We start from the raw sequence: 72,089 nt of genomic DNA, 5'->3' as shown, positions 1-72,089 counted from the left end.
TACTGGGGTCCCCTAAATGCTCTTGGACCTGGCTCTACCATTTAAAAGGTTCTTCCCTTAATTTATGAATCTATCAACACATTTACATGTGTTCCTTCTTTATTTGCTTGGCTCAGGTTTTCAGTTTTTTAAATATTCTGTTTTGCCACAGGAAACGCGAGCAACGAGAAACACAAATTCAACGTTTCTGAGGCTCAGAGATAGAAAGGATAGGGTGTGTAACTGGGCTTTTAATGCAAACAGTGTGATAGCGACTTACTTCTGTGAAGAATGGGGAGGGGCTGTTCGATATTCAGTAACTCGGAAGGGTCAGAATCTAACGTTTCAGGAAAATTTAGCAGAAGAGTGGACAGGTGGGAACGGGGCGTTAAGGAAGGAAACCGGCGTGATGATTCTGATTTCATTAGGGGGGGTGGCAGGGAGAAAAGTAAGTGAATTTATAAAATAAGATTCGACACACGTTGAGGATGTTTTGATGTGGTTGGGGTATTAGTTTTTAGGGCTGCCGTAAGGAAGTAGCCTGGACTAGGGGGCTTTACACAATGGAGATTGATTCTGGAGACTAGAAGACCAAAATCAAAGCATCAGCAGGGTTTGTTCTAGGGGACAATCTGTCCCATGTCTCTTGACTAGCTTCTGGTGGCATCTGTCCATCTTTGGTATTGCTTGGCTTGTAGACCTACCTCTAGAATTCCTGCCCACGTTCTTCTCTTGGGGAGTGTCTGTGTCCCAATGTCTTCTTCTCATCATGGACTTGGTTTTGGGCCATTGGATTAGTGCCCTTCCTAATGCAGGATGGTCTCGTCTTAACAGGATTACGTCTGTAGGGACACTGTTTCCCAGATAAAGCCACATCCATAGCTTCTAGGTGGGAATGGCTTTTAGGGGACACTCTTCCATCCATTATGGTTGGCAAGTTGTCATCAACTAAGAAGTAAGGCATTTGATCCCTGACCTCTGCAAACGACTCATTCATACATCTGTGCGTACGTAGGATCTTGGCAGGACAGGTTTTGTCTCATACTCCTCTAGATCATGGCTGGTGGGGTTATGATGATCGTACAGTAAAATGTGGGGCACAGAAGCAGTGTCCTTGTGTTTCCCTGTGACGTTGCCAACCTTCTACGGAAATGCCTGCTGTATTCAGTTGGGACCCTAGGCTACCAGATGTCCCACCTCAACAAAGGAGAGTTTTCAGTGAGTTTCAGATTGTCACAGTGCAGACACGTGGGGCACCAGGTCTCTGCACTCCAGGTCATACTCTCTCTCAAATAAATAAAATCATGAAAAAAATTATTAGAAAAAAAGAGGGAATTCCTCGATACAGGAATCCAGTTTGTTCACCTAATTATAGTTACCACGGTTCACCGGCTGGATGCCAAATAGCTATAAATATTCACAGTTAAGTAGGTAGCCTTTTGCTTAATGATGAGGTTAAAGGAATAGAGGAGACAGGAAGATTCTAGAATCTAAGTGTATTTGGTCCTTGAAATGATCAGTCGGCACATTTCTTGGGGATACTAGTAAGTAAAACTAATTATTGAGAAAGTAGACTAGGAAACACTATTACTTGTGGACTATTTCACTTCGACTTTTTTTTTTTTAAAGATTTTATTTATTTATTTGACAGAGATAGAGACAGCCAGCGAGAGAGGGGACACAAGCAGGGGGAGTGGGAGAGGAAGAAGCAGGTTCATAGCGGAGGAGCCTGATGTGGGGCTCAATCCCATAATGCCGGGATCACGCCCTGAGCCGAAGGCAGACGCTTAACCGCTGTGCCACCCAGGCGCCCCATTCACTTCTTTGACTTTTAGTGGGCTAATACAGAAGAGTAGTGAAATCAAGAGTGAAAGGGAAAACCTACACATCACACTAAGAATACTGTTAATCAGGTAATAACCTTGATTAACTATTAAAGATATAAATGTAAAATGTATAAGATTATGTAAATTATCAAATGCATCCTTAGTAATTCCAAGCGATTTAGGGCCAAATGGGTTTGTTTTTTCTCTTTCCAAATTCTTAGTTCTCCCCAAACCAAAAAAAAAAAAAAAAAAAAACAAAAACAAAAATAGAAATCTCAAAGAATCTGTTATAAGAAGGCAGAACATTAAGGAGAACAGCGTACAAAAGGGTATTTTTCATTGCCAGAGAAAGCTATAAAGTGACATCAGTGTATGGACCGCATTTTTTAAAAAGATTTTATTTATTTATTTACTTGTCCGAGAGACAGAAAGCAGGGGGAGGAGCACAGGGAGAGGGAGAAGCAGATTCCCCGCTGAGCAGGGAGCCTGATGCAGGGCTCCATCCCAGGACCCTGGGATCATTACCTGAGCTGAAGGCAGATGCTTCAGCGACTGAGCCACCCAGGCGCCCCTTGACTGCATTTTAAACTAACTTTTGTGGGACAACAGAGATCATTCTCCCGCTCTAACCCAATGCACTATTGAGCTACGCTCCTTTGTTGTCTGATGTCATTTTTCCTATGAGTTTGGACTCTTTGCACCTCCTGGTAACTTACAATTGCTGCTCAGTCTGCAAGGATGGGGGTTCTCCTAACGTAGACGTCACCTGAGCCCTGAGACTACCTTCATCCCATTCCCCATTTCTGGAGGCTATCTCTCCTTCCTTGTCCATGGGTTTTGGTCTTGCTGTCTCTGTCAATGTCTCATCCCCTTGAAGACATGGGTTCTGCCTTTACCTTGAACCCTACAATCTTCGGTTGGCCATGGCTGGGCTGCATGTACCCGTGAATGTGTCGTTATTTGGAATAGGGCCTTTGCCGTGGGTTGGCCACAGTATGGACTAACACACGACACCATGTAAATGGTACTGCAAGGATTCCTCCTGGGGTCGTGGGCTGGGCCGTTGGGGGCCGCCATGTTCCCATGGCAGCCCCACTGGGGTAAGGCAGCAGCAGGTGTCCCTCAGGGGCCCATCATTATGGCTTTGCTGGATAGGTGTTCAACTCAAGTCATAGCCTTCCTAAACCCGGCCTGAGTGGTCCTACTCACCAGTAGTGGAATCCAGCTTGTATTTGTTTTCTAGAATGGTTGCACCAAGTATCCCAAAGCTAGTGACTCAAACTCATCATCCCACAATTCTGGAGGACAGATGCCTGAGGTCAAGGTGAGGGCAGGATTGGCTCATCCAGTCTCATGACCCACCATATGCTGAGAATTCTTCCATCCTCTTGTTTTTTTTACTATAGAACAGCTGACCGACACGTGCTTTTCTTCTTTCTCTTAGAGGTCTCTTTTCCAGAATAAATGTTTAAGGACCTGGGTGTAGTTGCAAAGTTAATACACTCATATCTTGCTACAATTGTCTGTTCTTTTCCTTGGTATAAGGTGGTTGAATACAGAGTCTCAGCTTTATCCCACTGAAGCATAAGGTTCCAAGGCTTCTACAAAATGACCTTTCCTTGTGGAGGAAAGCATTTTGTTTCAAATGGCATAGAGTCAAGTCATATCTTTCAGGTGATAGAATAATAAGTATATATAAAATATGTATTATATTCATTTGGTGTTAATATCATATATACCTTATATTATGTATAAGGTTTGAATTATAGTACTAATATACAAAATATTATACATTATATTTGAATTGTAAACTTTGAGTTACAACTTTCAGATTATATTATAAACTAACTTTATATATGTATATATTTATATATAATGTATACATATATTTGACATATATGTATAACTTTATATATGTATAGATATTATATACATAATGTGTATATGTGTATATATATATACTTTTTTATAGAAAACAACTGAAAAGTAGAAAGGTTTACGGAGTGAATGCCTATGTACCAATTACCCAGCTTCAATAATTTTCAACTCATGGCTAAACTTTGTTCACCATTATCCACCCCACCCCCCTATTTCTTCTCTCTCCATCCAGATTATTTCATTTCATTTATTTATTTTCATCCAGATTATTTTATTTTACTTTAATTTTCATCCAGTTTATTTTAAAGCCAATACCAGGTGTAATACGCAATAGCATTCATTACTCATATGTAAATATTTTGCAATTCTGTTTGGTACACAGGACCCATTTAAAAATAAATCTGCAGTTCTTTACATCCTTAAAATATTATACATCATACTTAAGACAGAGAATATCTAGTGTTTAATTTCCTAGATTGTGTCCTAAGTTATTATTATGACTATTATAATATATAGTAATAGTTTGTGGGTTTGAAATGGAATTATGACTATTATAATATATAGTAATAGTTTGTGGGTTTGAAATAAGACCCAACTATTTCCATGCATTGCCATCAGTTGGTATCTCTCTTTTCTCTTATAAATATAGCCTTCCCTTGTGTCTCTTTCTTTCCCCCTTAAAATTTATTTGTTGAAGAAGCAGAGTCTTTTTCTCCATATAGTTTCCCACAGTCTGACTATATTCATGAGCCCTTCTCATATCCCATGGCCTTCTGTTTCCTTGTGAATCTGTAGTTGATCCAGAGGTTTGATCGGATTAGAGTTTGATTGCTTCAGCAAGAATATTTCCATTGGGAGGTACAATTACATGCATTTCCTTCTTTCTTGATATTAAGTGTCATCGGCAGTCATTAATTAGAAGTTATGAAATAATGAGTTTCTATCTGCCTCATTCTGTGACATTGATTCGCTGGATGATTTTTGTAAAGACAAAATTCCTTTCATCAACTATGTGGTTAAACTGAGGCAGATTTTTATTTCAGAAGGTTAGATATTTATTTAAGAAGGCCGATTCTTTTGCTTTCTTTATGAGGTTGCAAATTAGGTTGGTTCGTTTGAATGGAATCGTGCCGTGGACAGGTGCGTATGAAACCTCTCCGCTGAATACCCGGGCCCCACATCACTCATGCTCCTTAACTGACAGATATGTTATACTCATTTTTTTCACAGGACGCACATCTGGGAATATCCATTACTCGGAATCAGACAGGATACTTTTTACATGTCTCAAAAGCTCCCTTGACGGTGGAGTGTAATTAACTGAAAAATCACATCTAGCAGCACTGAGGTAGACATTGCCCGGTGAAGTAGACAGGCCCTTCCTCCTGGTTTTCAGTTCTGCATCTTTTGGCTATTTTCCACCCTCAGTGAGGATCGATACGGAAGAGTCTGCAGGTGGGTCAGGCCGTCTGTGTCCCACTTGGAGACCTTATGTCAGCAGAATGTCGCCACCTCTGAGCAGTGTCCAGCAAACACTTAGCTTGCCTTCACATCTCTACATACTCAAGGGACAAGAGAAACACTCACAAGCCGCCCAGAACCAGAGGAGGAACTCTCACCCGTTATCACAGCCAGGCTTTCCCTGTTCATTACAACCCGGGAACCCCTGTCCCCACAGCTGTCCCTCATCAGCGTCTTCCTCTACTCGGATCAGGTCAGAGCCTCTACCCTTGTCGCAAGCCCCCTTCTGGACATTATCAATTTTTACACACTCCTCATCTGTGATCGGAACTGTCGGATAAGTTACCAGCTCTCCATATCTTGCAAATTGAGCTAAGAACTTTTGGATTTTATCCTGAGGGTTGTGGGATACCACTAATGAGTTTTACTCAGAAAATGACAGGAAGAGGCTTTGGCTTTAGAAAGTTCATTATGGTTGCAGGATAGAGAGGGGAAAAAAAAAACTGAAGATGAGCAGAGAGGCAGGGGAGTCAGTTAGGAGCCTATTAATTAAAGATCTAAGGCAAACCGACTATGGAAATGGTATGAGAAACATATGGAAGGACTGTGGAGTGATTTACAGAGATATCACTAGCAGGCCCTGGGAAAAGATGAGCAGAGAGGGGAATACAAATTCTCTGGTCACAGGCAACTGTTGGCTTGAGGTTGGTTGGTGAGTTTGCTTTTTGATTAAGATGGGGACAACTGGCTGCAAACAAAAGGGCTCATGGACACGTAGATGAAGAACTCAGTTTGAGAGCTAGGAGGCTGAAGGTCTTTCGTGGGGTAGCTAAGTGATGGTTCTTATGGGTCATTGAATCTATCATCATGGGCAAAGATGACAGATCTGTTGGAGGTATCAACTCAGAAGACACCGTGGTGCCTGATGGCCAGATGGCCACTGACGTCATGGTAGGGGACACACAGCTCATCCAAGAGAAGACCGGTACACAAGACACAATTTGCAGATGCAAGTATAAAAGTGAATTCTCCCATTCCAGCATGGTCTCCTGTGTTAGGTCAACATTGCCACCACTGTTTCTCTGTACATGGGTGCGTGCCATACGTCAGCACTCTACTTCTTTTAACAAAGGGAACTTGATGCAGCTTAGTACAAAGAACAGAGCCTTTGGCACAGAGCCAACTTGAATGCAAATCACTGATGGAAACGCAAGACTCTGCAGGTGGTGAAGCAACCACAAATGGTCTTAACTGGAAGTCTCCTTCTGCGTAAAGGTTGAGCAAGTTCAGGGGAAAGAGGAAGAGGGTTGAGTTGGGGACATGTCGATTCATATCCTAGTTGTACAACTGCTTGGGTGACCTTGGACAGGTCATTCCATTATTTAACAGATTCATGTTGTCCATCCGTAAAATGGAACAAAGAAGGTTTCTCAAGTAGGGCTGGTGAGGAATAAAAGAGAGAAGACACGTGAGCAGACGCAAAAGGACGAATGTCCTCTGATAGGTGAACTGACTCCAGAGTGCACGCTTCTCCAGGAGAGGAGAGCTTTTTCTAAGGAACAGGGTGATTCCCTGCTGAAATGTTTAGGTTTTCACCCCACCTTGGTCTAGCAAACAGCACAAGGGGAATTTAACTGAAGTGCAGAATATCACCTCCCAGTGACGGATGTCGAATAGACAATGTCAATGCCCCTGTTGTACGGAAATGTGATGGAGAGCCATGCCCTTCCCAATATCCACCCAACAGCCTTGGGTCAATACTATTTTTTTGGAAAACAAAGACATGGGAGCTGTTATAAAAGGAACCATTTGGGCAAATGGTGAGATGAAGAGTAGACGCTAAGAATTCTGTGCTGTTTGTAAAACGGGAGCTACACTCAAGAAGAAACCCATAACAAGTATGACCAGAGAATCCCTGAGAACATTCAAGGAATCGATGGCATCTGAGGAAATTTCATCAGTTTAATTTAAAACCTCAAGGGGCATTGGCATCAAAGACTGGATGAAGTGCTGATCTCTGGCTGCTGGAGCATTGGTCAGATTCTTAATAAATACAATTGCCATTGTGATAGTAGTGAAGTTAGTTACTGATGTTATCACAAGTAGTATTGTTAATAATTCTAGGCAAATTGTCTTCACGTATACTGTGTACTGTCAATAGGAAACTCTTCATCATTGCAAACACGCTCTTTTTCTTAACGGGTGTATCTTCTCTTTTACATTTGTACTAAGTTCCCAGAACTTCCACCCGAATTCTCAGCCAATATCCAGCTGCAGAATCAGGAGACTTACATGTGTGCTCAATTGCCTGTGACCTAAAAACCCCAACCAGAAACCTAACTTTTGTTACGCAAAAGTAACTGGCGCCATTTGTTTTGAGATGCTGGTATGATTGATAGTCTACAGAATTCAGCATGTAAGGCAATACGGGGTGATGGAAATGAGGTTCTATTTGAGAACCAGAGGGTCTGAGTCTGATGTCAGTTCCACCGGTCATGTCTTATATCACTATGGGAAGTTGCTAAATGTCTGGGGTCTTTGGTTTGCTCGTGGGTGGAATGGAAGAAAACTTTGCCAAGGTGATGAGTTTGCAGTGCACATCAAAGTGCTACCCGCATGCCCAGCACTACATTTCTGTAAATGGGAACCCAAGACACTGTTTGTCCTACTGATGGATGCAAGAATGCCCAAAGCCCTCAGAGGTCATTTGCGTTACAGCATGAGTTAGAGCACCATTTTCCAAGTCTTTCTACTGAATGTGGTCAACAGGGGATTAGGTGACAACTTTTCCCTGATTCGGCAAAGTTCTCGGACTTTGCCATATATTCTTCTTCTTCTTAACTGGGGAGGAAGGATGTCAAGTGTTCACAGGTGAAGCCCCTCCCCAGAAAGACCCAACTCAAACGAATGAACTCAAAATCTCCAAGAGTAGACCAGACATTTCACTTTTTGCAAAATCCCTTCAGGTGAGTCTCATATGCAGGAGCGTTGAGATTCACCAAGGAAAGGTGTGGACGGATGTGAATTCAAACTACATCTAACTCCAGAGTTCTCTGAAATCGGGGCACCTGTAGAAAAAGTGTTTGGATCCCTAGCATGGATGTACGAATCCGATTCCCTGACTCAAGCACTAGAGGGATGATTAAAAAAAAGCAAGAAAAATAAATATCCGTAACATTAGAAAGTAAAATGTATTTGTCAAGTGTTACGTGCAATAGTGAATTTTGTAACTTTAGATTTATGGAACTGTCAAGGGACTCAGGAGGAAAGAAATAGGACATATGTTCAGCCCTATCAGGGAAAAATTCATGACATTTCCCAGGTTGGGGCTATTAAAGAAATTTTTGTGAGGGAAGGTTTCTGGAGTAGAGTCCAGATGGCTCCGTGGTTGGTGGAGTTATTAATGTGACAGAGATATTTTCCTAACATCGTTATGTTCCATAGAGTTGTCAATGTTCATTAAGAGGAAAAAGTGCCCTGAGGTTCGTTTAACACTATTAATGATTAAGTTTTTAGCAGCCATAATTAAATCCCAACATAAATCTTATTGTGAATCTAAAAAAACCCAGAAGATTTAAGGTAGAAAAAAATCAGCTACAAATACTTTAGGATGACAAAGTGAATTTCCATGTAATATTTAAGGGGTTTAGAGCATGCATATACAAATCAAATTTCCATTAAATTAGCCAGTGTTGAGTAGCCACTCTTCGTGAAATACCTTCACATTCTTATCATTTAATGTTGACTGAAGCTTACTGAGTTTTATAATTTTGAGTTCACAAAGGAAACAAAGAAATATTAATTTTTCGATCCAGGGTATAATATTAGCTATATCCAAAATGGATACATATGGTTGGAATCAGGGTGGTAAAAACTGTCCTTGAATATCCTTTCATATCACTCTCTCTCTCTCTCTCTATATATATATGACATATGGTTTGGGGACTATACCCCATACACAGAAATCTGCACACAGAAATTTGAGCACCATTGCAGAAAAAGGAAAAAATAATCCAAAGTATTTGCAAATGCTTGGTCAAGAAAATATTCTACTGAACTCGCTCCTTCGTGTCACACACGGATACACAAAGTGAGGGACTCATGACGGGATGGAGGGTGAATTCTGGACTCAGCACGACTCCCCAGCCATTAGCTGTATGTTTGAGCTGTGCAGGATACACAAAAATATGGTGGGCAAAAAGGTGCTGACTCATTGTTTTAGATAAAGGTCTCAGTATTTGGGATGCATATCGATATGGACATTCTGAAACAGTGTGTCCATTTTCTAAAACATAAATTAACTCAATTTTTTTTCAGTGTGCTGGTTGCAAGACGTGTCCCTACAGCACTTGTGGTTGGGTTGGACCCTGTTCAGATTGGCATGGGTGTGGGCATGATGCTGGTGTTACCAGCTAGGGATTTCGCCATGCATCCTGTGTTTGGAGAAGTCTGTTGTACAATCACAGAGGTGTTGGCCCATCGTAAATGTACACCGTGTCTAATTTCATTGCCACGGAGTCTAGCGCAATCAAGTGTGTCTTGAAGGAGCTACAGTGTTTTGATTCCAACACTTGTACCTCAACCAACAAGACCACCCTATCTTTAAAAAGCTACTACCACTGATTGGGAAAAGATCCAAAATCTGCTAGTTTTATTGTTGCTCGTTTTTAACCAATATAGGAATTCATTCCAAATCAAATATTTTTTTTTTTTGAAAGGGCAAAGTCCAAAACTTTTTTTGGTTCCATTGAGTCCTCGTTAGTTTATCTCTTGGCTTGCGTTGCATGTCAGTCTTGACAACGTCACCAACATTTAATGAGCTGTGAAGTCCAAGTGTTTACTAACCCAAGCGATGGAAATGCTTTAAATGACTGGAGATTCTGCCTAAGAAAAGGCAGCAGGACTGTGGGAAACGATGTATTTATTCCTGGGAACTACACACTGACTTAGGCAAAGACAAATGTCTGGGTTGTGTAATTGACTGAGTCCAGTTGGCTCTGGAGGAGCCGGTCTCCCCTCCTGGTGTCTGGCCCAGCGTCACGCGCCTGTGGTATGCACCTTCACCGCTGGGCTGCCTGTTGACCAAATTGAAAGATAAATAGGTATTAGGAGAGCAGGAGCAGCTGAGCCTCTGGCGTCGTGGCCGAGCTCTGGGGCCATCGGGGGCCTTGGGTAAGGCTGACACAGCTCGGGCTGACACTCTCCACTATTTCTCGGTTACCCCTCATGACCCAGGGATGGCTGGACAGATTCTGGGACAGCAGACAATGCCCTTGGCAAACATGTCGGAGGAGAACCAAGGAATTATTTAGGGCACTTGGCTTCGGGGGCTCATTTGGCAAGACGAGTACAGAACCGGTTTATGCAGGAAAACACTGAAATTCATTAAGAGGCTGTTAAATATTAACAAGCCCTAAAAATAATTCCAGGTGGGAGAGAAGAGCAACCTCTGAGACCCATTTTCCACTCCAGCGGAGGCCTGGCTAGCCGAATGGAAGGCTGGTTTCGCAACAGAAGAAACCTCACGAAGTTACACGAGGACTTAGCGTGTTGGTGTCTGCAGGTGTGTGCCCAGCGGGGTTGCCGGAACCTGCTGTACCTGCACGTGGCGTTCGAAAAAGCCAGCCAGCATTGTAGGACAAGGGGCACAGATGTCTCCCCTCCCGCTGGTGGCTGAGGGCTTGTCTTCATTGGGTTTTTGAATCATAGCTATAAAGAGCACTTTTGCAAGTCTTTTTTCTTTCTTTCTCGGTCTTTCTTTTTCTTTTTCTTTTTCCCCTCCTAAACATCAGGGGCTTGCATGAAAAGTAAAGGAGACAGATCGGGATGTTTAAATAGATATGGCTCCTGGATATGTTCGAAGGCAAACTCGCGGGATGCTGTGGCTGCCGGCTCTCATGTCCAAGGTGCGGCATGTGCTGGAGGAAGGCCTTCACTTGACCTTGATCAAAGCCCTTAGGGCTGTTGCATGTGGGGGGACCTCGCCCCTCCCTGTGCCGGCGGACACGCTTGCAGGCGGAGCTGACCCACTCCCGTCACAAATCTGATCATCGCACCAAGTCCTCCCTCTTGCTGCCTATGAAGGGACTATGTCATGCATGTTCATTCCCAGGATTCCTCGTTAGGACTTAAGGGTATCACCAAGCAAGGGGTACCTTTGCACAAAGTTCGAATAATGTGCTCCTTGTCAGTGAGTGAACACCACGTCACTTCAGATGTGACAGAATCTTCAGGCAGAGGTGCAGAACCCAAGGCAGAACATAGGACCCAAGAAATGGAGTTTCCATGGCCTTAAAAAAGGAAAAATTAGCCTGTGGCTGAGGCGGGACGTTGTTGATTCATGAGTGATGATGATGCTTCCAGCTCTCAGTGAGGAACAGGAGGAGGATGGGATGGTTTTCACTTTGCTTTTGAGGATTTACAGGTTCGGATCAGCTTTATGACACGGTCAGTTCCGAGGACCCCCTCGAGACTCAATTCCCAATGAATGCCCCTGTGTTCAAACTCATTTTCAATTCCAGGGCATAAATATTTGATGGGTGCAGGCTTTCCAAGCTCCCTTGGAGTCCAGTACGGATAAAGTGAATGCAGTGCGGGATCACCGGGAGGAAAATCAGGGCTGACCGGCGTAAACACACTGTCCCCTCACATCAGCTCTGATTAGAACTAAATCCTGCACAGAATATATAAAGGAATGACATGAGGACAGCTCCTAAAAGTGAGGAATGACATACAGACTGGACAAGCAAGTCAAGACCCAAAGAGAAACCATACACCAGTGCGCTACTGCTGGATATCCCACCCTTGCTCCTGGCTGGCATCCAGCTGGATGGCGAAACGATGCAACATATATGGACAGAAAAGGCACAAGAACATGTCTCTATTGCATCAAAGGATCAGGAAGAGGGGCCCTGCAGAGCGTAGCTCAAGGCTCTCTCCTGGCTTCCCTCCAGCGAGCTCTAATACCAGAACTTTGGCAGCAACTATGGGGGCTGCAGTTGCAGCCGCATCCCCAAGATCTTTTCCCTTGGTGGTCTGTCCACGGAATACCAAATCATGCACAGTATGCAGCACAGCTCAGGGCCAGCCACGGGGCCAGGAAAAGGGGCTCCCAGGAGATGCAGGTGGTAGGTAAAGTCAAGTAGAAGGAGGCAGAGTAAGACAGCCTTGAACCCTGTGTGTGACACTGTGGCTGGACCCGAACTCTGCACACATGGAATTGATGGACATCAACACAGCAAAGGCTGGGGAAAGCATGGGTATAAGCTACCGTGCAGAGAGCAGACTGGCTGTTTGGAGGTAACTGTGTGGGACAGACTAAAATAGCAAACTTAAACTGAACCGTAGCCCAGAAATGCAGGTTAGAATTTGCCCAGGCGCCCCGAGACAAGGTTTTTAAAGCAACTAGTATAACCCCATTCCAAGAAATAAAGGTGAATATTCTGCAAATAACAGGAAAGACGTTAGTCACGGCTAAGAAATAAACCCAACAAAACAGAGCGTACAGCAAATTTCAGAGGGGAGCACTATAGGAAATGCTCAAGTCATGCCGCTCAATGGCACGATGGAAGGAACACAGAGGACAGACAGTGAACGTGGAGATCAATCAATACAAATCAGCCAATCTGAACAGTGGAGAGGAAAAAAGTAAGAGGCAGAAGCAAACGAATGTGCAGGATAATATCAACTGGTCTATGGCTCTTTTCCTTTAAGTTCTGGAAGGAGAGAAGATAGAAATCAGTAGAAGAAGGAGGAAGAGGAGTGGAGGAGGAGAATTAGAAGAAACAGAAGACGGGAAAGAAGAAGGATAAGGGGAAGAAGGGGAAGAAAGAGGAAGGGGAATTAGGGGAAGGAGGAGAAGAGGAAGGAGGAGGAGGAGGGAGAGAAGGAAAGAAATAATACTGGTAAATGTCCCTATTTTAATGGAAGACATATCCAGAAAGTCAGTAAATTCTAAACAGGATAAAATAATAATTTAAAAAAAGCACTTTAATCAAACCTTGTAAATAGCAGAGTAAAGCAAGAAATGTTGAAAGCAGAGAGAAACCATACATGACATTCAGAAACTGACTGGAAGGAAAGCAGACTTTCCCTCAAAAATTGTAAAGACTATGTGTGCTTATTTCATGCAGCATTATGTCTTTTTTTTTTAATGATTTTTTATTATATTATGTTAGTCACCATACAGGACATCCCCGGTTTCCGATGTAAAGTTCAATGATTCATTAGTTGCGTATAACACCCAGTGCACCATGCCATACGTGCCCATGTCTTGAAGGTTTGTGTTCTCACAGAGGCAGGACTCCCTTCTTTGCTAAGGTTGGATATTATCCCATTGTATGGACGCATCACACTTTCTTCATCCATAAATCTACTCATGGGCACTTGGGTTGTTCCCACCCTCTTGGCTGTTTTGAACAGTGCTCCTCCCATGAACCTGGAAATACGGACAATCCCTTTGAGATCTTGACTTCAATTCTCTTGGGTAAGAACCCAGGAGAGGGATTGCTGGATCATACAGGAGTCCTATTTTTATTTATTTTTTTATTTTTAAAGACTTTATTTATTTGGGTTCCTTTTTTTTTTTTTTAAGATTTTATTTATTTATTCGACAGAGATAGAGACAGCCAGCGAGAGAGGGAACACAAGCAGGGGGAGTGGGAGAGGAAGAAGCAGGCTCATAGCAAAGGAGCCTGATGTGGGACTCGATCCCATAATGCCGGGATCACGCCCTGAGCCGAAGGCAGACGCTTAACCGCTGTGCCACCCAGGCGCCCCTATTTGGGTTCCTTTTTCTGCACCTTCCCACCAACACATTATCTCTTTTGTTTTAAATAAATAATAGGCATCCTAAGAGAAGTGAGGTCATGCTGCATTGTGATTTTGATTTGCGTTTTCCTGATGATACGTGATGTCCATACACCTCTTGGCCATGCGTGTATGTTCTTTGGAGAACACCACATGATTCCACTTTTGTGAGCCTACTGAAATAGTAAGACTCAGAGACGTGGAGCATAGGATGGTGGTTGCCTGGGGCTGGGGGTAAGAGGCAAGTGGGGAGTGCTATTCTATGGGAATAACGTTTCAGTTATGCAAGAGGGTAATATTTACAGATGTGCTGTGAAACACTGTGCCCATATGTGACTCAAAAGTTGGTGCAGGGGCGCCTGGGTGGCACAGCGGTTAAGCTTCTGCCTTCAGCTCAGGGTGTGATCCCGGCGTTCTGGGATCGAGTCCCACATCAGGCTCCTCCGTTGTGAGCCTGCTTCTTCCTCTCCCACTCCCCCTGCTTGTGTTCCCTCTCTCGCTGGCTGTCTCTATCTCTGTCAAATAAATAAATAAAAATCTTAAAAAAAAAAAAAAGTTGGTGCAGACGGTAGATCTCCAACTTAAGTGTTCTTACCATAGTAGAAAACAATCATAAAGACCAGAAACACTGGAAGAACTTTTTTTAAATTTCTGAAGGAAAATCACACAAAGTGGAGTCTATATGTAGGGGGAAAAATGCCCTTCAGGAATGAAGCCAAAGGAAAGACATTTCAGTTTGAGAAAAACTGAGCTAAACTGTCGCCAAGATCTACTTTTTTAAAAGAAATGCTCAAAGAAATTCTACAGAGGAAAGAGACATAATAATAGAGGAAAATCTGGAATGTCAGAAATGAAGAAAAACAGAAATAGTCAATACTTGGGTTCATATAAACAGATCATTTTCCTCCTCTTAAATTCTTTGCAGTAAAGAAGAATGTTAAAAGTTAAAACAATAACATTTTCTGCACATTTCAAAAAATTGATTTTATTTTTTGGAGTGGTTTTCAGTTCACAGCAAAATTGAAAAGAAGGTACAGAGATTTCCCATACGCCCCCCAACCCCACATAAGCAGAACTTACCCTGTTACCAACGTCCCACCAGATGGTGGATTTGTTAAGGTCAGTGAACCTACCCTGACACATCTTTATGGCCAAGATCCACAGTTTACATTAGGGTTCAGTCTTGGTGTTGTATATTCTACGGGTTTGCACAAACGTACAACAGCAAGTGTGCATCATGATAGTATCACATAGAGTCATTTCTCTGCCCTAAAAGTCCTCTGAACTCTGCCTCTGCATCCCTCCTCCCACCTCCCGGCAACCACTGATCTTTCGCCGTCTCAGGATGTAGCATTTAAAAAAAAACTAATAAATTTTAGTTATTTGAGAGAGAGAGCGCGCGAGCAGGAGCAGGGGGAGGGGTAGAGGCAGAGGGAGAAGCAGACTCTCCACTGAGCAAGGAGCCCGATGCGGAATTGGATCTCAGGACCATGGGACCATGACCTGAGCTGAAGGTAGACGCTTAACTGACTGAGCCACCCAGGCGCCCCAGGATGTAACATTTTCGTACGGGTTTTTTTTCACTTAGTAATATGCATTTAAGTTTTCTCCATGACTTTTTATAGCTTGGCAGCTCATTTCTTTCTACTGAATAATATTCTATTCTCTGGATGGACCACAGTTCATTTATCCATTCACCTACTAACTAACATCTTGGTTGCATCAAGTTTGGGGAATTACGAATAAAGCTGCTATAAACATCCATGTGCAGGGTTTAAACTCTAATAAAAAGTACGTCCTTGCATTTTAGGGAAAAAAATTTGAACTATGAAAGTCTAGCAAGGCAGATCATACTACTGTTTCTGATGAACTGAGTTCGAAAAACAATTCCACGGCGTCCCTATTTTCTCTTATTCTCCATTAAAAAATCTACTGTTCTGCACAAGTGAAAATTTGAATAAAGATCTCATTGGACTAACTACACCTGGAATTCACTAGATTCAAGGTCTCTTTGCTTTTATACGAAAATAATTCTTTTGTATTTTATTTGTAGGATTATTCTTCGTGATTACAAATCCTTAACTCTTGGTTGGTAATCTACATTTTGTTGTCAACATTCTCCAAAACAGATTTGGGTGTGTGGGTGTGGGTATGTGCGTTTCTGCTTCTGTCTGAGTGCTAAGGCCATGAGAAGTAAATAAGGACCATAAATAATCTTTATCATCTAAATCAATGATGTCCTTTTGAATGATGTGTGATGACAGAAATGTTCTGTAGATCCTCTAACCAATAGGGCAGCCACTATATCAAGTAGTTGACATGTAGCTTTTTAAAGTGAGGAACTGAATATTCAACTAGTTTAACTTAAATTATATTTAAGTGTAAACAGCCATATTCAGATAACGGATATTGTATTAGACAGCGCTGCTCGAGAGAATATTCCTGTTGACTTCCTGCCACATTTCCCATAGTAGTGTTCCATACTTGCTTGCATGCCAATCACAGAATGAAACATCACGCACAATGTTCTAGCATATGGCTTTAGGTAAGTTTGTTTAAAACGAGAACAGCTCATGGAAAACATTTTAGATTTTGTCGTTGGCATTAAATATGAAGATTTCTTAGTGACCTTGGCCACAGGAGTGCAAGAATGATGAACGCTATCCATTGGCTTTGTATTAGGCTGTGTAACTAACATTTTTATCTATCCCACATGTCATTTTTCTTTAATCTTACTGAAGCATAGTTGCTGCATATCCCACACGTGATTAACTGAAATTTGAATGAAAATGTTTTTTAAAAATTTCAATTCAAAATAAATTTTTTTTTCTTTTTTGTGTCTGTCTTGAAATAAATGCGTCACTGACATGGCTTCCCTGTAACAGTGATATTATGACAAAAGGATTAGTATTATCAATTTTAAATAATATTGTTAATATTATTATAATAGTATTAAAGTTAACAGATTACTATTATAATAATATGATTTATATGCTATATATTATAAATTATATATTAGTGTATATGTTAATATAATTATGTTTTAATAATATATATTTATTATATATATTAATTATACTATAGATCAATAATTTTATAATTTTAATTAGTAATATACTTGTTTTATCCATTTAGGAGTCCAGTACTGCTGTGCACCTGAGCCCCCGACCCCTGGGACAGGACACGTGAGAAAGGTGTGCTGGTATCCAGCGGAAGAAGCACCACACTCCAGCTTAGCAAGACTCAAAAACTCATGTTTATACAGACCTATTCAACCCTCTAAGGAAACAACTATCAAGAATTGCAGCTCTTCCAAACACAGGCCAATTTTGTGATTAACACTCATCTCTAGAGCCAGAAAGTCTCCCAGTCCTGCCTTTCGGTAGTGTTTTTTGCTCATGCATTGCCAGAGTTCATCGTTTCATTCCATAGTAACCGTCAAATAAAATTGCAGCTCACTTTCTTAGAAAAAGCACAGTCTGGGGTCTGTGAAATGATATCCATGCAAGATTCCATGCAGCCTCTTCTGTATCTCACAGATCTGTCTAAGGGTTTCACTCAGGGTAGTCTAGTACACAACCTGTACTCACCTAGAACCAAGAGCTTCGGGTGACTATTACAGCAAGACTTCACTGCTGCACATCCTTGAGGGCCTTGCTGCTCAAAGTGTGGTCTGCAGACCAGCAAGCAGCCTCAGCATCTTATGGGAGCTCGTTAAGAGATGCAAAATTATCGAGCCCTTCTTCAGATCTACTGAGTCAGAATTAGCGTTCAGTAAGCGGTAGCTGGATAACCATAATTGCAACAGTTGGTATTATTACCGTAAGACTGAATGGTCTTAGATTCTCTGCAAATTCACATATCAGGGAGGTGTCACTGTACGTGTCTGGGCATTGTGAAATTGCATGAGGCCAAGGGAGCAGCACTAGGAAACAGCCAGGATTCATCCAAGGATGGGGGTGGTAAGATTCAGGGCAGTTCTCCACATTCCGCCCTTTATTCTTTGGAGTTAAAATTCAAGCACCAACAATTCCACTAGAACAATCTATTTCTCCTTACATATAAATCAGGCATGATTATTCTTAAATGGGAACAGTCAGAGTGTATGGATAATCATTTAAATTGAGAGCTGAATAATGCATCTTGATTAGCAATACATTGAACCAAATGTGGGGGTAAAAATCAGAGTGCTTCTCTGTTCATTTTGTGCCTAGAATACTTGAAATGTGGTTAAATGGCACATTTATGTGCCCATTGAGCCCAGTAAATACCTCATTTGACTCAGGATTCTTTTTTACCAAAGCACTCTTTCAGATTGTGGAAATCGGCACTAGTCTATCAGCCGAAAGAAAGAAGATGGGATATTGAATTTTTAATTCATCATACCATTCTGCAGGTATTTTGTACTGTTTTATTGTTGAGTCATTGTTTCAAAGTCTTATTAAAGTCTTCATTTACCAACCCACCTTTTTTAAAATTGATACTCAGTGCAACACAATTACCTAGCAATAGCAAATTACCTGATGTGTCGTTACCACTCTGTGCTTGTTTGTTTCAAGAGAACAATCGGTGTACGTGGTATAATAAAAACACTAATTGTTCAAATAGTAACAGTGTCTAGATCATTTCTGTCATACAAATTTTAAAGATAGTAAAATGCTATTTGTGCATGGATCTAATTTGGGGGGATTTTACAGTGTACTTATTTTGATGCTTGATAATGTGCCAGCAACGTCACCCATGATGCCAAACAACAGCTACTCCCATCTGTGTCCCTCCAGCAGATATGGTGTCTATGTGCATATTGTTAGGAAGTGTCTACCTGTTACCCACAGTCTCTGCTTGTGAAGAGTGTTGCTTCTACCCACTGACAAAACACTTTGCAAGAAAAGGTAAGATGTTATGCAATCAGTATCGAATGCATGTTGAAATGCAGATGTTGGTTTGGAGAGAAAGAAGATGTCGGAGGGTAGGAGAAGAAAGGAAGATTGACTTGAGGGCCGAGTCAAGAACAATGTGGGCTTTGTGGAATCAGGTGAGGTGGTGTTTGCAGGCCAGGCTGGTGATGATGCAGGAGATGGGAGGAAAGTGGGGATGGAGCTTGGTTCCATTCAGGAAGGCTAACTTGAAGTAAATATTTACAGAATATATGAATTAATGGGTTGTGCCCCTACTAGGTATTGTAAAGAAGATTATTTTTAAGGGGAAAGAAGAGTAATGGCAAAGGAAAGCCCTCATCCTCTGGGAGCTGTATATACACATGGCTAGGAGAATGAATTAAAATTCACCAGTTGCCACTGAGTTTCATGCTTAGAATACTCAGGAAGAAAAAAAAAAAAACTCAGTGAAAACCTTTGACAATCCTACACTACATACATATCATGTCTCCTTACGGATTAAATGTTCCTATTAGCTTTACGAGGACAGTACAAATCTACACGTGCATGCCTGTGTGTGTATCTGTGAGTGTATTTAATCCATTGTATCCATGGTTCTTACCTGAGTTTTTCTTTTTAAATATGGTTTGTAATAATACCAGTTCCAAGGGACATGTTTTGGGAAAGGTTGTGCCAGCCTTTCAACAGCCTTGCTCAATAACAGCATTTCAAAGTATTTTGAAAGTAATATTTCCATCTGTCCGTACTTAAAAATTGTATACATTTCGGTATTTTTTTTAAGGTAACAGGAACTAAAATGAACACTTACACATTGGATGAGATCAGTGAAATGTGGCCTCTGATCCCAATTAATTCTTAATTTGCTTTAAGCACATCTCCATTATGTTGTTTTTTTCTTTTCTTTTCTTTCTTTTTTTTTTTTTTTTTGGTTTACTTCCAACAGACACGGAGGCAGTTCACAATCTTGCCAGGGACGGGGCAGAATGGGTCAGAAGGAGAGTTACCAGGGTGCTGTGTGCCTAAGAGTTTGACTCTTCATTTTTCTAGCATTTGGGGCAGAATAGACAGAGCTCTGGGGGGGAGGTACATCCAGGTGAGGCTCTGTCCTTGACCTGACCTTGCCTTTCTGTCCTATGTTCTGTTTTGCTGGTCTAGAAAATGCTGTCAGAGTACAACCTGATGGGATGAACATGCTTGAAAACTGTGAATGTCACAGTCGAGGGGGTTATGTTTCCATGGGGGGGTCTAACCTGTGCCTCACGGGGCTCAGAAGTAGGGTTGACACTTCCAGATATTCTGAGTTGAGGCGAGTGGCCAGACCTTTTTAGCCACCGCACTGAGCACTCATTCCCTGCAACCTATAATTGAAAGCATCAAAAGGAACCCCGTTTCTTTGAGCACCAGAGAAACCCTAATCCAATTACCGGAAAAACCCAAACATCGAGAATGATGTTTGCCAATAAAACAACTGCGTTCACATAAAGCAACATCTTATAAACTTCTACAATATAATGATCATTGGGAATCACCAGGAGGACAGGTAAATTCAGCTAGAAATAGACTATGCCATGTTGTATCACTTTAGGGAGCATTTAGATTTTTTTCCCTCCAACAAAAATAGCAGATAGAACCGGGGAGCATTTTGAAAGCCAAGAGAAAGGAGTAGTAATGATCATAATATACAGTCCATAGGAGAACTTGATGCTCTTAAAACTGGGGGCATTGTCATAACACCTCTGTGATATCACTGTCTTCCCCGTGAAAAGACAGAGATCCGTCCTGCCCAGAAGCACCCTCTTGGAATAATTTGGCAGAGGCCCATCTTCCTCCTTTGTCCCTGACTCTGCTTTCTGTGGCCAAGCCCAGAAAGGTCAGTCCGCTCCTGCACGTAAGCACTTTTACTTGTCACCACTCCCCATCCCTGCCCTGCCATGTGTTCTCGTGTGTTTGAACCTTTGGACGGAGTCCTGTTCTCTTAACAAGGAGCTCATTGTCTCCCTCATTCCTCCTGGGTGAATAAGCCCATCTCCCACTTTCTGGAAAAGACAGCTTGTTTAAATGACTCTGGAGCAGAACTGTTTTTCAAGAAAACACCCGGGATGAAATATCACCAAGGGAAAAACAAATCCCATCGCCTGGGGTTCAGAGGAGGGGGACTGAATCCACTGTTAGGTGTTTTCTGCAGCATAACATTGAGGGTAGGGAATCTGGTGCCTCACCATGGGAGGACGTGCAGGCATGAGGAAGGCTACTGCTAAAATCTCCAGGCTCAGAGTTCTTGCTGGGACCACCACAGGTGCCTGGTCTATGACCACGAGGTGGGGACTGACCGTCGCACTCTCGCTGTGGCACACAGGACCTCCTTGAGCTGGTATACCAGCACACACAGACCGAAGACGCTTATGGAGGGTCTTTATCAGGTGTCTCCCTGTGGAGTTTGAAGGAGAGGAAATCACTAGAAACACACAGATTTGCCCCAGAACTCTGGCTGGAAAGAAGGCAGGGTGGGGAGGGCACACAGTCCACACAGCACATGCGTGGACACAGAATGGTCTCACTTTACCTTAAATGGGGAGCCCCTTCATCCACTAGGCTCTGCACCATCATAGGATGGGTGCTCCCTATCTCTTCTCAACACCAGTTTAAAGGATGATAAGTCAAGTCATAAGGTGACAGTTGACCACAGGATATTTAATATAAAATAGACAGGGTGGCATGTGCACACACACACACACACACACACACACACACACACACAATCCCAGAGGAGAGCACATTTGTGTATCAGCTCTAGTCCTGACAGTTGTCCTGGTTTCCTGCCACCCTTCATGGCATGACCCCTGTGCCCACAGCTTGTCCTCAGGGTCTTCCACTGTGGGGGTGCCCTGATGATGTGGCGTCCTGAGGGATCAGAACTCCTGGCGGCCCTGCCTGAGTTGGGCAATCTTCCTCACCCATTTGCTTGTTCACTAGATCTGACAGCATCGGGACTTAACTGCATGAGACACGGTGTGTTCCTGGTCATAGTGGCAGCCTTGTCTCTTTGGGACATGCAGGGTTGATTAGTCCCACCTTTACCAGTCAAGGTTCTCTCCAGAGAAAGAGAACCGGTAGGACGTATCTACGCATTTGTCATCCCTATCTATCTATCTATCTATCTATCCATCCATCCACCATCTATCCATCCATCATATCTACCTATCCATCCATCCATCATTCATCATATCTATCTATCCATGATAGCTCTAGCTATCTATCCCTATATCCATTCTATCTATCTATCTATCTATCTATCTATCTATCTATCTATCTATCATCTATCTATCTATCTATCTATCTATCATCTATCATCTATCTATCTATCTATCCCTATATCCTATCTATCTATCTATCTATCTATCTATCTATCTATCATTTTATCTACCATCCCTCATATCTGTTCATCCATTTATCCATCATATCTTTCATATCTATCTCATCTGTCATCTATGTATATCTATCCATATCTACGTATCCATAGGTCTGTCTGTCCATCATCTATTTATCATTTATCTTCACATGTCTACATATCTATAGATGCCTGTCATCTATTTATAATATCTATTTCTCTACCGACTTATGTATCTATTGATCATCACCATTTATCTATCTATGAATTATCTCTCTATCGAATTTTGAGGAACTGGCTCATGCAATTTGTGGAAGCAAGCAAGCCTGAAATCTATAGGACAGGAATGGAGGATGGAATAGCTGAGGCTATACTCTTTAGGCAGAATTTATTCTTTCTCAGAGAAACATCAGTTTTTGCTTTACACCTTTTCAAGTGATTGTATGAGTCTCGCTCACTTTAGAGTAAGAGGCTTGACTTACACTTAATATATCACAGACATTAAACACAGACAAAATGCCTTCACAATTAACATGTGGGCTAGCCTTTGATGGGTAAGTGGGTAGCATTAGCTTAGCCAAGTGGACACCAAAGACAGACCCTTGCACCACCCAATACAGGAACCAGCATGCTCCCTTTATGCCATTTGCACATGGGAGTGAGAACCTTAAAATCACCAGTACTTCCAGTTCGTTATGGTCTTTTTGGTGCCCATGGTGAAAAAATGTCTTATTATTATTTTTTGCTTCTACATTTTCATTTGCATTTTCAACTATGGTTCTCTTTATTCTGTTTTATGAAACCAACACTATAGATACATTTTTTTTGAACTGGAATTTAGCTTGTTAAAACAAGGTAAGGTTACAAGACATTTTCTTTGTTCTTGTTAAGATCACTCAGTATGAAGGGAAATTGCTTCTTAACAAATTCCTCTATCTTGCCAAAGTTTTCACATGTAAATTATTTAAAAAATGCAAAAGCGTCACTCAAAACATTTAAAAAAAAGTTTAGCAGATTGTCCAGCAAGTAGTATTTATTGCTGACATGCAAGCAACAATACCTGTGAAAATATATTTATTTTATTCTTTCATTGCTTAGAGAGAAAGAATGATGATAAAATTCTTGCAGATAAACAAATTCCACAACATTAAAACATATATTGTGTATTTTTCCTTTGTTCCAGAAAATAGTCCATAATTTTCAGTTTGGTTCTTTTTGGAATATAAGCCATCATTCCTTTCAATCAAACCAACTCATTTTGTCATAAGACCCAGCTTGTGAAATTGTAAGAAAAAGATACCTCTTACTGGATTTGGAGGAACATTTTATTGCACTCAAAAAATAATTTATACTGTGCTAAGAAATAGCAGCAGGACCAAAGTGCTGTCCATTATATTTTTCTGTATTATTACAAGTCCACACAAATCGAAAGAATAAATGCTGCCATTGTATTTCATAAAATATGTGCAAATGCATGTCTCTAAGAACTAGAAGACCATTTCAGTGCGGGAGGATGTAAACCAAAACATCACCAAACAAAGCGGCAAAGCTAAAATGAATTCTGAGAAAGTGCAAAATGTCTGCACAATTATGAAATGGATAATGATCAATCAATGACAATTACCTCATAAACCACACAACCTAAAGAAGATATTGATTCACATTTTCCCATCATTTCAACCTCAGTAAATAAAATTGAAAGAATTGCTTGTGTTTAACAAGCTACTTATCCAGATATCGTTATGCATCTAGTGAAAGAAGGTATGAAGTATTTCTTGAACAATTAGGTTTTTTAAATGCACCTTCTGTAGTGTCCCCAATAATTAAATACATGACAGATTATTACAATTCCAAACATATTTTGATTTAAATGTTTTTTTCATTTTTAATAAAAATATAAATGTATTATTTGAAATTAATTATAAAAAGTGTTTCATTTAGTCATTTACACCGTGTTTTTATCTTCAGGTTGTAACATATATTTCCGTGGTGATTACATTGGATTCAGGTTTGGTTAGATAATATTTTGGGATCAATTTCTCCTACCCATGAATATTTTCCAACTCGTGTCTATCATACACGTTTTTATCAATTTTAATTTTTTCCATTTGGTAAAAATGTATTCTACATGACAGAGCAGTGAACACATGGATACGTGCTCAACGATGTTTAAGGAAGATAAAAAGTAATGTAGCAAATTATTACTAATAGACTTTTTCCCTTAGAAGTGTCTCTGCCCCCATGAATTCAAGTTGTGTTTGAAACTGTTCTACCATCCATGCCTTCACCATGCCAGCCCGACCAGCAGCAATCACACCATAAAAGTGAACAAAAAGTTAAATTTCAGTGCCACTAGCAACTCTTCTAGTAGCCAATTTGTTGCTTTATAAACCACTTCATGTTTGAGGATAACACATAACAATGTCAATCCAGTCAAGGACAATAATCTCAAAGGGGATATTGCCAACTCTTAGGTCTTGATAAACTATGAAATTGTATCTATCTGTAATTTTGTGTGTGTGTGTGTGTGAAGTAATCTCTACACCCAGTGTGGGGCTCAAACTCATGACTGTGAGGTCAAGAGTCACACACTCTTCCAACTGAGCCAGCCAGATGCCCCTTCTGTTTATCATTTTTACGATGTATGGAGAAGGATGAACTTATAATGAGGACTATAATGTGGAATTTCCAAAATGTGTGATTTCACAGTAGGGGCCAAGTGCCTTAGGCAATGGATGCCTTTGAGATCACATGACTCAAGAAGACTGGATCCAACTAGTGCAGTTGGGTTGCTGTGGTTCAAGTACTCCCTTGATAAGTGAGTTAGGACACTTGTCTAAGTGGCATTGAGAGGCATCAAGAATTCAAAGGTGTTATTATCTTGGATATAAGTACACGTGACCCTTGAAAGGCAGGCCACCAACCCTGGAGCAGTTGGAAGTCTACGTTCAAATTTTGATTCCCTCCAAATTTAATTACAATAGCCCACTGTTGGTTGGTGACATAAATAGTCGATTAACACACAGTTTGTATGTTACATGTATTCTATCTGTATTCTCACAGTAAAGTAAGCGACAAAAGAAAATGTTTAAAAAATCATAAAGAAAATGCATTTACAGAAGTTTATTAATTGTATTGTATTAATTGAAAAATTATTGTATTGTATTAATTGTATTGTATTAATTGAAAAAAATCCACATATAAGTGGACCTGCACAGTTCACACCCACGTTGTTCAGGGGTCAACTGCAATTGGGAGGCGAGCCACCTGTGAATGCGGACAACATGGAAATGGTACTGAGCTGAAGACCACGTGAGTTTGTACTGGTTGCACTCATACAGATCTCGTATCCATGAGTAGAGTATTTGGTACATAAAATGTAGCATACAACACCAAAGGACCCTTCCTAAATAATCATGATGTACATAAAAAGAATTATTTTCTGAACAAGAGTGTGGAGCAACAAGACCTCTCATTTGTTGCTGGTGGGAATGCAAAAAGGCGGAGCCACTTTGCAAGGTACGTTGGTGATTTCTCGTTGGTGGTGTGTCCCAATCTCCAAAACTCACCCTTTCTACCTTTTCATCTGACAGTTTATTTTTTTTAATTTTTGTTTTTTTAAAGATTTTATTTATTTATTTGACAGAGATAGAGACAGCCAGCGAGAGAGGGAACACAAGCAGGGGGAGTGGGAGAGGAGGAAGCAGGCACATAGCGGAGGAGCCTGATGTGGGGCCTGATCCCACAACGCCAGGATCACGCCCTGAGCCGAAGGCAGACGCTTAACCACTGTGCCACCCAGGCGCCCCATCTGACAGTTTATTTTACTCTTTGTAATATCCTTTATAATACACGAGTGATAAGCAAAGTGTTTTCCTGGGTTCTCTGAGCCACTGTAATGATTATTAAAAACCCAGGAGGGAGTTATGGAAACCCCAATTTGTAGCAGATTGGATAGTGTTGTGGGTACCCTGGTGACCCACTAGTTTCAACTGGTATCTGAAGGGGGGGCAATCTTGTAGGACTGAGCTCTTGACCTGTGGGGTCTGCACTAACTCCAGGTAGATAGTGTCAGAAATGAGTGGAACTGTAGGACAGCCAGTTGGTTGGTGTCTGTAGAGAATTTCAGACTTGTTTGGCATGGGTAACCCACAGCTGTCCCACCACCTGTGGCCCATTTACACACTATGCATGCATCCTACACAGCATCATGACACTTTATTCAGTGGTTTTGTTTACAGGTTCTTCTCTACCATGATTCCTAACTTTAAGTAAAAAAGCTAACCAATCAAGCAACTAATTTCTTACATGAGGCTCTGTGAAATAGGAAAGATATGAGCAAATCATTTGTTCCTTATTTTTTAAAAAATATTTATTTATTATTTGAGAGAGAGAACAAGCAAGAGGGGCAGAGGGAGAGGGAATCTCAAGGACACTCCATGCTGAGTGCAGAGCCCATGAGGGCTCAACCTCATGACCCTGAGATCATGACCTGAGCCTAAACCAAGAGTTGGATGCTCAACCAAATGTGCCACCCAGGCACCCCTAACAAATCATTTACTAAGCAACGTCTGTGAGTCTGGTGGGCAACGTCATAAGGGATCCAAGATAAGCATGATGGACACATTTTGCTGCCTTTGTGAAGCTCCTAGTTGAGTAGCGTGGCAGACACTGGTCAAGAAGCAAAGAAGCATAAAATTACAACCATGACAGATGACCTGGAGGAAAGGTAAGACGTGCTGAGTGNGCGGTTCATGCTCATCTCTAATGTGAGTGAGAGGCCAAGGCTGGAGGTGCTGGTCCTTTCCAGTGAAGATGCAAGAGAAAAGAAGCACCAAGCAGACATCAGAAGCAGCAGCCCTCGGAGCCTGCGTTATGGATGGAAGAGAACCCCTGAAGGACAGGTAGAACAGGAAGGAACTTCAAAACACATGCAGGAGCAGAGACAGAGAGACCAGAGAAAAATCAGGAGACAGGGGTCTTTGCAGACAAGGGAAGTGGATGCCCCCAGTTCCTGGGAGTGGATGGGAGTGTGAAATATTGACTAAGAAGCCAAAAAAGACCGAAAATTTTCTACTGGATTTGCCTATGTAGAGATCAAGGGGCCTTGTACAAAATCTATTCCACTGGAGAGATGAGTAGCCGAAAAAAATGGAATAAAGCAAATGAATCCAGGAGATCCTTAAGAACGGGGTCTATATCCTTATTTCCACAATGGCATGAAGAGAGTCGGTGTGTGAAATTATTTGTTAACTGGATGTATAAGCTAAGAGATGTTTTGTTTTTCCTTGATGCCTGGTCCTTAAGGTGTCTGATAGCTAGATCCCCTCTTCTATTTTAGTCTTTCTCCGTAGGAATAGGGCTGGCCACAGGCAGGATCCCAATCCTATAAGCCAGTTGGAGACATCTGTCTGCCTGGAACTCACCCACCTCCAGCTATTCCTCCAGATCCTAAAGTTCATGCCTCGTGGCCTGTACATGAGGGAGATGAAACGATCCTCTCCCACCCAACAAAAGTGCCTGAAGACTTTTGGATAGGTCCAAACAATTTCAGGTGAGGTCTCAAGATGGCTGAGAAGTTACACCTTTTCTTGCTGACTCTGTCTTGCTCTCAGCGTTATCGTATCTTTACTCATGACCCAAAAAAGTTAAAAAAAAACACACACCAGAAATGGTCTCATATTTAAAAGCAATGGCTCTGAGAGCATATTTTTAATACATGGCATATGGACTCACCATCTGCCAGCTTCGCCTGAGAGTAACGATTGGTGGGTAGTGAAGAAACTGACATTAGAAAATGATTAAGTATTACAAGGTTAGTCCAAATCACACATATGTCCACACGCGTCCCAGATGAACTCCGAATTATGAAGAACACGTGGGCTTTCTATTTTTTCCCCCCAAATCCGTTCTTCATTCAGTAATTTAAGACAAGCAATTGATGGTTTCATCCAACTATGGTCAATCCCATGAAAATTTGCTTAGGAGTTAGAGGAATAAGAAAAACAAATTTACACATGGAAAAATAGGATTTTATAATGGAAATGATTTGTAGAGTACATGGAGATTGAATGATCCTGGAGCTCATTCTTATCTTTGAGCGTGAACGCATTAAATGTCCATGTACTTAAGTACTGTCAGAAGGAAAGTGTTTTTTGGAGGCCGGGTTATTATACTCCCAGAGCAACAGAAGTTGTTGAACGCTTTTCAAGGTTCTGGTAGAAACCACATCACAAAGATGGGATTAGAGAAAAAAGGAGATTGCTCATGACCCTGCCATTGCAAAGGGATGAGCCCATGGCACAGCTTTCCAAACACAACTCTGCTTTTATTTACAGAATATGTGAATGTTTTACTTAATTTTTTTTTAAACTTTGCAGGGAAGATGAAGTTAAGGACCTGGGGACGGGTCGATTATCTTGGATTACCTGGTGGATCCAATGTAAGCACAGAGGTGCTCAGAGAAGGAAAGTGGGAATATACCAGGGTTTGCTGTAGGGCATCTGGGAACAGAAGAGGCTGGAGTGAGGTGAGGAAGAGGCCGTGAGCCGTGGGGTGTGGCAAGGGATGAATTCTGCCCAGAAGCTCCCAGAAGGAACACAGCCCTGTGAAAACCTACATGTTAGACTGGTACCTCCAGGATTGTAAGAACAAATCTGCATCGTTGTACGGCCCTAAAGTTGTGTTAATTCACTACACATCAGTATTGAGAAATTTTTTTCAACCCAGTTAAAAGGAAATTAATATCAATTTAATTAATATTAATATATTAAGATCAATAGCACTTTAGTATATGTTTCATAGATATATAAATTTACGTATTATATTAATTTAAAATATACAGTTTGCATTCTGGGTTCATCAGGCATTTCTATTTGCATATACTTATAGATGTTTAAATGTATATATATCTGTGTATATATATGTGTATACACTTATGGATATCTATATATTCATACACATTTATGAATATATGTAAGATATAAATTTAAAGGATAATATTATCTACATACATTTTGAAAACTTTTTCATGGAAGTTCAGATCTGTGTGGTAAAGCACACAAGTAAAAACTGTGTGGTTTATGGGATTATCAGAAGTGAACATGCCCTGTGCCACCAATTAAGAAATGGAGTTTTTCGTGCACGCTAGAAAGCATGGCCCTTCTCACCAAAGCCCGTCCTTTCTTCTGCAAAATGCATACACTTTACCACCAAAGATCTGTTTTGCTGTATTTGATAGTTATTTATTTTTAAGATTTTATTTATGTATCTGAGAGGGAGTGAGAGAGCCCAAGAGTACAAGAGCAGAGGCAGAGGGAGAAGCAGATTCCCTGCTGAGCAGGGAGCCCGACGTGGGACTCGATCCCAGGACCCTAGGATGATGACCTGAGCCGAAGGCAGACACTCAACTGAGTCAGGCACCCCTATATCTGATATTTATATAAGTAAATTGGAAGAATGCTTTATGTTGTGTTTGGCTTATTGTGCTCATGGTTGTGCTCATTGACTTCTGGGCCCTAGAGAACCCAGTGCATTTGCACATTCAAACACTGATGGACATGTGGATTGGCTATTACGGTGAAGCTATAAATACACATACACCAGAGCCGAGCGCACAGGTCCCAGTGTTCTGTGGGGGTATAGACACAGGAGAGCAACGATGAGTCACAGGCTGGTGCAAATTTAGTTTAAAAGGCACTGCCAAGGCAGATTTCTAGACTGCTCATAGAAATTTATATTCTGCACGAAATGTGTAAGAATTACAATGATCCCATGTCCAAATCCACACTAAGAACTCTGTATCTTTTTTAATGTGGTTTGGTTGAGGGTATAATGATATTCCATAGCAGCCTTAATCAATTTTTCAGTTCACTCACTATTTAAGAACAATAATTATATATACTGTAATAATATATGACATGGTAGTTATTAAGTGTAATTTAGTAATAAAATATGTATGGTATACATACATATATAAGATAATATGTGACTAGTTTGTATTGTTAATATATTACACATGTTTATAAAACAGGTTACTTCTTTATATTTTCTGCATGAGGGTCTTGGGTTATGTGAGTTGCAGATATGTTCTCTTTTGGCCCATTAATTTTAAAAAAATATTTATTTATTGGGGCACCTGGGTGGCACAGCGGTTAGGCGTCTGCCTTCGGCTCAGGGCGTGATCCCGGCGTTATGGGATCGAGCCCCACATCAGGCTCCTCCGCTATGAGCCTGCTACTTCCTCTCCCACTCCCCCTGCTTGTGTTCCCTCTCTCACTGGCTGTCTCTATCTCTGTCAAATAAATAAATAAAATCTTTAAAAAAAAATTTATTTATTTATTTTAGGGAGAAAGTGGAGGAGGGGGACAGAGGGAGAGAGAGAATCTGAAGCAGACTCCCTACTGAGCAGGGAGCCCGACATGGGGCTCAATCCCAGGACCGTGGGATTGTGACCTGAGCTGAAGTCAAGAGTTGGACGTTCAATCAACTGAGCCACCCAGGTGCCCCTTAATTGTGGTAAGATATGCATAAGATAAAATTTGCCATTTTAACCATTTTTTAAGTGTACTGTGTGGTGGAATGTAGCATCTTCACATTGCTCCCACCCATCTGTCTCTCCATCCACCCACCACCCATCATATTTATGTATCTATGTATCTATGTATCTATCTATGTATCTATCTATGTATCTATGTATCTATCTATCTATATCCATCAAATCTATCCATTAGTTCATCCATTCATCCAACCATCCATCCACCCATCTATCCATCCCTATGTCCATCCATCCATCCATCCATCCATCCATCCATCCATCCACCCATCCATCACATCTATCTATCTATCTATCTATCTATCTATCTATCTATCTATCTATCATCTATCTATCTATCATCTATAAATCCATCAACTCTATCCATCCATCCATCCATCCATCCATCCATCCATCCATCCACCCACCCACCCACCCATCCATCATATTTATCTATCTATCTAGCTCAATACTTCACCCATCAAGATTCGTTATGTATCAGCTTCACTGGGCTAGAAGGTGCCCAGATATCTGGTAAAACATGATTCTCAGTTTCTGGATGCCTTTGGACTCGGAATCACACTGCAACTCATTTTCCATTGGCTGATCTGGTTCTCAGCCTTTGGGCTCTGGATGGGACTATTTTATTGGCTGCTCTGGGTCTCCAGCTGGCTGATCACAGATCCTGGGACTTGTTAGCCTCCTAGCCATATGAGCCAATTCTTCATAATAAGAAAATATATGTATTATATTTATATCTAACACTTCCTTGTTGGTTCTGTTCCCTTAGAGAACCAGTGCAGTACAACTGGATTGCTCATCTTTGAAATAACGTTAAGTGGGCAAGTCTATACAGTCTATAGACACAGACACAGATTTGGATGTGCATACACATAGACAGATCCGTTGTTTCCCCAAAACACCCAGACTAATTCATGCGTTGTTTATTTCTACAACCTAGTGCACAGTGATGGCAGGCATTGGTTCATATCTGGTGCCTTCAAAACCGAATAGAATCACCCCTCGGGCAGGTGCCTGACGAGTAACTAAAAGACCATAAAGTCCCCAGCATAATTTAGATTATCCACATTCTATTCCTACCAGTTTGGAATGTAAGGTTATTCATTTTATAATTAAAAAAAAAACTGTGCTGCTGGTACAGTTGTAAGTAAGAAGAGGGTTTAAAAATTTCCAAAAACCCAACCTAGGTGTTCTTGAAATATGAGTTTTCTTAGTTCACTAGATGTTCACAGAACACGTACACAGTGTGGAAGGGAGAGTGTGAAATCGAGTTTAAATCAGAGTATATAAGTTGAATGGTACCAATCACGAATTAATATACAACCGTTGAGAGGCAACGAATCATAACTACAAAGGACTCTGATTTATTCACCGCCTTTGTATTGCTTAAAGAAAGGTAAAAGTTTCTTTCAAGGCAAATACATATTTCCTCCCCAGTCTCTGCCACCCCCAACCCAGGTAAACAAGGAGAAATTCAGTGGGTTGCTGATTTCACACATCAACAGAATTTGCCTCTAAATGTGTTCACCGTTTCCTTTTCCAGGTTGACGAGACTATTAACTTTTTCTGGAGCATTTTCTCTTTGAACGTAAAGTACTGTTTCCATTTTACTGAAGATAAAAATGGGAACTCTCAGATAGTACTGTGAAGAGCAGTGTCAAAATACGCAATAAAAACGTGTTTTATCGCTCGGATGTTTAACCAAGTAGTTCCAATTCATTCATTCTGTCATGAGGAACTGGTGCAAATTTTGGAAAGATAATCTAAAAACTAGATTTATCCATAATCCTTTCAGTGTGTGTGTGGGGGGGAGTGTCTGACAAAAGACAAGGTAAAACTTTAGAAATGGAATGATAAGGATTTTGCATGTGAATTTGCCACGACTACCTCATGGAAGAGTCTTTAGACATTCAATTGGCACAGGATACCAGAGAAAATAGTTTTGTATTTAATACAAAAGCCGTTAAAATTGGGATATGTACTGACATAGATAAGAATGCTCACATATATAAAACAACGAGACTCATGTATACATAACTATGTCCAAAAGATAGCAGGTGAATTCACACATGTGTAGCAGTGTCTCTGATTGATGCCAGATGGAGGATTCTTAGGCAGTATGCCAATTTCTCACTTCTCACCAAACCCACCGTTTCTGCCTAAAGCCTCTGTTCAACCTTCTTCCTGACCTGTGTCTGTCTCATTGGTTTTCCAATTTCTGTTTTCATCCCCCTTAGGAAAGCCTATAATGTTTCATTAGTTTCAGGTGTGCAACACAATGATTCGATATTTGTATATGCTACAAAATGATCACCTAGCCTAAGTCTAGTTAACATCCATCACCGCAGATACTTGCAATTTTTTTCTTAGACAATGTTTACGATCTACTCCCTTAGCAACTTCCAAATATGCCATACGGTATTAAAATAGGTTTCTTAATAAAGGCACAGCAATGAAGTAGAACATGTAACTTGTTAAATTAGTTATACACCTTTTTGTAACCTACATTAATTAAAACAGGTGAATCATTGCATTGTTTGTGATGTAACACCATGGGGAGAAGAAACGGTGTCTATGTATCTGTTAAGTTTCAGTGCTCAGAACAAGGGTCAGCATGTTTTGTTTTTTTCTTCTAAAGGGCCAGATAGTAACTTTTGATGAGGTTTGCGGGATCTACCGTCTCTCCTGAAACTGCAGACTCCACTTCGCTATGCTATCACAAAGTAGGGATAGACATTGATGAATGAAAGGGGATGAGCGTGTTGCCTTGTGATTTTATTTACAAAGACAGTTGGCGGGATGGATTTGGCCAATGGGATGGTGTACATGGCATCCCCGGGCTTAGAATATTTCTCTCATCCTTAGTTTTTTTGGGGGAGGCGGGGGGTGACTTTCATATCCGAAAACAATGTCTGGCTGCAACTATTTCCTTCAAATAAAGTACAATAAGGAAAAAATACTTGCCTCCAGAAATTCAACAAAGATGAATATATATCCATATATATTCCATAAATGATGGCATTAAACCTACTGTATTTCGCCGCGGTTGTTATAATCCAAAACGTCCACACTTCGACTCTTAGATACTTTCAAACCTTTCAGGCGTGTTCTGTACCTTTAGATTTTATATCTGACACGGGTGTATCTCAGCCTCCTCACGGAAAAGACACACACATCTGCCTTTTGATAAGGCCGTGGAAACGTTTGTTAGAACAGAATCTAGCGTTCCAAAAAGCTGTCATTTGGGATGTGACTCAGACGGATGGCACGGACGGGTCCCGAAAAGTAGATGAGCTTTCTCACTACTCAAGGCAGGCAGAAGCCCAACGCAGAGCCAACGGATGGAGACAATTAAGTTACGTGAGAAGTTGAGACTGTTGTGTGCTTTCATTTCTAGATTGTTAGGGCAGGATAAAATATTGGTGTGAAGTCTGCACACACATTCACAGAAAGATTCAAGAGTTCCCCAGGGTATCAGCTGCTTCAGAGACCAAGCTAAGTTACTGCATTCAAAGTGACATGGTTACTGAGTACGTAAGACCTCGGTTTACGAAGTTTGGTGACCATCAGACATGCTGGTAGAGCTCTGGAAGATGGACATTCCAACTCACTAGGTGTGTGGTGGGCTTTGGGGTTTATGAGCTTCAGTTACTCTAGGTTGGGAAACTCTGTTCTAGACATCCCGCTAACACAAGGCTCCTTTGCGTTTATAACTGGACACACTTCCCCTGGTTCTAGGATCAAGGGCACTGGCTTTATTTCCTAGTTGGAATGCTAGTTTCTGTTTCTGTATCAGCAGATAGAAAGAAGGCAAGCACCACTCATGCATTTTGCAACTGTCGGTGTTTGAGGGTTACTGTCTAAGTGACTGGGATACTCATGGAACGGGACACACTTATTTAAAATATCCCTGCAAGGAGGTGTCTGGGTGGCTCAGTCTGTTAAGCGTCTGCGTTGGGGTCAGGTCATGAGCTCAGGGTCCTGGTGATTGAGCCCCATGTCAGGCTCCCTGCTCAGGGAGTCTGCTTCTCCCTCTCCCTCTACCCCTCTCCCTACTCCTGCTCTCTTTCAAATACATAAAATCTTTAAATAACATGAAATATCCCTGCAAGATTTGCATGGCGAGGTAACTAGACCACACATAGACTAATGTCAAGTACACCACATCTAGGCTAATGCAACTAGACCACACATGTTCATTTTGGGGGTTCTGCTGTTTGACAAACTCAAGGTTGTGCTTATCAATCACACCCCGCCCTGTATCTTGTAAAATTCATTCCCAGAACAACGGATTCTCAGGGGTTATCTGCACCAATGAATCTGTTGCTGATGTAATGCATAAAGCCACAGAGAACACGATCTTATCCAACACAAGCGCTCAGTGTAAGTGTACGTATAGGCTGTGGGTGTCCAGAATTAGAGGTAATAGTGTCTTGGGGTGACATATGGCTAGACCATTACATGGGGTGATCTACTAGGGAACTTTACACGGATTCAGATGTTCCTCCGAGCAAGGCTGCATTACGCGTACAATCCATTTTGTTTTTTAAAACAACGTTTATGGGTTTTCATCAATGGTTTATTTCTACTGGGGCATCAAAACACAGATATGAGGCTCTTCATAAACCACGATTCCTAAAAGCTATTAAGGGAACATGAATACAGCCCTATTATTGCCCCAGTTTTCACAGTAGACACAAATCGAATCAGCCAATTGTCCGCCATCCAGCGCTCAAGGGCTTGATATTGGAAAATGTTCTTTTGTGCACCTCCTCTGCTCTCCACTCTGATTTGACTGCCATAAAAAGGGACAAGCTCTTCAGAAGCTACTGGTAAGAAAGCCACCTGGACCCCTGAGCTCTCTGAGGACCCAAATTGGAAGAGAAACACACTGCGGGTCAAGCTGGGGAGAGATTGCAGCCAACAGAAAGAAATGTTCAACGATGTGTCTGTGAAGGAAATTATGCCACAGTTATAAGAAATTTAATATTCATAAAAATATCACTGCATTTTAAAAAATGGGATAGACACTATTTTTCTTAATTTTATAGCCAGCCCCAAATTAGCATGTTTGCACCTCAAAAGTATAGCTCAGTTGAAAGGTTTGTTTACAGGTAGACAATTGATGCCTGACAAAAATTTATTGTAATTATAGGATTCTAATCATGTAATAATTATATGCATAATATTATATGCATAATATATAATATTGCATATTATACACCAGTCATGTCATAGTTTTCTAAATAGAGTAAGTGTGTTTATTTTATATAGATGATTAGTGAATCTTCTTGTGGAAAAGCCTTTAATTTTCTTTTTTTTAAAAGATTTTATGCTGAAGACCCCAAGATCAAGAGTTGCATGTTCCAGTGACTGAACCAGGCACTCCGAAAATCCCTGGATTAAAACTCAAAATCTGGGACGCCTGGGTGGCGCAGTCATTAAGCGTCTGCCTTTGGCTCAGGGCGTGATCCCGGCGTTCTGGGATAGAGCCCCACATCAGGCTCCTCCGCTATGAGCCTGCTTCTTCCTCTCCCACTCCCCCTGCTTGTGTTCCCTCTCTCACTGGCTGTCTCTCTCTGTCAAATAAATAAATAAAATCTTTTAAAAAAAATAGAATCAATCTGTTTCTTGGGGCGCCTGGGTGGTGCAGTCGTTAAGCGTCTGCCTTCGGCTCAGGGCGTGATCCCGGTGTTCTGGGATCGAGCCCCGCATCAGGCTCCTCCGCTGGGAGCCTGCTTGTTCCTCTCCCACTTCCCCTGCTTGTGTTCCCTCTCTCGCTGGCTGTCTCTATCTCTGTCAAATAAATAAATAAAATCTTTAAAAATAAATAAATAAATAAATAAAACTCAAAATCCGATAGCCAGGGAAGTCTCAATAAATTTGACTAAAACTATTTTTGCAATAGTCTTTATAGCAAAAGATACATAAAGCAAGAGAGGGACACTCTGGGAAAATTTTTGCAAATGACATCACAGAGGGCTAATTTCCAAATATATAAAGATCTGTTAGAAATGTGTATGCACCTATAAAAGCCTGGAGATGTAATCTAAAAGAAGGATAATGAAAATTACCCGGAGTTGATAAAAAAGGGAAATATACATTATTATTAGTTATATGAAATATGCACAACCCATTAATAAAAAGAGACTTTAAGAATTGAAAGCATACTAAGTTCATTTTTTTTACCTATCAGTTTTGGCTGAACTGTGTAATCTGACCCACGCTTCTATTCACAAGTCTGAAATGTCTGCACACTTTTCCACAGGGACCTCAACCTGCTACCACTGACTTCCTACAAAGCAGGATGTGTAAGTATCTGCAACTCTTTACAAACGCGTTTACGATTGACCCAGAAGTCCCACTGCTAGGAAGGTATTTTGCATACACATCCACACTTCTATGAAAAATCTGCACAAGGTAATTTACGGCTGCGGTTTTTCTATGGAATCAAACGCTCCGTGAATCATCCCCGTACGTAAGAAGGAAATCTAGGTTGCCACACACACACAAAACCATATTTAGGAACTGGTCTATGTAGCATTACAACAAGATGGTCAGGATATCTTAAGGAAAACGAATGTTAAACACTGAAGAAGATAAGTCAAGGAAAAAATAGGATGCTAAGAGATCCTTTGTGCAGAGAAATAATGAACCCTAAACACTTGTGTGTGTAGTTGCTTACGTTTGCACACTGGAATTTGGGGGTTGGTGAAACGGGAATGGGAATGTTGTTCCCTGCTCTGTGTTGAGTGAGGGTTGAAGGGGAGCCCATGGCGCCCTTGTCTGGGGGTAACTGAGGACAGTTGAGTAAAGGGAACAAAGCCAGTAAAAAGTCGCAGGATCGGTAACAGCAAGATGTGGAAACCAGAAGGGGCAGAGAGGGAAACGACCCTAAGAGCAGGCTGCAGGGAGGAGCCCCTGGGGGCTCAAGAAGCGGTCTGGGAAAACAGTGTGGAGGTCCCCTAAAAAGTTAAAAACTGAGCTACCCTATGATCCAGCCATTGCACTACTGGGTATTTACCCCAAAGATACAGACGTAGTGAAGAGAAGGGCCATATGCACCCCAATGGTCATAGCAGCATTGTCCACAACAGCTAAATCGTGGAAGGAGCCGAGATGCCCTTCAACAGATGACTGGATTAAGAAGTTGTGGTCCATATATACAATGGAATATACTCAGCTATCAGAAAGAACGATTACCCAACATTTGCAGCAACATGGATGGCACTGGAGGAGATACTGCTAAGTGAAATAAGTCAAGCAGAGAAAGATAATTATCATATGGTTTCACTCATTTATGGAACATAAGAAATAGGAAGTTCAGTAGGAGAAGGAAGGGAAGAATGAAGGGGGGGTAAACAGAAGTTGGAGGGCATATATTGCATGGTGCACTGAGTGTTATACACAACTAATGAATCATCAGAAACCAGGGATGTACTGTATGGAGGGCATATATTGCATGGTGCACTGAGTGTTATACACAACTAATGAATCATCAGAAACCAGGGATGTACTGTATGGAGGGCATATATTGCATGGTGCACTGAGTGTTATACACAACTAATGAATCATCAGAAACCAGGGATGTACTGTATGGAGGGCATATATTGCATGGTGCACTGAGTGTTATACACAACTAATGAAACATCAGAAACCAGGGATGTACTGTATGGTGGGCATATATTGCATGGTGCAATATATGGAGGGCATATATTGCATGGTGCACTGAGTGTTATACACAACTAATGAAACATCAGAAACCAGGGATGTACTGTATGGTGACTAACATAACATAATAAAAAATTATTATTATTAAAAAAAAAGAAGCAGTCTGGGAGTAGACACTGCAGGAGCAGAGATAGTGCTCTCCCCAGCCCTCCGACCTCCGCTGGCCGAACCGAATCAGAAACCAGAGGGCACAGAAGCCGTCTGAGCTGGTGCATGGGGTCAGGCTCTGGGAGCAAAGAACAGGGTGCAGAAAGACGAAGTGTGCATCTCGGGGGGCCAGGCACAACGGGCTGCAGGTCTGGGTCCAGGGGATGGGGGGCAGTGACGGGGCGCAGTCAGGGACCACAGTTTGTACCGTCCGCCGTGTCAATATTCTTCATGTAGGGAAGCATGTCTGTATTCTCTACTTGGAAATCATCCACGACGCCCCAAATCATCACTTCTTGTTACACCGATGACATGATCACCATTCTTTTACCCAGCACTGAAAATGAGTATTCCCAAAGCTCGGTAATATGTTCATGGAAAGAACTGCCCTCCGAAAACAGAAGTACCATGTTAACGGAGTGGCAGCCAGTGCTGTGTTCAAACACATTTGCAGTGTTGCAACACGGAAAGCTGCCCTCAAGTCATCACACTGGAAACCACTTATTCTTTCTGTAATTTGCCGTATTCTTTTCCATAGATTCTCACTCGATATGCAACAGCAAAAGTATTATTCTGTTTACCAGCAGCAAATGCAGGCTAAAGTGACATTCGCATATATGTATTTTTGTTTGGAAATTACTATTCTTTTGATATTTTAATTAGATATTCAAGAAGCCATCATTAACCCCCTACGACACACCCAACCGTTTTGAGGGCTAGAATCCCAAAATTGAATAATTTTTTTTATTAGTTTCAGAGGTAGAATTTAGGCATGCATCAATTGCATACGACACCCAGCGCTCATTCCATCAAGAGCCCCCCTTCATGACCATCACCCAGTTACCCCATCCCTGTAGCCTCCTCCCCTCCGGCAACCCCCAGTTTGTTTCCTAGAGTTAGGAGTCTCTTATGGTTTGTCTCCCTGTCAATTTTCATCTTATTTCATAAGATTACATTTGTATATTATTATTTACAGCTAATACCATGCCGGCTATGCCTCTCATGCTTTTCCATTAAGATTATAACAGCCAGCCCCCACTATTAAAGATTCCCTGGATCGTGAATCAATCTCTTGAAGAATGCTTGGATTTGGGCAGGACTGTATTTTGCTGTGTCGATCCTAACACTGAAACTCTACTAGCAAATACACACCAGAGAAAATTTTCTTGAAGGTAAAAAATACTACCTCTTGTCGCTTTCATCTTATTCACTCGGCTAAAATGTATATATAAATATACATTAAGCATCTCTTTTTTTAAAGAAGGGCACTTAAGAAAAGAAGAGGTTTGCAATAAATGATCCATTTCCGAGATTTATCCTTGGTCCATACGTATTTAACTCCATGCCACCGGAGAATATCTGCCCAGTTCGGAGCCGGGAGTATGTATGCTAGGCCTTACTCCCTAGGCAATATTAGCTCAGTGGTGATTTACAAGGAATGGCAACTTGATGAGTAGAAAGGGGAGCAAGATAAATGTCTGTATTCTGTCACAAACACTGCCGTGCACCAGTCATAAAAATGTGCAAACGCGTGATCAAACATACCTTTTTTCCTCCGCACCTCGGCCGGGTGCTACCGTAAATCCTTAACTCTACAAAAAGGACCCATGTATGATGTAGACTCCCAAATCAGTTTTTGCCAGTGTTTTATTTCCCTTTGCGAGAATCCCCCAAATTATTCAATTTTGAGACGTGGCTAGGTCTACATGTTCCCACATAATACACAATTGCATCTACAAATTGCCTTTCCCTCTTCTATGGGCATGCCTCGGAAATGAGAAATATTGAATTTCACCTGAGATATTTATACAGAATTGTTCAAAAAGAAAAAGTAAAATGATGCCTCACAAAGACGATGCTATGTTTCCTTAGCCAAATTTACTTGGACACAATGGGCTATATTTCTACAGTTATGATTCGCTCTTTGCCGTATTAAAAAAAAAATCAAATAAATGTAATTCAATCACGTATGGGCATTTAAACAGGTATAAAAAGACAAAATAGAGAAGCTTACATATTAATGCATTATGACAGTCTTTGCTGAGTGTGTTATATAATAAATCATGTAATGAATTCATCTATTTTTCCAGCCTGAAAGAAAATTTCTCTAAGGTATTCAATCATCAAAGTGGTAGGAAAAGCCCAGTGGCTTAATTCCAGAGTAGTTGTTGTTTTTTCTCCAAGTAATTATGGTGTTTTTGTTTTACAAAATATGTGTATTTTGATATAGTCATATTTACCGATCCATGCTTTTATAGAAGATGTCACAGTATCTGGCTTAAGACATTATTTTCTATGGCGATACCAAGATGTTTTCCAATGTTTTCTTTTTTTTTTTTTTTAAGATTGTATTTATTTGAGAAAGCGAGCGAGAGAGCACGAGTGAGGGGGAGGGACAAAGTGAGAGGGAGACGCAGACTCCCCGTGTTTTCGTCTGAAAGTCTGAAGTCTCTGCTTTTCACACTGAAGTTTTACTTTCATTTGGAATTTAATTAATTAATGCATCACGGAGATTCTCCTTCCAGATGCTTCCCCCATATCATCAGCTATAGCAATGCTGCTACTTGACACTCCTGAGTCCGTGCTCTTCTTCCCCACAGATCTTCGAGGTGTTCAGAATGATGGGTGTTCCCAGCTGCATGTCTTTTTCTCTCCCAATGCTTCTGCAGCTAGAGGTAGCTATGGTTTGCAGTTCTAGAAAATTCTATGTGGCCTCAAGTCAGCCGGGTGGGTTTCCAGAATAAAACCACTGTCCTCCTAACAGAAGGATCTTGCATACTCAAGGGTTTGGACTCCTTTTCCTCCTGCCTGTACCGACAACACTGCTCGTTTACACACAACAGCCTTCTTGGAACTCTAAGCTGAAAATCCCAGCTGCTGGATGATGGAGACGAACACTTGGGCAAGATCCTGGGGGCGGAATGACTTTTTTGAGCACTGCATTCTCCAAACGCCTGAACTTAGTATTATTTCAAAGAAGCCAAGTGCTGTCTGATTAAGTCACTGATAATGATATCTTTCAAACAAAGCTGAAAGCAAAAGTCAAGCTTACAAGAACAGCGATCCTCTCATTATTAATCTCGTACGTGGCACAGCTTTTACCGGCTTCTTGATGGGCGGACTTGTAAGATGAAAACTGTCGTATGTCCGAATCTAAGTGTGACAACTCTTACGTTTCGGGGTCTAAGGGGAGACATCGTAACGATTGACCCCAATCTTCTTCAAAATTCTGTTGGGCTTTTCTTTGCCCGTTATATTTCTATATACACATTTAGGAACAATTTGTTAAGTCAAGAAAGGATAGTTAGAATACGTTAGAGTTTTAAATGAACTTGGTGCAGAACTGTCACCTTCTACATAAATTTGAAGAACTGACATATTTCCCTTACTGAGTCTACCACATACCAAAGACTGATCTATCTCAATTGACTTAGATGCTATTTTATGTTGGTCCTAAATTTTTGTTTTACATAGAGTTCTTGCTTATTTTTTATTCCATGTGTTTCTAAGAATTTATAGATTTATTTCCATTGGGATTGGAATTTTTGAACAAACAACAGTCACATTTGGGACCTGGTGTAAATGAATGCTATTCATATATGTACACTGATCTTTTACTGAGAATACTTTTAAAATTATTTTGTCATATTTATGAATCTATCTGTGTAAAAAAAATACATAATTGGTAACATCTGTCAATATTAGCTGTTCCTCTCACTTCTCTTGTAATTTGTGCACTGGTAACACTTCCAATTCCATGATGAATAGAATTGTCACAAAGGGCATATTGTCTTGTTATTGATTTATAGGGAATAATCCTAATATATCACTATTAAAGTAAAGCTTTCCTGTAATATTGTGTTAGATTCATTTTATCAAGAAGGTCCCTTTCCCTTCCTAGTTTCGAAAGCTCATTTTATCACGCCATTTTGAAGTTTACCAGTTAATTCTTGAATCTCAAGAAAAGCAATTATCAGACCTCCTGATAAACAGAATGATCAGGACAGGCAGTGAGAGCCGTGATTAATGCAAATGTATTTAGCAAGATGTACCAGCAGCTTCTACTAGCTTTGCTTTGGCACATCAACATGGGTCTGTGTGTTTCTAGAAAGCATTGCTTCGTGGGAAAGAGTAAACTATGCAATTACCAGAGTAAGGAAGATGTTTCAGGACATACCAAGGAAGGATAACCTTCCACGCTTCCTCCTGGATACTCCAGTAACATTAATTCCTGTATGTCAAGGTGCAGGGACATTTGCTCACATGAGGAGTCTTGCTTCTAACTGTAGTTATGTTTGAGTTGTATTTACTCACGGGACTTTACCGAGCAACGGTCTCTTAATTTCAGAGTCGATTCTGTACAACACACTTGACCACAATTCAAAACTTTTAGCAATACAACCTGAATTCAGTTATATCTTCATATGAATAAGTTTACAATTTATATTCTGATTTAAAAAATAATAGAACAGAAGAACAAATTTATATTCCTAATTGGAAAGGTCACTGCACATTTCACCACAGATGGAATTGTAATTATTTTTGAAATTATTACAACAACTAATTTTCTCTTCAAAAATCTAATTATTTTTTTTAATCCAAAATAGCATATTAGAGTCACTGTCGTACGGCTTATATTTTTCCTTGTTAAGGATGATTTTTACTTGATCCTAAGGATGTTGGAGGCTGGGGTGTTTCTGATACACATTTATCTTATGTTGATACACACTTACATTTAGTTTCCAACTTACGCAACTAACTGTATTTTCTTCTTATGTTTCTATCACAGTCTACGGTATCTGTTTAAGTCAGGAGATATAAATATATCTATTATATTATTATAATTATTATATACTATTATTTTTTATATAATATGTGTATTTTTTTCTTATCTGATTTCTTTTCCTTTTGGCTATGACTAAAATCTGGTGTCTCTTATTATAACCTGTTTGGAAGCAGAAGTCCTTACTCTGCCATTTTAATAATGCACATTCTTTACACATATTTATCATAATAAAAAATGTTATTGGGGGGCGCCTGGGTGGCACAGCGGTTAAGCGTCTGCCTTCGGCTCAGGGCGTGATCCCGGAGTTACGGGATCGAGCCCCACATCAGGCTCCTCCGCTAGGAGCCTGCTTCTTCCTCTCCCACTCCCCCTGCTTGTGTTCCCTCTCTTGCTGGCTGTCTCTATCTCTGTCAAATAAATAAATAAATAAATAATCTTAAAAAAAAAAGTTATTAGGAGCAATGAGGAAAGGTTTAATCCTCTGGAACTGACCATCAGAAACATTCTATATTCTTGACATTTCGTCTCTATCCAGAGAGAAATCTAGCGCTCAACATCACTGAGAGATTTCAGCTTCACCTACAAATGTGTCTTCTCCCCAAACTCTCCAGGACCCATGTCTGTTAGACTTTTCTTCATATTTCTGTTAGTGCAAATACAAGTTTTTTAAATAGCCCTTGCCGAGCTCAATACATGATGGCCTTATTTCAGGCAAAGGATGCTTGTTCTCCTGTGTAATACCGGAGTCCTACACACTGGCTAGCATGAACACTCTGTATGGATGATAGCAATGAAGGAGCCAGAAGGAATTTTTATTATGATCCAGTGCCATTAGGAAATACCCAAAGACTGTTCAGAGATGGGAATTGGATTTGAAATTTGTCGTGTTATCTTAATGAGTCTGGAGATAAGGCTGAGGATAGTGATAACACTCCACTTGGTGAGGCTGGGGACAAAATTTGCCCTTGGGTTGTCCCTATGATCTTTCTCATTAGAAAGTGCTTCTTTTTTGGCTGCTTGACTAAGGTACATTACGACACTTGCTTTTAGCTACCAAATGCCAAGAGCAGTATGTCCTTTCTTACACATCAAAACAGTTTTTGTTTACATATGGTGTATAGAGAATCAATCCATATGAGCTGAATCAATTAAACATCTAGGAAATATGATATGAGCAATAGTTAATTTAAAACAAATAACTTTCGGGGGCACCTGGCTGGCTCAGCCAGCAGAGCAAGCAACTCCTGATCTCAGGGCTGTGAGTTCAAGCCCCACGATGGGTGTGGAGCCTACTTAAAAATGTTTGCCACTGGGTATTGGATTTTCCTGTTCTTTTTTTTTTTTTTTAAGATATATTTATTTGATTTGAGAGAGAGAGCATGAGCGAGGGAGCAGCAGAGGGAGAGGGAGAGAGAATCCTTGAGCACAGAGCCTAACTCAGAGCTCCATCCCACGACCCTGAGATGAGGACCTGAGCGGAAATCAAGAGTTGGACGCTTAACTGACTGAGCCATGCAGGTGCCCGTTTCCTGCCATTTCTGTAAGCCTCTTGGGTGTTCATGAACCCCAGTGTTTTCTCAGGCAGCCATGATACTGCGTAAGTGTTGTTTGTAAGAGACAGGTGGAAAATAACCCCATTCTTTGCCTGCACTGGGCACTCACTGTTGCAGCTTTTTTCTGCCCCTCAACACACTGTCTCCGATAATAAAATACCCTCCAGACATTGAACTCCCAAGAGTAATCTCATTTCAGGAAACAAATATCTAGGCTCATGTCATAGTCAATCAGGAACTCAATTTATCTTTATATCAAGGTGGTCATCAAATACAATTTTTAATACTTTCTTTTCAGGGAGAAAGGGATCCAAGAAAGCTGAAGTCTCAGCCCGCAGACACTGTGATGTGTCCTTGACTCTCCCACCAGGCCCTAAATTTCGACCATCCATACCTCTATTTCACTCTGGCAAACATTTTTCTCTTTGGCTCACACTACTGTGTTTATTCACTGTAATTCTCATACTGGAGAAAATGGTTTGGGAGGAACATGTGCCATCATTCTGCCTTTTATGCTTTCTGCTGCACAGAGAATAGTAGCATATACTAAATGTTCAAAATGATGACGTTGAAATATTGCCCAGAGCATTCCCTAATGAAGACCTCCGTCCATGCACACACACAGAGAATGTTTTGGTACCACGGGAATTTTAAGTGGTAATAGGTTCATATGAATTATGCAATCAGATATCAGTGTATAACATTATCACCCTACTTGTGAAATTGACTGAAGAAAAACAGAGCTAAGTCCTGTGGAAATGGAGAGAATTTTCTCAATTATTTTAGGTGCAAATGCTATCATAACATGAGATCGATGACTAAGAAAAACATGTGTGAATTCCATTTCACATGTCTTCACGATAACTATTATAAATAAAAAAGTTGTGGACGCCAATTCTGGGAAGTCCACTATAATTCATCTTGTCTAGGCATAAGGTCTGTCAGTTTCCCATCAATAATCCCAGATACAATCAATCAAAACTCAAATTATTGGATCAATATACAAAAGTATCTTATATAATCATTTACGTTCGTGATTGCCAAATAGCCTCATTGGTAATTAAGGAGAAGCAATTGACATGATTGATTTATATGGGAAAAAATCAGAATGCTTTATGGTCTTCTGCAAATTTACATTTGAAGCAAATAGACGATTAGCTCCAATTTTATTCATCTTTTGAAAACTATAAAAATAATACTTGAAAATATGAGGCAACATGATTCCACCTGCTAGCTAACCCTGAAATAGTAGATATATTGGTTAAACGTAGACCAAGCTTTTAGTCATTTCTAATTTTTCCAGCAACAATAAATATCCCTTGTTGGGATTTTTCTTTCTGTGTGATTTGCAGAATTTAGAACTCAAATGGCCATGTGTTCAGTGAGAACAGACTTATAATGTGATCGGTATCAATGCCGCGTTTGCTAATGTTATATGCATCCCCAATGCATGGTAATGGGTTTATGAAGGGCATACCTTCTATCATTTCACTGGGACATGCCTTTAAAAGCAGAGCTGCAAATCAGGGGGTTTGATGGAGAGTTGATCTTACTTTGTATGGAATTCATAAGGAGTCCCTGGCTAATGCAACATGTAAATTAGAGAGGGGTGAGCAGATCTGTAAATCACTAGGTCCTTACGAGAGATTACATGTTACAAACTGCAAATTATGTTCACTTCAGCTTTTAGTAAAAAAATGCTGTTAACTCCTGGCAGGGGGTATTTCCTTTTGCAATTATCTTGAAGTAGGTGCCAGCTTTCTCCCGACAATGTCCAATTTTCAGGGAATTTACAGCCGTTCCTTTGACATCCTCTACAGTTCATTAAACAATCTCGTGCTATGTGATTTACCTCATTCGGACGGCTCTGCTATTCAGATTCTATTAGGAAGAAATAGGACACCGTGTTTAAAAAACCCTCAAACACAGTCATCAATATCTGAGCCGCAGTTAATGTTACTTCAAGCCTTTGCTTCAGGAGTGAGTAGTATAATCTTTGGGTAACATCGTATGGAAGCTCCAACATGCTCCTTACTTACTAGGCTTTCAGTTAAAACCACACGCTTGGGCTTTCTATAAATATTTGGATATGTCCAGAGAGTAAAAATATGGATCAGCAAAGTACTCACTTTGTGCAACAGATGTTGACATGTTAAGATGAGCTATTAGACTGGTAAATATATTTATGATAGCTTCCATAAAACATCTCAGAGTGTGGGTATAAGAATTGTGATTTTTAAAATATTCATGCAACTGTAACAAACACCGTGTCTATTGAAGGAAAAATGGTTTATTTTGTGCATGAGCATAAGGATTCTATGGGGTTCTTTTACTGGCTTTGAACAAAAGCCAATCTTGAAATAAATGAATGGTTACCCTTCAGTACTGGTATGTCTTAAACAGATAAAATAATGCATGGGTTATAAAAGGAAGGGACTGTCTAAAACCCAGCATTTTGAAGAGTTTGGGAAGGAAGAAGTTAGGATACGTACCAAAAGGGAAAATGTTCAGCATGAGTGTCTTATTGGCAAGGACAATTATCTGCATTTTTGTTTAGAAGTGTGAAGAAAGAGGCAGTGCCATTTAAGAAAATGGAAAGGCATAATGCCGTTATAAACCATTCAATTCAGGAAAAAATGGTATCATCAAGAAAAAAAGAGAGAGGACACAAATAAATAAAATCAGAAATGAAAGAGAAGTAATAACTCACACCATAGAAATACAGAGGACTGTACAAGAATACTACAAAAAATTAAATGCCAAAAATTGGGCAACCTAGAATAAAAATGAGTGAATTTCTGGAAACAATCTTCCAAAACTGAATCAGAGAAACATAGAAAATCTGAACAGACTGTTAGTAGTAACAAAATTGAATCAAAAACTCCCAACAAGGGGCACCTGGGTGGCTCAGTTGGTTGAGCGTCTGACTCTTAGTTTAGGCTCAGGACATGATTTCAGGGTCGTGAGAGCCCCGTATCAGGCTCCATGCTTAGTGGGGAGTCTGCTTGGGATTCTCTCTCCCTCTCACTCTGCCCCTTTCCTCCTAAAAAAAACCCCAAAGCCAAAAAAATCCCAGCAAACAAAAGTCCAAGGTGAGACGGCTTAATAGATGAATTCTACCAAACATTTAAAGAAGAGTTAATATGTATTCTCCTCAAGTTATTTAAAAAAAACAGAAGAGGAAGGAAAGCTTCCAAATTTATTCTACAAAACCAGCACTACCCCGATATCAAAACCAGAGAAAGACACCACACAGACAGAAAAGTATAGGCCAATATTCCTGATGAACATGGACGCAGAAATCCTCAACAAAATACTAGCAAACCAAATCTAACACTACATTAAAAAAAAATATTCACCACAACCAAGTAGGATTTATTCCTGGGATGCAAGGGTGATTCAATATCTGCAAATCGATCAATGTGGTACAGCACATCAACAAAAGAAAGGATAAAAATCATACAATCATTTCAACAGATGCAGAAAAAGTATTTGATAAAATTCAAATCTGTTCATGATAAAAACTCTCAACAAAGTGGGTTGAGAAGGAACGTATTTCAACATAAAAAAAGCCGTATTTGAAAAAACTGACAACAAACATTATCCTCCATGTGGAAAAGCACAGCATTTCCCCTAAGATCAGGAACAAGACAAGGATGTCCACTCTCATCACTTTTACGCAATGTAGTACCGGGAATCCTAGCCTCAGCAATCAGACAAGAAAAAAAAAAAAGGCATCCAAAAGGAAAAATGGATAAATACAGAATAGATGAGGTCAGAAAATATAAAGGCTCATGGAATTATAAAAGCATCAGAAATATAAAAGTATTAATAACATAAATGAGTTAAAAACCAGAATTTCTAATAAACATACTTAAAACCAAGTGATGAAACTAAAAATATAATAATAATAGGCAGGAAATAAAGTGTATGAATGATTAATAAAGAACTGATAAATATCTATATATGAAAGGACTCATCAGTTACATATGTTGAGCAAAAGAGTATTTTAATTATGGAATTAAATTTTAGTGTTTGGATTTCTAATCTTAACAAATCTAAGCAAAAGGAAAAGGTAAACAGCATTATGAGCAATAAAACCAGCATGCACGTGGATAAAGAAAGAAGGAAAATCTACATAAATCCTTATTTCACATCCCTAGAATATTTGCAGAAAAAGTATAAGTCTGTGATCATAAAAATATTCACCAAATGCAAATGTGATGCACTTGCTTATATTTAATAATTTTTAATAATGCAACTAGAAAATCATCATAAAGGACTGCCAAAATAGTAACTGTTTACCACGTAAGAAACATTTCCCTAAATAATCTTTTGATCAAATTTCTTGCATTAAATTCAGCAGAAAGTTGAAAACAAAGATGTGGACCTCATATTAAATGCCAAAATACATGGTCGAATATGTCTAAGTACAGGTTATACAGCTGTAAATTTTATTAAAGGAAAATACTGAACATTAGATACAATGTATTCCCTTTAAAAATTACAATGGATCACATAATAAACAAACTGTGGGCAAGCAGTATTGTTTAAAGTAAAATTGGAATTTTCAAATAGAAAATAATAAATAGTAGCAAAAAGGTACAAGCATAAAAGCCAGTTCTTTGAAAAAAAACAGAGAAATAAGTTATATTTGTAACAGACTTAGGGATAAACAGGGAAAGGGGACAGTGTGAAGTGTTAGGAATAAGAAGAAAGGATTAGCATAGGTAAAGGAGAGTTCTGACCCACATACAGGCAAAAAAATTATAACTTCCCATTAACCGAAAAGAGATTTGAAGTGTTATTATACTGACTTCCCTTATAAAGACTTGCAGAATCAGAAAGTATCAAAGACGAATTCTTTTATTTTTTTTAAAGATTTTATTTATTTATTTGACAGAGAGAGAGCACAAGAGGCAGAGGAAGGGCAGAGGGAGACAGAGAGAGAGAAGCAGACTCCTGCCTGAGTGTGGAGGCTGATACGGGACTTGATCCCAAGACCCTGAGATCATGACCTGAGCTAAAGGCAGAGGCTTAACCAACTGAGCCACCCAGGTGCCCTAAAGACAAATTCTGTACGATCCTTTAAGTATACAAAAATAATCAAACAAAACAGATGATTTTAATTCTACTTAGAGAATTCCCTGATTCACTGAGTTAAATTATTACCAAATCTGATAATAATAAAAGAAGTAATTACAGATCAATAATTAATCTATATGTCTGAATACATTTTAATAAGTCCCACTCAACAATATGCTGACAAAACAATACATCTTGTCTAAGGAAAAGATATTATTAGAAATCAATGGTAGTTCATTTAAATACACTATGATATTAACAAAACTCTGGAGGAAAAACCCCATACCATTATAACAATAGAAACTGATAAAGAAATTGATCAAATTAAGGTAAAATGTTAAAACTTTCTGGGGTGCCTGGGTGGCACAGTGGTTAAGCATCTGCCTTCGGCTCAGGGCGTGATCCCGGCGTTATGGGATCGAGCCCCACATCAGGCTCCTCCGCTATGAGCCTGCTTCTTTCTCTCCCACTCCTCCTGCTTGTGTTCCCTCTCGCTGGCTGTCTCTGTCTCTGTCGAATAAATAAAGCTTTAAAAAAAAATGTTAAAACTTTCTATACAATTAAAATGAGAAGCTACACACTGGGAAAGGCTATAGCGCTATTTATAATGTAGAGATGTCCCTTATCATCATTATTGTTCAGTGTTGTTTCAGTGGCTCTGTGTGGTACTCTACAATAGGGAAAATGTCATAAATGTTAGAAAAATCAAAGGTAACACTATTTTTACTTATATATGGACGTATCAGTGTGTACGCATATTCCTGTGTCTAAATTAATCTATTAATGACTGAGAATAAATCAAATGCAAACGTTACAAGAAGTTGAATGGGAAAAGGCATTTATTTACACTGTTCATGGGATTATGGAGTGCTTTTCTTCCTTTTTATTTTTCTTTTTGAAATTGCTGTGATTACAGATAAGTGTCCTCCACACGTGAATACACATATACTTTAAATGCTTACTCATCTTTAAAAAAGGTAGCAGCAAAGGTGTTAATTCACTCATGATTTTGATTCTTCTGGAATAGGTCCATGAAAGCATTCAGAGGAAACGTTCCTTAAAGTTCAAATGCAAAGGTAGTAGGATGTGAGGTGGGATTTTTTTCCTGTCGTTTGAAAACTGATGCAGAATTCTCAAATCCCCCCCTTTGCCAAGCTGCCCAATGGAGAGATTGCTGGAAGGACCCCAGCATGTGTTTCATGAGAAAGCCAGCTTTCAGATACATTCACAACGCAAAGAAATGCAACCCCATTGTCCCATTGTCCCTTCTTCATCTTGGAGAATGGAAGAGGGGGGGAGTAGCAGGAGAGCAGAGCACAGGATGTGCACCTCTCGGGTGGAGATCTCACTGGCCCTGGAGCACGAGGACAAACGTTATACTCAGTAGGACAAGTGTTCATTCGCTAGGGCTGCCGTTACAAAGCACCAGGAAGTGGGGGAGACCTGAAAACAACAGAGGTATTATCTCTTGCATTTCTGGAGACCTGAAGTCTGAAATTGAGATGCTGGTAGGGTTGGTTCTTCCAAGAGAAGGTGCCTCATGTCCCTCTCTCTGCTCCTGGTGGTCATTGGCAATATCTGTTCTTCATTGGCTTATAGATGTATCACCACCATGTCTGTCCCAGCTTCACATGGTTGTCTTCCCTCTGTGTGTGTCTGTATGGCCATCTCTCTTCTTTTTTTTTTAAGATTTTATTTATTTATTTGACAGAGATAGAGACAGCCAGCGAGAGAGGGAACACAAGCAGGGGGAGTGGGAGAGGAAGAAGCAGGCTCATAGTGGAGGAGCCCGATGTGGGGCTCAATCCCGTAACGCCGGGATCACGCCCTGAGCCGAAGGCAGACGCTTAACCGCTGTGCCACCCAGGCGCCCCCATCTCTCTTCTTATAAGGACCCCAGCACTCAATGAGGGCTCATCCGATCCAGTATGAGCTCACGTTCGCTTGACGGCATCCGCCTGACCCTATTTCAAAATGAGGCCATATTCACAGGTTTGGAGGGTTGAGAGTCCTACACACCTTTTTAAGGAACAACTCAACCCACAGAACGTAACAGGAGAGTAAGCTGGGTTCAGACTCAACTTGATAATCGTAAATTGGCCAGGAAGCAATGGGATTGATCTGACAAGCCTTCACGGGATGGAATGGATTATTATTCAAAGTGATCTAGGTGGGATGGAATTGGAGGGGAAAAAAATATGATTCATCTTTGTGCATGCAACGTTGGGACTTTTCAACAAACTGGTCAATCTACTGATTTCTGGGCGTTATGTTCATTTACAAATTCTTTCCTTTCTAGGTTCAAATAGGAAGAGTTCTGAAACTCGATGATTTTGACTAGTGAGTACTATCAAATATTATGGAAAGAGAGAGCTTCTTTCCATTCTTCCATGGTGGAAACCAGTGTAGTTTGGGTCATTTCCCCTACAGTCCAGGCTTCTGGACTGAGAGGGGATAGGGGATAAGGACAGATAATCTTCTCAGGTGTCCACATATTTTATTTACCCTACCCTACTATACTCCCTCTAGTCTTGCATAGCGTAAGATGTAGTTGCTGCAGAATTTGGTGTTCTTGAATGATATTTTGATTTGCCTAATTAGCACAAACATTTCACTTTTCTGCACATGCATGAGAACCTAAGATTGAATGTTATTTCGATTTGACTAATTAGCACAAACATTTCACGTTTCTGCACATGCACGAGAACCTAACTAAAATTTAATGTTAGGAAATCAAAATGCATAAATGCACTCCTCAGTCAGACCTGATGTGTTAATTTTGAAATCTTTACACGTGAAAAATATATACACATACTAGCAATCCAAATTTATTTTTTAGAGTTGCCATGCAAGCAGCTGTTTATACAAACACATTTATTCTTTCTTCTTCCCCTTGGGTTTTCAACTGTACCATGTGGAATAATAATTTATTCACCTTTTAAACATGAGTGTGTGTGGATGGGCACACTTTTATCTGCAATGACCTTTGGGTAGCTTCATGGAAAGTACACATATTGGAAGGAAATACTGTCATATGATGGATCTAGCAAAACTAGAGATGCCAACCTTCAAGCCAATGACTACCCACTTCCAAAGGGGACAAAAATTGGACAAGGGTAACTGATAGGCTACTCCAAAGTGTGCATCTTTGATGGAAGGATTACTTTGAGCTGAAGACAACTGAGAGCAAGGCACAAGAGAAAAGCTCCCTGAGCTTCTGCTATTTGTCTAAAAGTAGGACATAGATTTGCAAAGGTGCCCCCCACTCCCATCTCTATGTGCAAGGACAAAGGTGAATACCTGGAGAGGGCTTTAGACCCCATTGGCCAGAAGTGGCACCAGAGGAAAGCACATGAACATTATTAACTAGACCTTGTCTACCATCTGTCTCTCTTCCCACAGCCTGCCGCCCTTGGGAGCCCCCACATGCTTCCTGCGCTCTGCTATGTCTACACAGGTTTATGGTTCTTTGTGAAAGATTCTATATAAACTGGCCAGCTTCCCATCCAATTGGGTGCATTCATTACGACGCTGGACTGAGTTAAAGATTTTTAAATAAGTATACCCCTCAGGTAATTCTACAGAGAATATCTGCAAATGGTTGTACACAGAAATTTTTAAAAACACTCATTTTTAGAAAGGATTTTACTTATTTGACAGAGGAGAGAGCACAAGCAGGGGGAGCTGCAGAGAGAGGGAGAAGCAGGCTCCCAGGGAGCCTGACATGGGACTCGATCCCAGGACTCCGGGATCATGACCTGAGCTGAAGGCAGACACATAACTGACTGAGCCACCCAGGCGCCCCCTTTAAAAATGTTAACTTTTAAGTAACTTTAGTACCTCGATATAATGGAAATAAGTGAAAACCCTGTCACTTAACTTATAAAATGAATGGATATTTATTTTATCTTGAGTCATGTGATTATCAAATGAATGTTTTTAAGAACATTTTAATTGGTAAGCATCAGAGATCTGACAAGGAAACTCAAAATTCAGTTGCTGGTCTCTCATGGTTCTAATCGGGAAGTGTTCAAAGCAACTCAAACTAATAAAAATGCACATTACTTACTCGGGGCTTTCCTGAACCAGCCATTTCCTGATAGCCTTTATTATTCTTTTTAATACCATTATTTGGCTGTGACATTAACGTACCATAAGAGTCATGGTAAAAGGCTCTATCTACTCGCTTTGAGAGGATACAACGTAAGAGGGTAAATTTATGTTTCTTCCCTTAGAATCATGAAGTTCCTTTCTTCGTATTCAAACTAAAGACAAGGACAGCTGTGACTTAGGGCACGAATCAGTGAAAAAATATTCACTGGAACTACATGGAACTGTTTGTCGTTGATCATGTCTGTGGATGGGTGGATGGAAAACCCTTTGGCCAACTTACATTACTCAGGTTCTCAAGAGAAAATTCTGGTTTATGACAACCAATTAAACAAAGCAATCACAGTTGCAGACTGTGTTGGTGCAGACCAGCCTAATTTGATACCTTTTCATCAGTGACACAAACCGACCCCGTTTCCAGGATGCATTTACACTGGACAGAGGATATGAAAGGAGCCCTCCAGGAAATGGTCTGTTTCACCAACAAAAGCGAAAATATTCCACAAAAACCAGCAGGAGGCACTCCTGAATTTTGTGCAGGTGTCACACAAAATAAGGATCGGTCCATCAATCTGTAAGATGATGTTTCCGCTCTTTGCTCTGACTGCTGTTTTCCACAGTTAGACATCTTTAAAAAAATGATATAAAGTCTACCTACTGTGTGTCCAAAGAAATTAATGTCACCATCTTAAGTGACCTGAACTCTTATATGTTGATTGTCTCAGTCTGAGTGAGGGAAGGAAAGCAAGAAAATAAATAAAACACCCGTGAACAATAAGGCAGTCACTACTGTCCCATGAACAGCAAATATCTTAAATGGGAAACATTAAAACTAATTTTAATTAAAAGAACAGAAGAGAAGAAGATGCCTACTGTCAGCACTATGATTTGACACGCCTTTTGAGATTTTAGCAGATAGAGTAAAACAAGGAGAAACCTGTGGTGTGAACACTGCCATGGAGGAGATACAGTTATTTTTTATTTCTTGGTCACACGATCATCTACACGGAAAATTCAGAGTAACTCCATCAATAAAATAAATACTAGAATTGATATCAGAAGTAGGAAAACTAGCTGGGTACAAGTAATCATCTTCTAAAAATCATGCATTTCTAGCCCTGCAATTAAAGTGAAAATTGAAAAATAGTAATGACTTACTGCAAGAAAATAGCAAGCCTTATTAAGAGTTATGAATAGAATATGTGAAAAGATAATTTTTGATGGAAAAAGTAAAGCTGAAAATTGTGTGTGAATGACTCCATCCAATTCCAATCCATGCACATTCCTGCTATATGGGATAAGTGAACGTAAAATGCATTGGAACAATAAATCTATACAAATAGCCAAAATGTGGAAAGAGAGCAATTGACAGTACTGTGTGGGACACAAGGTATGCCAGTTATGAAAACAGACATCATGGTCACCATACAGAGATCAATACAGGATGAAGAGAGGTGTTTTCCTAGACTACAGGATGGGAATAAGACCTCAGCGTGGAACTCTTCATCTTTCAGATCTTCGTGGAAATGTATCTGCTTCTCCTTGTTAGGTCTGCTCCCTCGTATACCGTGAGTACGTCGTACACACAGAGACCCCACTGGGCACGACAGGGAGCGCAGTGGTCAATAGGTCACAGTTCATCTTGCTCTGGGCAAGATGCCCACACCTAGTTCAGGGCTCCGAAGGCACAGCCTGACTGTAGTCTTCCTTTGCCCTTGGGCTGAGTGCTCTGAAGCAGCTAAAAACCCATGCGACTCTAGCTGTGGACCCTTGTTGTACTTAGCCTTCAAGACATGAGTCATTATTCTGTCTTTCAAATGATCCCTCTTACTGGAAGAACAGGTTCCATAAGAAAGATGAATACATCTGTTCTATTCACTTTGGATTCCCAGTGGCTGGGACAAAGATGGTGTGGCTTTTGTTTTCTGAGTTTAAAAGATAAAAGGATGCACTCATCACAAAATAATGCCCATAATGGTTCAAGTTTCAGATATGACTATGGACCTCTGACCTCTTTGGCCTCCCAACCTAAACCTTCTGCCCGCTTTATGGACTTCCGCAAGTCTGTGATGATTTCAGATAGAATCCAGCCAACACCCCAGACTCTCTTGGACATGAGCTGTAGACAAGGTGATGTGGCTGATGATCGAGTGGACGTCCTGTGGTTTGAGAAGTGAGTGAGTTGGCGGCAGGGAAACTGGACTCTGGCTCTTCTTGGGAAGGCGTTCAGTTGTCCCACTGTGGCTTGGTGCCCCTGCGGTGTTCAGTGAGAAGGCTGGCTGATGCTGCAGAAGCTCCCACTGGCTGGTTAGATTTTGTTCCAACCACCTAAGCCTTCAAAATCAGGCTCCCTTGAGTCTTTCTGAACTTCCTACCAAGAAAATCCTTCTCAGCCTAAGCCAGTTGGTGTGAATTCCACTCGTGACACCAAAAGAGGGCAGCATGCACTTGCATAGCTGCCATAAGAAAGTGTGGCGGATGGAGTGACTTAAACCACAATTTACTTTCTTACACCTAGGAGGACAGAAGTCAGAGAGGAGGGTGTGCTCGCAGGGCCATGCTCTTTCTGAAGGCTCTGATAGATGCTCTATGCGGGTCTCTCTCCTAGCTTCTGGTCATTCCTTAGTTTTCAGTGGCATGTTTCCAATGGCCATGTGTTCCTTCTTTGTGCACGCTTCTGGGTCCAAATTGCCCCTTTTAAGAGGGACACTGGTCATTCTGGATTAAGGTTCCACCCTACTGCAGGATGACCTCGTCTTCACTTACCTACCTATATCTGCAATGACTCTATTCATCCTGAGCGACTAAGGGTTGCTGCTTCAATATATGCATTTGGGAGGGACAAAATTCAACACGTACAAAGAATGATGGATGCAAATATCATGAAGGCATGTGATGACTGGTGTGGAGAAGACAGTTTCTAGGAGTTCCGGCTCCTCCAGCCATAGCTCTTATCTTAGATAATGAGGTGTGCCTTCTTTTGCAGGACTGTCCACTGGCTTTCAATTCCACTATGGTCTAAGTGTCCACTCAACCCACAAGCAATGCATACTCTCCTACGCGGTAGTTAGAGACACAAACTTCACATCACAGGACCTACACAGTGTTCTTCTAGCATAAGATCCTTCTAAAGAAACTTGCTATCACAGGGCCATTGTGAAGACATCCAAATGCCCATAAATCAATGAACTTCTGAAGTGGATTTTCAAGAGTAATCTCCAAAGACGATTTCTCTAGGCGGAATTATGACACTCAGGGTCTATTGTTCTTGCCTTTTTGCGGTTTGTAGAATGGCGTCATGCAAATTGGGATAGTCACAGAGTGGCTGAGTAAATGCATTTTGCAGTGTCCTAGATTCCGTCTGCAATGCACTCCTTTGGATCAAATCTCCAGTTATCGAGCCCTCGTTGTGACTTCCAAAAATAATGCATTATTAAATGAGCTACCTAGCTGCCCTCCTAATGAACAAACAGGGCAGCAAAATGAAGCTCATTTAAAATATATTACCTATGGCTCCAATGACCAATACGAACACTTAGGCTTTCCAAACGGCCATGTGCATTTCAATCTGTAACACAAATTAGCCCCGTGCTGCAACCGTGCATGTCACCAGTCCTGTCTCCAACGAGATCAGTGTTTTCAGAGTAACTAATATGCTTCATTAGTTTCTGTGCAACGAGGGGGCGTAAAGTTGGAACGTGAGATTTGTTAAAGGTCTCTAAATGAAGCCCAAGAAGAGATAGAAAACCAGGAAAATGAAGTGATTATGTGGGGAATCTTTTAATTTCTATCGCCAGGAGCTAAAGGTGGCTATGAACACATTAAGCAGGTAAGACCCAAATGAGTCTTTCAGGATTTCTCCAGCGTGGGCTAATAAAAAGTTTATAGCAGCCTTACAGTACCATATATATTTATATACATATATTTTTGGCTTCCCTTACTTTGCTCCATTTGCCATTGTTACACTGTTGGCCTCTTCCTGCTCCTTTAAAAATGCTTCATTATTATGAACACAGAAATGCCACAGGCCGAACATGTATTTAAAACTGGATTGCACGATGTTTCGGCATTTCCACGCTGGTTGAAGTAATGAACATGCTGGCAACAGCCTTCAAGACCATGTGGATACGTAGGCATACTGGCTGTGGTCTAGGCTGGTTATCACTGAGCAAAGGCTGGAGGACATAAGGGAGACATGGTGCCATTCTTGTAGAAGACTGCGATTTTTTTTTTCCTGTTTTTTATTGGAATGGTCTAATCCCAAGTTTCTAAAGCAGCTGCTTTACCTTCATGGAAACGATGTGATCTTTTTCAGTCATCTAATTATATGATGGAGTTTTGCCCCTATTTATGAACATTTTGGCCACATTATAAACACTATGCTCATACACTTTTCGAGTTCTGTAACTCTGGTCAATGCACAAATGATTTTTTTTCTTTTTGTTTTTTAATGCACAGATGATTTTTAATACTTTCTGGTAATTCTCTGAAATCACTGACATTCTTTGACCATCATATATGTAATATATCACTAAACATTTATATGTACTGTTGAGAAGAAATGTATTAACTCCCCATCTGTGCTCTTCTCACAGTTAGGACATAGAGATGGTTGTATTCAATAACTAATTATTCGTGCTTGGGATTGTGACCGTATCGAGAAATACACGTTTTTTAATGCCTTCATATTTATAAAAATAGCACATTATATAACTTATTTATAAAAATCAATATACTCTTTGCTATTAGGTCAAAGTAACCCATAAAAAAAACACCGTGAAACATGTTTCATATTCAAAATAAACACACATAAAAATGTGTGGGTCGGACAAATGTAGCTACACTTGTGGTGAGCACAGCATAGGACAGAGATCTTGAATCACTATGTTCTACACCTGAAACCAATGTAACAGTTTGTCAGCTGTACTCAAACAAAAAAAATTAATCTGCTGATATAGTATATTTAGGCTGGCTTTTGGGTTGATACAGTTGTTTTTAAAATTTTAAGATGGTGACAGATGGTGGGCATTTTGTAATGTATATAATATATACAATAATATAGTATAATAATATACTATAATATAATTATATAATATATATTATTTAATATATATTATATATATTAATTATTTAATATATATTTTATATGTAATTATATATTATATATAAATTGTATGTATATATATAAATTGTATGTATATATAATTATATATAAAATATAATTATATATATGATATTATATGATATAGTATAATAATATAATAATATTATATATATTATATATATTTATATATAGAAGTAACTGGGAAGTATCTATGTGTGATGGAGAAACTCAAGGCTGGCCCACATCACCCCACCTCTTGGTAGATCTACCCGTATGGAATGCTCTCCCCTTGAGCATGAATAAGACCTCTGACTTGCTCTAACCAGTAGAATATGACAAATATAGTCCAAGCCTGTCCTTGATTAGGTTGTCTTCTATGGCAACTGTGATGGGATATGACTTTTATGATGGTTTTCCTCACTTAAGACTTGATATTATTGTCACGATTATGATGGAATCCTCTGTTTTCCCCTTTCTGAGTTTGAAGAGGCAAGCTCCTGTATTGTGAGAAGGACTCTGGGAAGATCATGTGGCCACAAGGTGCTGTGCATGGCCTCTAGGACCTTGGAGTGGCCTTGATCCTACAGTCAGCAAGGAGCTGGGGCTCTTAGTCCAACACCCACAAGCAAATGAATTCTGACAACAACCTGAGTGGGCCTGGACCTAGATCTGCCCCACACAAGCTTTCACATGAGAATGCAGCCCTGGCTCATGCCGTGATCGTGACCTTATAGAGAGCTCAGCCACCCAGTGTCTACACTCCTGACCTGGAGAGGCTGTGACCTGATAAATGGTTGTTGGTTTGAGCTGCCAAATGTGGGATGAACTCTAATGCAAATTAAAAAAACACACTTTGGGGGGCTCAGTCAGTGAAGCGTCTGCCTTTGGCTCAGGTCATGATCCCAGGGTCCTGGGATCGAGCCCTGCATCTGGCTCCCTGATCGGGGGACAGTCTGCTTCTCCCTTTCCTTCTGGCTCGTGCTCTCTCTTTCACTATCTCTGTCTCTCTCAAAATAAATAAATAAAATATTTTTCAAAAAATGATGCCAGTGGCGTGTGAGGGAATCATATGCACATAGCTGACCTTGCATTTTATGAATTTGATGCCATTACATTATTTGATCTTTCTATACTCTGTTTTTAATGTGCTTTCCTGGTTTTGGGTGGGAGAGGGTTAACACTATGGTAAGACATGTTTTTGAAGATGACGTCAAGAGTTCTCCAGAATCATGCTAATGTTATACTTAGTTACTGACAACACCACACTATGCAAATTGCTAAATATTTTTTTCTGCATGGAAGTTGCTTTTTTATCTATTTATTCTTCAAGTTCACATTTTTGACGGTATTACTGCCTCTTGATATCTTTTCTCATAAATCTTAGAACAGTGTTTCAATCTCCACAAAAATATGTATATTTTCTTAGTGATGATACCGAATTTGGTTTAAGAAGATCTATCATTTCTAATAGTATTGAGTTTCCATATCTACATATACTCATACTTTTCCATTTTTAACAAATTTTAAACTATTTATTTTGAGCTTTCTCCCCAAAGATCTTGTACATTTGGCATCTCATATTAGTGGATTAAGAAAATACTTCAAACACATACTTTTAAAATTTACACTTAGCTATGTATGTTAAGGGAAACTTGCTTGATTTCAAATCGGGACATAAAATATTTCATCCTCTCTGTATACTTGCACGTGTTTTTGCTATTTAACTTTTTCCTCAGACATATGCTTCATGCATTCACTCTTATTGGCAGACGTAGACCTAAGGCTGCTCTGTTAATGTGGTTTTTATTCAATTATATGAATAAACTATAATTTACTTACCCATTGCTCTATACATTCAGGTGTCTATTCAGCCTGCCTACAGTGCTTCACTGTTTAAAGCCAGAAGGAAATGAGCAACTTTGCTGTTGGAGAGTGGATGTGAACCTGGAAATTGGATTTCTGGGTGGAGAATATAGTAGGTTGGTTAAAGGCATGTGTGTGCTGCTGGCTGGAATGGCTGTAGGTCCCGGAAGAGCACAGCAGGTGCACTAGGAGGGCCAGCTTTCCACGTGTGCACGCACATACACATAAATGGTAATGTGACTACGACTTCCTTCTTGGTGAATTAACTATGAATACAGTGAGTGTCCTCCTGATTTCTAGACTAGATGCATAAGGAGAAAGGGTCAACTATTTCAATTTCAGGGATATTTTCAGTTACTTGATTTCATTAGTATCCACCACCTGTCACATGTTTTATTTAATTAAACTAGCCTCTAAGCTCTTTTAGGCTATATATTTCCCTTCCTTTTTGTCACAATGAATAGCACGGTACTTTCCATCTGAAATGCCCCATACCCATGCTGTGTATTATAACATTTTTCTTCATCATGCTTTTCTCATTGTAATAGTGAAAGAGGGGATTAACTCTATTTTTTCCTATTATTACCATGCAGTGCACAGTTTTTATCATCTTATGAGTTACAAATTTTCTTTCTACATTTTCACCTGTTTTATAGAGAAAGGGAAAATCAAATATTTCTCCAATAGCAATGGAAATTCGGAAGGTTTTATTTTTAATATGTCTTCCATTCTTTCTCAAGCATCAGTCCAGACTTCAACAAAATGAATCATTTCGGCATTTCAGAGAAAATTTTCAAAGAAACCAACTGTGATGCTGCCAAATGGATCAACGGCTCTTATTTTCAGGCGTGGACTTTTGGGGGGAAAAAAAATCTTTGTAATAAATAGATAGCTCAACAGCCTTTTAAATCATTAATCTCCCTGTCAGCTTTCAAGAAATACAAGACGTATGAGCAGTCGCCAATGTGTCATGGGATACGCTCTCCACTTTGCACGTGCGTTTGTCGCTTCTCGTCTTGGCTGACAGCGCACACCTCACCATTGTTCAGTGTCAGAATCTGCGCACAGCAGCCACCACACCTGCAGCAGCTGGAGAGCACATGAGAAAACTTCTTACTGTTAACTACCATGGCACCTTTCCCATGAATCCAGTCCTAGGACCTTGAGCATGAAAAGCAACCTTGTTTTCCTGCTTCCATGGGGTGCTTAGCTGTGTCCCATGCCACTCCACAGGTGGGATGTTTTGGTCTCTGTTACTCAAGAGCACTAGAACTTGAAGCTGACTTTGTGGAAAAAGGACTCCCCAGGGGCCCCTAGGTGGCTCCGTTTATTAAGCACCGGAGTCTTGGTTTTGGCTTAGGTCATGATCTGGCCATGATAGGATTGAGAGCCACGTGGGGCGCCATGCTCGTGCAGAGTCTGCTTGAGATTCTCTCCCTCTCCTCCTCCTGCTCTAAAATAAATTTTATCTATATAATACATTTATATATAAATAAATATATTTATTAAAAATTGTTATTTATTTATTTGAGAGAGAAAGAGAGACAGAACAAGTGGGGGGCAGGGGCAAAGGGAGAGGGAGAAGCAGACTCCCCGCTGAGCAGAGAGCCTGATCTGGGGCTCGATCCCAGGACCCTGAGATCACGACCTGAGCCGGAGGCAGATGCTTAACTGAGTGAGCCACCCAGGTGCCCTAAAATAAATAAAATCTTAAAAAAAAAAAAAAAAAGGAAGAAAGAAAAGAAAAAGACTTCCCAGAGCCCTTCATACTGCAGCTGAGTGCGACACCCTTCTGCATCTAGTCCCGGGGACATTTACTTTGGGATTTATTTAAGTTACACCTTTAATTTTTTTTTTTTACATGTCTTATCTGTCAGCGCTCCAAAATGGAAATGTGATTATCATTTAATGAAGTACCAGAGGAAATGAATCCGTTTCAATTAAACTGTTTTCTTCATGAGATATAAACATTATATATCCCTACATCATTCCATTTTGCATTAGCTGCATCAAAAACTAAAAAAAAGAAAACACAAACCAAAACTGTATTTCATAATAGAAATTATTGCGGTGAAACAATATTCTTTTCTTATTTTATTTTTTTTTAAGATTTTATTTATTTATTTATTTGACAGAGAGAGACAGCCAGTGAGAGAGGGAACACAAGCAGGGGGAGTGGGAGAGGAAGAAGCAGGCTCACAGCGGAGGAGCCTGATGTGGGGCTCAATCCCAGAACGCTGGGATCACGCCCTGACCCGAAGGCAGATGCTTAACGACTGCGCCACCCAGGCGCCCCTCTTTTCTTCTTTAAAGTAGGCTCCATACCCAGTGTGGAGCCCAATGTGGGGATTGAACTCATGACCCTGAGATCTAGACCTGAGCTGAGATCAAGAGTGAGACACTTAACTGACAGCCACCTAAGTACCCTGAAAGAATATTCTTTATTCTAGACTTGTTTTATTCTGATGTTGTTATTTGTGCTTTTTTAGAGCGCGGCCAATTGTATAAACCAGATCCCTCTGGATCTCTCTATAGAAAATAAATATGCTTACTCTACATGTATTATATAGTATATATTCTCTGTCTAGAGAGAAAAAGGTTTCCATGTATTTATAGTATAGATGCACCTACAAATGTAAATATAAATGCACATGTGTGTACATAAATATATATGCATATAATGGATATAGTATATGCATATACCTTATGCATATAATGCACATAATGGATATAATATATAATATATATAATATATAATATATACCTTATGCATATTGTCTATATATAAGGTCGATGTAAATGTATATAAGTATACACATACCTGTGTATGTTTTCATATGTGTGTTTAGGAAAAATGGATGTGTGTATATGACTTGCTAGAGCTTTCGTTAAATTCAGTATTAGATGACATTCCTTTTCCAATAATGGTTTTTGATGGTTCAAATAGCTGATCAATCATCAGGGTCTCTTACTAATACCGACCCATTCCCAGGTGATTTTTTTCACTCTTGTTTTGCTGATTCCCTTCATACTTATCGACCCAAACCCTCTGCAACGGCTGCGAATTCCCGGGACAGAGTGATCACATCCCCAACACGCGAATAACGACTAGCATTGCCCCACATGTGGCTTCTTCATAGTGGGTTAGCAGGTATACTTAGTACTAAGCATGGTGATTCTGCCTCGTGACACGTTTCGGCTGAAACAAAGAAAGCAGAAGATGGAGACGCGATGGGATTTACCACTGAAGCACACAGACAGCACTCACATGAGTTGGACATACTAATATGTTTTCTCCCCCCCCCCCCCACTGAATCAGTCAGCTGAACGTATTTGCTCAATGACTGTTCATAGGCCACTTTTCCGTATCTCTTAGAATAAAGACTTAGAAAGTAACAGTCATATTTTTTCTGCAAATGAAATGGAAATTGGCTCCTTTTAAAAAATTAGAGAAAAATCTCTTTTAAATATTTGATTGCATTGCTACAACTGTAATACTCTCTCCCGCTCAATTGACAACAGAACAAGTCAATATAATTCTAGGATCGCTATAAACGCTTCGAAGCATGTCCCTCATGCAATAAAGACGCAGCATTTTCATGGCGATGCTTTTATAATTGGGAGAGATGAAAGCAACGCAACTGCATTGAATATTTTGTTGTTGGTGGTGTTTTGTGATAAAATTTTAGGGTTATCCATCTTGACGGAATAGTAAGTTATTTCTTTCAAATCAAAGCCACTCTATATAATCCTCTTTCATATCCAAGGATATTACTGAAGGTTTTGCTCTTTGATGCCAATGACTGATAAATACCATGAGGCTGTTGCTGTTACCCACAGTCCTCTGCAGAATCAACTTTGAAGGCTAACCCTTTTCTGATCATTACCCCAACCCTGCAGGGGAGCAGAATCCCTAATACTGTTTCCCTTGCTTATGTTTGGAGGGGTCCTTTTTACAATGTACGGTTTTGACAGATTCTACAAGCAACTCTGCACGATAGGTCTAAAGATTCTGTCTCAGAAACTTCAAATCTCAGTTGCAATGTCCTCGTGGTTTTAAGACAGCCGTTCTTATGCCAGATTCCACAGTTTGCAGGAAAGGCCCCTGGTCCTTGGGTTCAAATCCATGTTGACAACAGCATTTGCAAGTCTGGGTGCCAGGTAGGGGACACACACCAACTCCCTGCAGGAGGCACTCCCAAAACCCTGAATTGTTTTATGTGCTGTATTCCCACACCTGTACATTTGCTCAGCACTCCATTCCCCTGATGAAGTTGGACAGAGTCTTTGTCCCTATCCTACTTGGTTTGAATCCTGAAAACCTCAATCCTCACCAGCAAGACAAGCCCCTCAAGAGTCAGAGTCTTGCTCTTCTACCAACTGCCTCATTTGGAGACTGATTTCCCTTCTCTTTCTTTCTCCATGACCACCAAGATTTCTGTCTCCCCCCTACTGAGGAATGCATTCTAGGCACCTGGGGAGCTTGTTCAATGTGCAGGTATAGGCCCACCATTCTCTGACATTCTGGTCTAACTCTGATCCTAAACGCAAGTCATCAATAAACCACACTTTGAGAATGGGTGGGACACAATGCCACTCCCTCCAAAACTCTGAAAACCAACAATGACCAACATCCCTTTGAACTTCACCATATTCCATAATCCTGAGGAAGTTTAGGATGGCATGCTTCATGAGGTCTCTTTTAGAAGGACACGTGGTACATGAGCGTGAAATGAAATATGTCCCTGGTTACTTCCACAATCCTACACATTTTCCCCAACGTGGGCCAAATGCTAGTGAGTGAGGAGAAGGAGAGAACTTCTACTCCTTTACGCACAATGTACAGATGAAAAAGGTAAGATTCGATGGCAGTGCCAGATGCCCCATCCACGGTGGGATGAGAGGGCTGATTCTGAGATCACTGGGCATCTGGTCCACAAGGAGGACATCATACCCAACATCCAGGCATGATGCACTGAGCTGAGACTCAAGGTCTGCAGGAGAAATGGAAGTTTTCATCTTCTCTCTGGTTGATGAGTTTGGGCTGCCATAGACATTGTGTCCATGTTCTTTTTTTTTTTTTTTTTTAAGATTTTACTTATTTATTTGAGAGAGAGTAAGAGAGAGCACAAGATGGGGGAGGGTCAGAGGGAGAAGCAGACTCCCCGCTGAGCAGGGAGACCGACTTGGGGCTTGATCCTGGGACTCTGGGATCATGACCTGAGCCGAAGGCAGACACTTAATGCACTAAGCCACCAGGCACCCCCGTGTCCATGTTCTTGAGGAAATTCTGCAGCAGGACATATGCTTCATATTTACCAGCCTGGAGCAGAGCACAGCGACCAACCCTTGACTCCCCAGAAGTCCACCACCGTAGCCGCATGGAGAGAAATCTGGCTGCATCCAGCACAGAGATGATGCAATGCTTGGTATACAAAGATTTGTGGCTTTTACTCAAACACACCTGTAGAAATATTTATTCTAGTTCCAGAAAATCAAACATTGAGAAAGTTAAAAAACTTTAAAAAACTACAAGACTACACACACTTTCTGATAGTCATATCTAAAAGGCTTCATATCTGAAGCCCAAATCATCACTTTTTCCTCCATCATGATTCTTTACATTAACTGTGGGGTTTTTGCAAGTTCAGCAGAATGCTAGCAATTAATTTTCTGAGACAGCAGTAGTACGTAGACATTTTGCTATTTGTATTTTAAAATTCTCTCTCGTTGCAAAAAAAAAAAAAAAAACCAAAACCAAATAGAAGGTTGCTATAGACGACGAATTTGTTCCAGGTAGCCTAATTGAGGTTGATGGAACGCTGAGACACACATTAAAAAAAAAGGCCTTAATAATGTGAGCAGTTAGCCACTGGTATTAATAAATTCCTCATCACTCCTCTGAAGAATAATTAGCAATGAAACATTGTAACATAAACAGGATATCTGTATTGACCAAGACTGAGACCGTTCTAATGCCATGCTATTTTCTATTTCTCCTGACATTCACCCCGGATAAGGCCAAATAGAGGATTTTAGTAAAACCACATTCCCCCACTACCCAGATTCCAGAAGGACAGTTTCTTTGAATGGTGTCCAAATTTCTAAAACCCTAAAAGTGTATTTTTCAGGTGCCTTGTTTAAAACAGCTTGATCATTTAAGAAGCCTAATCATGATTCTGCTAATAATGAGCTCATTGCATTAGTTACCTTGACGGCAAACCCCTTGGGAATCGGAGTAAAAGAAACCTTCTCAACTGCTTTTATGTTTCCAGGTAGAGTTTTGTATAATTTATTTCCCTAATCGCATTTATATGCACATATCATATATATTTACTGCATATATATACATATACCTGCATCTATAATGTAACAGCAATAAAACTATGCTAACTATTTTTTTGAACTTTTAATTTTTTATTTAAATTAAATTTCACGAACATATAGCATGTTATTAGTTTCAGAGGTAGAGGTCAGTGATTCATCAGTTGCATATAACACCCAGTGCTCATAACATCACGTGCCCTCCTTAATGCTCAACACCCAGTTACTCTATTTCCCCACCCACCTCCCCTTCAGCAACCCTCAGTTTGTTTCCTAGAGTTAAGAGTCTCTTATGGTTTGTCTCCCTCTCTGTTTCATCCTATTTTATTTTTCCTTCCCTCCACCTTTGTTCACCTGTTTTGTTTCTTAAATTCCACATGAGTGAAACCATATGATCACTGTCTTTCTCTGACCGATTATTTTGATTAGCATAATACCCTCTAGTGAACCATCCATGTCGTTGCAAATGGCAAGATTTCATCCTTTCTGATGGCGGAGTAATATTCCATTGTGTATATGGATGACATCTTTATCCAGTCATCTGTTGAAGGACATCTAGGCTCTTTCTACAGTTTGGCTATTGTGGACATTGCTGCTATGAACATTGGGGTGCACATGCCCCTTCAGATCACTACATCTGTATCTTTGGGGTAAATACTCAGCAGTGCAATTGCTGGGTCATAGGGTAGCTCTATTTTTAACTTTTGGAGGAGCTTCAATACTGTTTTCCAGAGTGGCTGCACCAGTTTGCATTTCCTCCAACAGTGTAGGAGGGATCCCCTTTCTCCACATCCTCTCCAACATTTGTCGTTTCCTGACTTGTTAATTTTAACCATTTGGACTGGGGTGAGGTCGTATGTGTTAACTATTTCATGAAGACACTGAATTTTATGTAAGCACTCTCATGTTTTCCTACAAAATGACACACTGAGCATGTTTCTGCTTGTGATTCATATTAGCGTTTAACCACCTCTTTTCCTAAATTCACAATGATATTTCAAGAAAAGTTTCTTTTGGAAATGTTAATCCAAACGTTTCTTTAGACTTTCAGATACAAGTTTCTTGTCGATATTAGACACACAATCTCACATTCCTCCACTTTGTATTTCTGGAATTCCATACTAGCAAATAGTTATTACTTTGATGAGTTTAGTCTATTTCTCAGAACACCACAGACTGTTGCTTATCAACAACAGACATTGATTTCTCATGGTTTTTCAGGCTGGACGTCCAAGATCAAGTCCCTGGCAGATCTGAGGTCTCATGAGATCTTCCTGGTTCATCCATGGCTGTCTTCTCACTGTGTCCTCACTCAGTGGAAGGAGCAAGGGAACTTTCTGGGAGCTCTCCTACAAGGGCACACATCCCATTCATGAGGGCTTCCTCCTCATGACCTAATCAGCTCCTAGAGGCCTCACCTCTCGATACCAACTGAGCCATTAGGATTTTAAAACATGAATGTGCATGGGATGCAAACATGGACTCCATAACACAGCTGGTTTTAAATATTCACTTGATTATGCTTCATTTAATAGAAAAGTGTTAACATACTAAAACAAAACAAAACAAAAAACCCCGAAAACCCAACAAGAAACATAGCTGTGTAATTTTGTAGAATGATTTGCAAGACTTCTCTCAGATGAGTTCTCACCTCCTAGTTGTATTTCTGCCACTCAAAAATAACAATAAAACAGCTCTCATGAAGGCACCGTGTCAGAATTACAAATAATAGAAATACAGTGAGTGGGTTAGAATAGGTGATAATAGGTAATGATATTAACTATTTTATAAATTAGAAGGCTCAAGCAAATTCAGAAAAAAAACACAGAAAGATCTATGAGCTCTTAAAGATGTGTATGTAAAGACAAATACTTGTAAAGTCAAAGGATAATGGTGTCAAATACGTTATTTCTCTGCAATATTCCAAATTAGGTCATAAGAACAGACTGATCTCTGTAATATCAATGCCCACCTGCACTGAGAACCATAGTCTGGTGTGAATCAATGAGAACTTTCATAAAGACATTGATTATGAGCTGAGTTATAATTATGGATTGATTTATAAAGACGAACCACTTTCTACTGCAAATCACACTGAGAAGTCACCAAAGATTTTTGGTTGGCTCCCTTTTCCCCTACCTTTTTCCCAAGGGGTTCAGTTCTTCACACACGGGATCAGCTGGACTGAGGAATCAGACAAGACTTACGAAGGATGGACCGGTGATTGACAGAGATGGCCATCAACCTCCGAATGAGCTGGTAGGGCCTTTGGGAGCGAGTTTTTCATGGAGCCACCAAGCTCTCTGCTGTTGCCGGGGCAACTGAGTGTGATGTAATGCATTATGATGGCTTCAACTTCACTTGGGCAGAACCAATGGAAATCTACGTTTGCCTCACTCCTCTGGCATTGAAAAGGCAAAGGATTTCACTGTTGTTTACAGTTTGGTTTGGTCTTCGTTTGCACAAAATCACGCTGACCTTTTCAATGACACCTAAATTTGCTTCCTTTCGTTCCTTTCAAACCTGGACACCTGTCTACCTTTCAATACATTGGATTTCCCACTTGGGATTATTAAACCTTGATAACTTCCTGCCTTCCCATACATTGGATTTCCCATTTAGAGCAACAGTGTGCTTCCCACCTGTCTTCCCAGTCCTTTCTTGAAAACTCTCTGTGAAGCCTGCCTTGTTGTTATATTCCTGTTTGCATATGTGCTATTGTAGCATTTCTTTCTTTCTTTTTTTTTTTTTTAAGATTTTATTTATTTATTTGACAGAGAGAGACAGCCAGCGAGAGAGGGAACACAAGCAGGGGGAGTGGGAGAGGAGGAAGAAGGCTCCCTGTAGAGGAGCCCGATGTGGGGCTCAATGTGGGGCTTGATCCCAGGACTCAGGGATCACGCCCTGAGCCAAAGGCAGACGCTTAACGACTGAGCCACCCAGGCGCCCCATACTGTAGCATTTCTGCTAAAGCAGTGTTAACTCTCAACATCATAAATTTGGAAGGAAAATATGCAATCTTACTATTTAACCAAAAAAAAAAATGAGAACATCATCCCTATGGCTAAAATACAGCAGCGTAAGATAATCCTATCAGAATATCCTCTTTGAGTTAGTCTTACTGTTCATTTTTTATCAAACTTACTTAAGGCAAATATTCTTTTAAGGTGTTAATTAACTATCAACTTGAAAGGTATCTACACTTGTCATCAGGGAAGATTCAATTCAGAAATTTAGAGGGGCGCCTGGGTGGCACAGCGGTTAAGCGTCTGCCTTCGGCTTAGGGAGTGATCCCAGTGTTGTGGGATCGAGCCCCACATCAGGCTCCTCCGCTGAGAGCCTGCTTCTTCCTCTCCCACTCCCCCTGCTTGTGTTCCTTCTCTCACTGGCTGTCTCTATCTCTGTCGAAAAAATAAATAAAATCTTTAAAAAAAAAAAAAAGAAATTTAGAAAGTGATCATGAAACAAAGAGTAAAGGGCCAGCCTTGGCTTCCTCTGTGGGATCTGCGTTAAAATGGCCACCCACTTCATAGATCTATATTCTAATTTTTGTATCCAAAATGAGGTCTTGGATTACACTGCTGGAGATTTCACAGAGAAATGATGGTATGATTCTAGGTATTATTGTCTTTGTGACATGAAGCAAATGATTTAAGTATTATTTTTCCCATCTGCTTCCTATGAAATTGGCCAGTTTTCTGATTAATAGACTGGCCTGACCATAGATTGATTTCAAGCAGATTATAGAAATGCAGATGACACAGATGGCAACGAGAGTGTAAAATCTAGACGCATAAGGCTTGCAAGGAGTCAGAAAAGTTCCATCGGTCATAATTTTGCAGCAACCCCACACAGTGATATTTTATGGTACCACCTTTAAATAATCCATCCTTGAACTCAGACAACAAAAGAGATGTCAAAGAGGACTTACAAGGTCTAGCCAATGGACAGGATGTCATGGCTGCTTGCATTAAGGCATGAAGAGTTCCCAGGATGCTTATGTGACAAGTGAGAGAGTAGGACCCCTCCACAGAAAGCACGGAGTGTGGGGCGGTGAGTTTAAGGATCATAAAGGCTCATATGAGACTGTAACAACATACATACATACATACTCTATATATTCATTTGTACACATACAGTCAACCCTTGAACAACACGGGTTTGAAACACACAGGTCCACTTACACGCAGACTTTTCTTGATAACTACAGTACAGGACTATACACGTATTTTCGCTTATGACTTTCTCAATACGGTTTTCTTTTCTGTAGCTTAGAGACATACACATACGTGTGATTCCACTGTTTATGTTATTGGAAACGCTTCTGGTTAACAGTGGGCTATTAGTAGATATGTTTGGGGGGAGTCAAAAGTTATACACAGATTTTCAGCTGTGTGGGGGCTGGTGCCCATAAGCCCTGTGTTGTTCAAGGGTCAACTGTACATAGTATTATGAAAGACCAGTGTGCGCTGGAGAAATGTGGGCTAGGGAGCATCTCCATCAAGTGTGAGTGTCTCCTGACATAAACATCTGCTTTAGGTCATGAACTGTGGACCATGTTTAGAACAGAAGAGGCAAAAATTTGCTGCAGAGA

Source organism: Ursus maritimus (assembly GCF_017311325.1).
Source record: "Ursus maritimus isolate PB19 chromosome X unlocalized genomic scaffold, ASM1731132v1 scaffold_X1, whole genome shotgun sequence".
NCBI classification, from domain to species: domain Eukaryota; kingdom Metazoa; phylum Chordata; class Mammalia; order Carnivora; family Ursidae; genus Ursus; species Ursus maritimus.
This window is presented reverse-complemented; position numbering follows the sequence as displayed.